The following is a 72,089-nucleotide window of genomic DNA, read 5'->3' as shown; positions in this document are numbered from 1 at the left end:
GTTTTGATGATACTTTTTTCTGAAGTCCTTCTTGACTTTTTGCCTGTCTTTCTGATTTTATTTTATTTTAGTCTGCGTCTTGCTGTGCCACCCAGGCTGGAGGGCAGTGGTGATCATAGCTCACTGCAGCCTCAAACTCTTGGACTCAAGCAATCTTCCTGTCTCAGCCTCTCATGTAGCTGGGACTACAGGAGCATGAATCTGAGCCCAGGTAATTTTATTTTGTCTTGGTAGAGACAGGGTCTTGGTCTGCTGCCCAGGCTGGTCTCGAACTTCTGGCCTCAAGCAATCCTCCTGCTTTGGCCTCCCAAAGTGCTGGAATTACAGGCATGAGCCACTGCGCTCATCCTGTTTAGCGAGAGTAACATAATGAAATTCATGTGCTCATCCCCCAGCTTCAGAAATAAAGCATGACACGTACAACTGAAGCCTCTATATACCTTGCCCACGGTTTATGTCCCACTCTCTTCCCAAAGGCAGCCACTATCCTGAATTTCATCTTTGTCATTCTCAGCCACATCAGACTTTCCTGTATGTATGTGTATATATAGAACTAGATCTATACAATTTGTTCATGTGTTTGAACATTGCATACATTATATATATAGTGCGTATCCTTTGCTCTTTACCTCTTTCCACATTTTGTTTGTGATTTTTACCCATGTTCATTCATTTCCACTGCTGTATGATAGTCTATGGTGTTGCTCAACCAGAATTTCTTTAAATACATTCTCTTCTTTGGGAACTTTTAGGTTGCTGCCCTTTTTTCTTTCTTCCTTCTTTTTTTAGTTATCATATACAAGGCTGGTTGGAACGTTCCTGTCGATGTTTCTTGATGTACATAAGAAAGAAGTTTTTTGTTATTGTTTGTTTGTTTTTTGTGGGGGGTGGTTTGAGACAGAGTCTCACTCTGTCACCCACGCTGGAGTGCAGTGGCACAATCTCGGCTCACTGCAACCTCCGCCTCCTGGGTTCAAGTGAGTCTCATGCCTCAGCCTCCCGAGGAACTGAGATTACAGGTGCATGCCACCACACCTGGCTAATTTTTGTATTTTTAGTAGAGACGGGCTTTCGCCATGTTAGCCAGGCTGGTCTTGAACTCCTGGCCTCACGTGATCCGCCCGCCTTGGCCTCCCAAAGTGCTGGGATTACAAGTGTGAGCCACTGTGCCCAGCCTAAAGAAGTTTTTCTAGAGCATATACCTAGGAGTGTAGTTGCTGGCTCAACTTGGTGAGATATTTCCAAATTGCTTTCCAATGAGGTTTACCAATTTGCTCTCCTATCAGCAAGATATGATTCTGCATCCTCCATAACATTTGCTTTGGTTTTATGAGGCTTCTTTCTATTAAAAAAAAAAAGGGTTTTTTTTTTCTAAGCAAAACTTTCAAGTGCAGCAAAATTCAAAACTACAAAAGGACAGAATGTGAGAGTTCTATGACCCTGGTCTCCAGGCAGCCCATTTGCAGTTTGGAGCACCATTTTCTAATGGATCCTTCCATGGGCATTTTATGTGGACACAGGCAAATGTGTGTGTGTGTGTGTGTTAGCATGTTTGTGTGGATGTGTGCGCATGTTTGTGTGGATGTGTGCATATGTATGTATCCTTTTTTGTTTGTTTTTTGAATACAGAGCTTCCTCAGTCTTTTGATTTGGTTTGTTTCTTAAATCATTCACTGTTATTTGACTATTTTTTAAATCAGAATAATAAATTTTTTGTGAAATATATCATGCGTAATAGAATAGAAAACATGTATGTACCAACAGGAGAAGAATAAAATTAATCCCTGCATACTCTTCTCTCCGGCTCAGAAGGAGGATCATGTCCGTAGCTTAGAAGCACCCTTTGATACTTTTCTCTAAGACAGCCCCTAGCCTCCACCTTCAGGAAATCCCTCTCCAGACTTCTGTGTTAGTGATTCCTTTGCTTTTCTTTATAGATTTCCAACTCATGTTTGTATCCTCAAAAAATGCATCACTCCGTTTTGACTGAGTAGCAAACAAGTAAATTGCTGCTAGGTTCCTGGGAGAAGAAATTCAACTGAATCTCTGGGTTTAGATTCCCTGGATGTGTAAGAGTGTCCCTTCTGGAAAGGTCAGGGACAAGGCCATTGTTGAAACCTGGAAATGTGGGAGCACATCACTGAGGCATCCATTTGTGGAGCAGGATCTGGGTTCAGCAGTGACTGGTCAGGCAAGTAGGCTACCCAGAACTTCCTGGGTCTAAATTTACCATAATCTACCTCCAGTTCCCAAGGGTAGGTCAAAGAACATTTCTGTGAGGGTGAAATGAGGATTCTCAGCTGATCCAAGAGGTAGGTCACGGAGGGGAAAGAAGAAACCTCGGTACCGGGACAAGATAAGATAACATAAATATATATGTTATACATATTCAAGTTTTAAATTATATGTAAAACTTTAAAAATTTTAATGTATGTTTTATATATATTTAAAGTTTTAAATTATATATAAAAGTGTTTTTCTTCCTGAATGGTCTCTATTTTCTCCAACTTGATTCTTTTCTGTTTGTTTCAGTCTTCTCAGCTGTGTGCTAATTCTCAGCCTGCACAGTTTAACAGCTGAGAAGGCCAGATGCAGTAGCTCACTCCTGTAATCTCAGAACTCTGGGAGGCCGAGATAGGCGGATCACCTGAGGTCAGGAGTTTGAGACCAGCCTGACCAACATGGTGAAACCCCATCTCTACTAAAAATACAAAAAAATTAGCCGGGCGTGGTGGTGTGCACCTGTAGTCGCAGCTACTCTACTCGGGAGGCTGAAGCAGGAGAATCGCTTGAACCCGGGAGGCGGAGGTTGCAGTGAGCTGAGATTGGGCCACTGCACTCCAGCTTGTGAACAGCGCGACACTTCGTCTCACAAAAAAAAAAAAAAAAAAAAAAAGCTGAGGAATATAACAAAACTGATTGGAAGTTCTGAGTTCATGATTGGGACTTGGTGACTTTCACACTAGAGTGTGATGTGTGCAGACATTTGTTGGGGGACCCCTTAATGTCAGTGTCTTAAGATATTGGTAAGATTCTCCTGAGGCTGTTATAATCTCCTGGCTGAAGAGGATGGGTCTGACCTCCAGCATGCTGGCAGTTGAGTGGCAGAAAAGAGCTGGATGTCTGCATTAAGCATTGAGTACACGTACCGTACCTGTGCCCTCCACTGTGACTGGCAACCCCCGGTCCCCTGACCTTCTGTCTTAGCCACTCCAGAGAGGCAAGGAAGAAGTAGAAAATACCAAGGGTGTAGAATCAATGTGAAGATTTCAAGAAGAATTTCTTCTCTAGCAGCTTTTACCCTGTTCTCCTTTGTCATCTTCTTTATCCAAATTCTAACTTTGTAATATCTGGACCTCCCGTATTTTATTTCAATTCTACTTTTAGGTTGGAAATAGTTTTTGGTGTTCATGTATTTCTTTTAGTCCCATGTCAGATGCAAGCAATAGAAGCAAACTCGTGCTACCAATGTTTTGTTTTCCTGCTTCTTAAAAAAAGCCACAAGTTCATTCGGTCCATTTTTCTTGTTGCAGGCAAAGTGTTGTTGCAGGAAACATGATATGTATTTCGGGACTTTTAATAGATCAGCATCACGTTTCTGGTCCTAATAGCTACATCCATCAGCTTAAGCTAGATTACGTTGCAATAATACATGTCCTCTAAAATCCTAGTGCCTTAACAACATCAAATATTTATTTCTTGCTCATATATGTATTGGCAGTGGGTCAGATTTCACTCTGCCTTTTTTTGTTGTTGTCGTTCTGCAATACAGGCTGAAGGAACAGCCTCTGTCTTAGTCTTGTGGAACAAAGCAATGTCAGAATCATGCAACTCCCAGAACACTGATGGGTCTTAACACATCTATTCAGGCATTGTATAAATTCCACCGGACAAAGAAAGCCACGCGGCAAACCCTGCCCTCAATGGGCAAGATGTGTACTCCTCCCCCCAGGTAGGGTGCCAGGGAGGGGCCCCCTTGGGGTTAGCCTAGTAGAGAGGAGGAACAAATATTTGGAATAAATAATGCAATCCACCACAGTTATTATTGTTGTTTGTTTGCTTGTTTTTCTACCATGACTCAAATACAAGCTTTTAAAATTTTAGTAGTTAAACTGACTAATCCCAAACTGGGATTTATCTTTGTTTTTTTTGAGATGGAGTCTCGATTTGTCACCCAGGCTGGAGTGCAGTGGCACAATCTCTGCTCACTGCAACCTCTGCCTCCCAGGTTCAAGCGATTCTCCTGCCTCAGCCTCCCGAGTAGCTGGGATTACAGGCACGCACCAACATGCCTGGCTAATTTTTGTATTTTTAGTACAGACAGAGTTTCACCATGTTGACCAGGGTGGTCTTGAACTCCTGACCTCAGGTGTTCCACCTACCTTGGCCTCCCAAAGTGCTGGGATTACAGGCATGAGCCACCACACCCAGCCCGGATTTATCTTTTTCATGCTATAATTTTCCAAGGTAAGAAGTTATTATCTAATATCTCTGTCCTCACTGTCTCTGTCTCTGTAGTGAGCACGTGGCCTGGATCCTCAACAGACAACTGACACTTGTGTTAGCTCCTTAACCATTGCATTTCGTGACCTGTCAGCCTTCCATCCCAGGACATAAAGGAGGTTCCCACTGCTGCTCGTCCTTCCAAGGCACCCGTGTCACTCTCAAAAGCCCGCTCTTCCCTTGGGGTTCTTCTAAATAGAGCCCCACTGCTGCTGCTGAATGAGCTCCTAGAAATGCTTTGTATTTGTTTTTTATTTAGGTATTTATTTATTATTTTGTAGAGACAAGGTCTCACTATGTTGCCAAGGCTGGTGTCAAACTCCTGAACTTAAGCTATCCACCTGCCTCGGCCTCTCCAAGTGCTGGGATTACAGGCTTGGGCCACTGTTCCGGGCCTTGCTTTGGATACAGTCTCATTTCCACCAAAGTCCTGGTATCCACTGGCTTCCATCCTTAGGGTCCTATGAGATCCCTGCTTCTCATTTTACTCATGTATATATCCTCACGAGAGAACCCTGCTGCTTGAAGAAACTTGAGAGAATATGTTCTAGCAAGCAGAAAAATCAAACATACTTCTTGTCTCTAAATAGTCTATATTTGAACACAAGGTAGGTACTGGATCCTTCCTGTTCTCTAGCTGCTGAGTAGGCATAATTAATTTGCTTTACAGTTTTAGGAACAATAATTAGCTCATGATTCATGCTGAAGAAAACATTCCTATCTCTTAGGCTTTATAAGGGTTTATTTCAACTTTCCTTATTGTTTATGTTGAGAGTTCCAAGATCCACTGGCTTCGTGAATTCTGCAAAAAATCCACTGTCTAAACAAACAGCACCTTTCACTGGGTCTGTCGGATACAGACTATTTATTTTTGTGTAAAAGTGACCAACATCAAGTTACACATTTGTTCCAGATGTTGCACCCAAAAAAGCTAAACTAGCCAGTGCGTAAACAGTGTCACCTCGGCTCTGGAAGTGAGAAAGCTGAAGCCTCCACGTGCCTGAAGAACAATGATGCTCAGGCCAAGGGCTGGGACATTGACGGCTGTTGTGTTTTGTGGTTAAGTGTGGCCACTGTGAACATCTGGCCCATCCAGATACTCAAATTGGTCACACGCTCAGCTAGCAGTGATCTGCCGGTATGTGGGTCTGTATTGCATTACTTTGCATGTGGATGTGTCAGGGTAAGTCATAGAATTGGGGCTGCTAGAAAAACAGTTCTTCACCTGGACTCGAGCAAGGGAGGAGGAGCCTGTGGCCATCACTAAGGGGCCTCACGCACATTCCCTTTCTCCGGGAGCACACTTAGAATGGCACTGCCCTCTCACCTGGAGCTCAGGTGGGGAATAGGACTTGCTTTTGCCAATGAAATGTAAGTGAAAGCCTCAAGTGCTGGTGTGCCCTTTGCCACGATGCCTTCTCCTGGCACAGTGATGATAGACATACAGGTCAAGGTGGCCCCTGAACCTCGGATCTCAAGAGTGAAAGCAGGCATGGATGGTCTGTACTGGACGTGTGGTGTGATCAAGAAATTAGCTTCGTTATGTTAAACCAGTGAGAGTCTGTGGTTATTTATTACTGTGGGTTAACTCAGGCAATCTTGGCCAGTGAAATAACCTGGGGACTAACAATCTAAGCTTTTTCTAACTCTGTTGCAAAACTCAGAAGCCTTGAGAGAGAACAATATAAATTTGACTACTTTTGTTTTTTTTTTTGAGATAGAGTCTTGCTCTGTTGCCCAGGCTAGAGTGCAGTGATATGATCTCGGCTCACTGCAACCTCTGCCTCCCGGGTTCAAGCGATTCTCCTGCCTCACCCTCCTGAGTAGCTGGGATTACAGGCATCTGCCACCATGCCTGGCTAATTTTTGTATTTTTTAGTAGAGACAGAGTTTCACCATATTGGTATGTTGGTCAGGCTGGTCTCGAACTCCTGACCTCAGGTAATCCATCAGCCTCGGCCTCCCAAAGTGCTGGGATTACAGGTGTGAGCCACCGCACCCAGCCTAAATTTGACTACATTTTTTAAAAGTCAGATTTTTTCCAAATGGTAAGAATCTCCACACTCAAAGCAAAGGGGAAATAATAAACAGGAAAAAATATTTGCAACTCAGAGCAAAGAAAGGGCTTATTCCTCTAGGGTACATAGAGCACCTACAAACTGAGAAGACCAAAGGCTCACAGAAAAACAGGAAAATGATGAATGGACAGAAAAGAAAATCAAAAAGTGTCTCTTAAACACATGAAAATGAAGCCTAATGTTACTTCTAAGATAAATGAAAACAGGCCAGTTGTGGTGGCTCATGCCTGTAATCCCAGTACTTTGGGAGGACAAGATGAGAGGATTGCTTGAACCCAGGAATTCAAGACCAGCCTGCACATCATAGTGAGACCCCTTTCTCTAAAAATGGTAATAATAAAATAGAAAATAAAAAACCAAAACTATGCTGATGACAATTTTTCAACTAAGAAATGGGAAAAGATTTAAAAAAAAACCAAAAACACCTCAATACTACTCAGGTGAGGGTGTGGGGGAGTAGGCTCTCTCCTACATTGCTGGTGGGAGTGGAAATGGGTAAAACTTAATTGAACAAAAATGTTGCATATCTATAAAAATTTTAAATGCATTACCCTGAGTTGTCAATTTGCTCCTAAGAATTTACCTTATGGATTGCACTCTTCTATGCAAAATGCTGTATTGTTTAGAATGCCAAAGCTTGGAAACAACCACTAAAATGTACATTTCATGAAGGTGGGGATTATTTCTTTGTGTGCTTGTTTTGTTTGCTATTATGTTCCAATGTGTAGAACCAAATTAGCAGAGGCTGGGAAGGGAAGGAGGAAGAGGGTATGAAGGGAAGTTGGTTAAGGGGTACAAAAATAGTTATAATGGTTAGGTGCCAAGGCTCATGCCTGTGATCCTGGAACTTTGGAAGCCAAGGCAGGAAGATTACTTGAGGTCAGGAGTTCAGGACCAACTTGGGCAACACAGTGGGATACCATCTCTACAAATATTCTTTTTTAAATTAGTTAGGCATGGTGATAATGTGTCTGTAGTCCTAGCTATGATGGAGGCTGAGGCTGGAGGATCGCTTGAGCCCAGGAGTTTGAGGCTACAGTGAGCTATGATGACACTACTACACTCCAGCCTGGGCAACAAAGTGAGACCTTGTCTCTAAAATAAAAATAAATTTAAAAATACTTAGTTAGAAGGATTAAGTTCTAGTATTCAATAGTACAGTAGGGAAATTACAGTTAACAATAATTTATTGTACACTTCAATATAGCTAGAAGAGAAGAATTGTAAGTTTCCCAACACAAACAAAAGGCAAACGTGTGAGATGATGCATATCCCAATTACCCTGATTTGATCATTACACCTTGTATATATGTACAAAATATTACATGTACCCCCAAAAGATGTACAACTATGATATATCAATAAATTAAAAATACCATATATTAACTAATTACTTCAAAAATGAAAAAGAATAATGTTAGGCCATCAATAAATGTCTGTTGAATGGATTAACGATTTTTGTTAAGTGAAAAAAACAAAATGCAAAACAGTATGAATTTTATACTACTGTTTGTGTTCAAACTGTTAGAAATTCTACAGGACAAACAAATTGGTTTCTTTAACAAATAAATTGCAAGGAATTAAAAAAAGAGAAGTAGAGGAAGAATCTACAGATTAAGAGAGACTTAAAAGACCTATCAACAATTGCATCCTGTGGACCTTACCTGAGTCCTGATTCAGATAAACAAACTGTAAAAAAAAAAATTACATGTATGAGGCAATTGGAAATTTGTATACTGACTAGATATTTGATGATCGTAAGGAATTATTGTAAATTTTCAGGGGTCATTATTGTATTTAGGTTCTGTTTTAAAAGTCTCCATCTTTTCACTATATACACAAATATTGATAGATGAAATGCTATGATATCTGGGAGGAGACTATGGGCTGTGGATGAAATAAAATCATTCTGAATTTGATACTTGTAGCAGGTGATGGGAACATGAAGGTCCCATTGTAGGATCCTGTTCACTTATTTATTTATCTATTTTTGAGAAGGGATCTCACCGTGTCGCCAGGCTGGAGTGCAGTGGCATGATCTTGGGTCACTGCAACCTCAGTCTCCCCGGCTCAAGAGATCCTCCTGCCTCGGCCTCCCGAGTATCTGGGACCACACAGGCATGCACCACCATACACAGCTAATTTTTCATAATTTTTGTAGAGATGGGGACTCGCCATGGTGCTTAGACTGATCTCGAGCTCCTGGGCTCAAGCGATCTGCCTGCCTTGGCCTCCCAGGGTGCTGGGATTACAGGCATACACCACCACACGGGCTGATTCTGTTCACTTTTCTATATGTTTAACATTTTCCACAGCAAAAAGTTGACAAAAGGATACACACAGACATGCAGACACACACACACACACACACACACACACTCCTCCACTGACTTGTCTATGTACACAGTATCTCTAGAAAAATCCCTAAGCAGCTCATTATGTTGGTTGCCTTTAGGGACAGAAACTGTGTGGTTCTGTGTAGGTGGGAGCTTTTATAGTAAACCTATATATACTTTTTGAATTTTGAACACTGTGAATGTATAATCTATTTAAAAAATTAAGTTAAAGTACAATATTTTAATCCAGGTCTTGGCGTCAGACAACCTGAGATGGTGCCCAAACTCCACTATTATTAGCTCTGTGACCTCAGGCCAATGTCTCAAGTCTCTCGGCCTAAATTCCCCTTCTATAAGATGAGGATAATAGATGGGGAATGTCAGACACTTAGCATAATGCCCAAGACATGGTAAACTCCTAATAAATTCAGGCCTTTTCATTTGTATCACCTTGAGTCAGGAACAGCAGGAAGCAAGGAGAGGAAATGAGAGTGAGAAGCTCCTTGGCTTGGGCTGAAAGCTTAAAGAGAGAGAACTGCTTGTTTGTTTTTGGGTGTTCGGATAGTCTTGCCTTGATTAATATCAGCTGCGTGAGAGGAGACAGACTTATTTATCTTAGAGAAGATGACTTTGGTGGGTACCCTGTTTGATTTTCATATGCCTTTATTTTAAAATTGTGGTTTGAGGCCTGCTTCAGGAATTGGAAACAGCTGGGGCCCCGTGAACCTCTGCGTGGTTCTGCCTTGGGCAATTCTTACCTCTCTGCGCCACTAGATCATCTTCATCTGGAAAATGCGTGAGTGAGTCAGATGACAGTCCAGGACCCTCCACCTCTAACACACAGTGATACAGTTAACATCTCCTAGTTACTTCCCAGAAATATTCCCATATCTGGTTCCAGGGTTCTCTGGGGGGCACTTGGAGTTCATTCATTCATTCAATCATTCATTCAACAAACACATGCCAGCACCGTTCTAGATGCTGAAAATTCAACAGTGAAATAAAACCTATATGTTGTCTGCTCTCATGGAGCTTACATTCTAGTAGTGGAAGATAAATAACAAATAAGTGAACCCACCAGCAATCAACAAGTGTTTAACTGCTTCAGATGATCACATGTACTATTAGGAAAATGAAATAGGACAGTGGCATAGAGAACTATAGGGTGGTCAGCAAAGTTTTCATCCTAGGGGAAAATATTAAGCTAAGACCTCAAAGATAAGGCATGAGTCACGCAAAAATCTGGAAGAAGTCGTTTAGAAAAATGCAACTCAAATGGAAAATAAATGCCTTCTGCTATACCTCCCGCAGTGTCTACTTTTTTAGGAAACCCACTTTTCACGTTCCAATCCACTCCCCCAGCCTACAGAAGGGCTACATTCTAGGAGATGTTTATTACTCTAAAAAATAATTCATCCTGAGGTTCTTTTGTGAACTTCTCTGGTGATTTGATTTTCGGAAATGCAAACACTATATTCAGATGATAGATCGATTTGGTAATAAAGGCCTTATTTTATTCCGCAGACTATCATAACAAATACTAAAAATTGTGAAAGACCCTAAGAATAGTATTTAATTTACAAGAAGAAAAGAAGAGTCTTTGGAATTTGCTTTTTCTTTTATCTTATCTTGTCTTATCTGTTATTTTTCTTCAAGTGCCCATGCCCTCAGAATCTTCACAGAGGAGAGAATGACAAGTCTCTGTTCCTTGATACCTTATCAGCTCCAGGTCACTTGGCTATTCTCCAGGCAGTTGTTTTATGGGACAGAAACATGCACAGGATGGAGCGAGGCTACAGTAACCAAGCGCAAAACTCTTTCTAAGTAAACTCATTCCCTTTTCATTCACCCAAGTGCTTGCTTTCATAGAACTTTTTAATTAAAATGTGCACATAGGCTGGGTATGGTGGTTCACGCCTGTAATTCCAGCACTTTGGGAGGCCGGCATGGGAAAATTGCCTGAGCCCAGGAGTTCAAGACCAGCTTGGGCAACACAGAGAGACCCCATCTCCATTTTTTTTTTTAATCAAAAAAAATGTGTATATATGTTCTGCTGACGTTTAAGAAAAGACCTAGCGAATGAAGATCAGTTGAATTCAACCACTGGTGCTTAGCACTATAAAGGTGACCCCCCCAGTCACACACAGCATTGATGCTCCACTCCAGGCATCAGGATTCAGTCACCACTTGGTGACACATGCAAGCTACACTCACTTATCAATTGATAAACAGTATTGTCAGAGCCAATGGCTCATTAGGCATGGTGGGGACAGAGTCTAGGGCTCACAATACTTTCAGACACCCACAAAATGTTTTACTTTCTTTTAAAGTCAGAGGAGAAAATGTTCTAATATATACTGTTGATATATTTATCTTTATACAAACATAACCTTAAAATATAATTTTAATTTTTTTTTAATGGAGGAAAGGCCTCTGAAGACAAAAGAGCCCAGGGCCCTGATATTATCCAGGGTTCATGACTAATAATGTAAGAATAAGGTTATACCACATTTATTATCTATGATCAGGAGCGGGTGTGTTAGAGGCAGAAAAATTTAAACAGGTTAAGTGAAACAAAAGTCACATTGGGAGAAACAATTTGCCGTATGATGAAAGTCTTGCTTCTGACTTGTTTTTTTTTTTTTTTTTTTTTTTGAGATGGAGCTTTGCTCTTGTTGTCCAGGCTGGAGTGCAATGGTGCGATCTCGGCTCACGCAACCTCTGCCTCCTGGCAGGTTCAAGTGATTCTCCTGTCTCAGCCTCCCAAGTAGCTGGGATTATAGGTGCATGCCACCACACTGGGCTAATTTTTGTATTTTTAGTAGAGACAGGGTTTCATCATATTGGTCAGGCTGGTCTGGAGCTCCTGACCTCAGGTGATCCACCCACCTTAGCCTCCCAAAGTGCTGGGATTACAAGCATGAGCCACCGAGGCCCTTACTTGGCTTTTTGATCCACTCCATCATTGTCTCCCCTCCCTTGTTTGACATCACTGGTGTCACTTCGGTCATCCTCTTTGTCACACAGCCATAAGGAGGCACGGATAGTTCAGTGGTAGAATTCTCACCTGATGCGTAGCCATTGGGAATAAGTGAGAAAATGGAAGTCAAATAAGTAGCCTATGACCTGAAACACAGCAAGTGCTTAGGAAATCATCTTCCTTTCTCCTGGCCCCTCATCCTTCCTCACTCCATTTCCATCCTCCTTTCTTTTCACTTTCTGCCTCATTCTCTCCCTTTTTCCTACCCACTTTCTTCTTCCCTCCCTCCGAGTTTCCTGCCTTCCCTTTTCTCTGGTATCATGCCTTTCCTTGCACCATGCCAAGGATGGAGCCAGAAATAACACTGAAAGCAGAAACTCAAGCCTTGGAATTGCAAGGTACATGCAAAGGAATTTTTTGTGATACGCCTGCCTTTCCCAAAGGACTCATCTGTTTTTCTTTCTTTCTTTTTTTTTTTTAGACAGAGTCTTGCTCTTTCGCCCAGGATGGAGTGCAGTGGCGCGATCTCAGTTCACTGCAACCTCTGCCTCCCAGGTTCAAGCGATTCTCCTGCTTCAGCCTCCCAAGTGGCTGGGATTACAGGTGCCGCCCACCACGCCCAGCTAATTTTTGTATTTTACTAGAGACAGGGTTTCACCATGTTGGCCAGGCTAGTCTCAAACTCCTGACCTCAGGTGATCCACCCACCTCAGCCTCCCAAAGTGCTGGGATTACAGGCATGAACCACCACGCCAAGCTTGTCCTCTTACATGCAAGGCAGTGTGTGTGTGTGTGTGTGTGTGTGTGTGTGTGCATGTGTGTGTGTGTGCACGTGTGTGTGTGTGTGTGTGTGTGTGTGAAGCCACCTGCTTTAGTTTCTCAAGAAGTCTTGCCACAAATTTTGTATGTCTCCACACTGCTTCCCTTAGAAATATCCTAAAAATATATTTCTGTGGCTTGACAGCAAGTTGAGAAACATGACAGCCAAGGACACTGAATTAATTTAAGTCATAAAAGTTTAATCGCCATGAGATTTGCTCTTGAGACCATAAAACTGTAGTCAATGAAAAATAGCAATTGACTACAAGCATGGGGGTAAATAAATAATTTTTTTCATTTTGCTCCAATCTTGGGTGCAGAGTGGGCACCATATTACCTTTGTTGCAAAACTTCGAGTTTGCAAATAAACATGATTTAGACTTTAAAAGAAAATGGAGTGGGGCAAAAGTTGGCTGCATGCAAAAGAAGGTCCTTGCTAAGATTTTCAGCTGCTAGATTTATGACAGTTCTGAAAGGCTGGAAAGTTGAACCATATTTAAACACTGACTCTGCCACTTGCTACAGGGGCCAGGCCCTGACCTCATCTAGAATAGTGATAATTCTGGAATTTTAGTTATCTCTACTCCAAAAGAGCACAATGATCTCAATAGAGAAGCTTTAGCCTGTCCGTTATTATACCTAACATGGGATATAAGGTGTGTAAGGTACAAAATAAACACAGTTTATAATAATAATACTTTGAAAAACATTTTATTTATTATAAATATATAAAGCAATTAAGGATTACACTGGTTTCTAATTACCTATGTATCATTATTTGTGTAAAATATCTGCTTACTTGAAAATGGAAAAACACAAAAATACAAGGAGAGGTTAAAATAGGTGAAGCATAAGGAATTTTTTAGGATGGTGAAACTATTCTATAATGTTGGATCTGTTACATGATGCATTTGTCAAAACCCATAGAATATTACCGCAGAAAGAGTTAACCTTAATCTATGCAAATTAAAAAATTATTTAGGAAGCTAGAGGATCCCAGGATGGAATGAAGACTATGACAAAAGACGGACTGCATTACAAACATAGGATACACCCTCACTAGAGGAGGTGGGGAGAGAAGGTGCTGATTAGGTGAAGTCACTTGGGGAATGAATGCTGACTCTAGGACCACTGGGAAAAGGCACTGAGTGCCCATCAGCATTGTACTTTTTTGTTTTTTGTTTTTTGTTTTGAGACGGAGTCTCACTCTGTCGCCTAGGCTGGAGTGCAGTGGTGCAATCTCCGCTCACTGCAAGCTCTGCCTCCGGGGTTCATGCCATTCTCCTGCCTCAGCCTCCCGAGTAGCTGGGACTACAGGTGTCCACCACCGCGCTCGGCTAATTTTTTGTATTTTTAGTAGAGATGGGGTTTCACCATGGTCTTGATCTCCTTGACCTTGTGATCCACCTGCCTCGGCCTCCCAAAGTGCTGACATTACAGGCATGAGCCATTGTGCCTGGCCAGCGTTATACCTTGGCTGGTAAGATTGCTGCCATGGGGATATGGTTTCACAATTTCAAATCCACTAGTCTAGTTACTAAGTCAAGTCTACTGGACTTGAACAATGAAGTAATGTATGGCAGGTGGCAGGAGTCAGGTGTCTTACTGTTGGATTGCAGGGTTACAGACAAGCAAGAAGAGCAAGCTGGAGGGCCAGGTGCAGTGGCTCACATATGTAATTACAGCATGCTGGGAGGCTGAGGCAGGTAGACTGCTTGAGCCCAGGAGTTCAAGACCAGCCTAGGCAACATAGCAATATCCCATCTCTGTTAAAAAAAAAAACAAAAAAGAGAGAGAGAGAGAAGGCTGGAATAATCCATGCAGTGCCAAGTTAGAGATGGAGCCATCAATGTGAACTCATGTTTAGCTTAATTCAGATACAGATGGCTACCTACATGGGTTAGTACACACACATATTTCTTTGCCATCTGCTGAGCGAGCCTAGAAGGAATGACAACCCAGTAACAACACACACACCCAGCACCTAGATTGTGGTTTCTAACACCATTCTCTGATAGAAGGGACCAGGGTGTTTTGAAGAAATGGCTGTTTCTAGAGAATATACAAGAAGAGCCAACATCTTAGAGTGCCAGAAAGTAAGAATGGGCTCCAAACCAAAACAAAAGCAATAAACACCCCCACCCTGCAACAAAAAAACAAACAAACACATGAACAAAACACACGCATGGAGTGAAGACACTGGAGCCAACTGAAGGAGCTCACAAGCACCAAAGCTGATGTACTTTAGGCAACAAAATAATTAACATACTGATATTTATAAATATTTATACAAAGTATAACATAAATGTCCACAAGCCCATGCTGATACACATTCATGATCAAATTAGAAAAAAAAAAAGAGGAGGCCGGGTGTGGTGGCTCAAGCCTGTAATCCCAGCACTTTGGGAGGTCCAGGCAGGCAAATCACGAGGTCAGGAGTTCGAGACCAGCCTGGCCAATATGGTGAAACCCTGTCTCTACTAAAAATACAAAAATCAGCCTGGCGTGGTGGCGTGTGCCTGAAATCCCAGCTACTCGGTAGGCTGAGGCAGGAGAATTGCTTGAACTCGGGAGGCGGAAGTTGCAGTGAGCTGAGATTGTGCCACTGCACTCCACCCTGGGCAACAGAGCAAGACTCTGTCTTGAAAAAAAAAAAAAAGAAAGAAAAAAAATGGGAGAGTATAAACATATCTCCCATGCAGAAAAGTTTCAAATAAGTAGATAGTGTCTTCTCAAGGGGGAAGAGCCTAACTTTCCATGCCTTAAGTGTGAGTCATGCATGGGGACTTCCAGAGTATAGGAGGGAAAGGACATAGGGGAGAGTAACTTCACAGATGGGAAACTGATGAGCTCTACCTTCCCAGGTGATCAAGGTCAACAGCCACATGAATGGAGTTGATGGCATGTGCCCTTGAAATGATGTGATGAGAACGGCACTTTACCTCTTTCGTCTTCCTGCTCCAAAACCATAACCCCTGTCCACAAGCAAAACATCAAACTAAGCCAAATTGAAGAGCATTGCTTAAAATACTTGACCTGTACTCCTCAAAGCTGTCAAAGTCATTGAAAACGAGGAAAGTTTAAATAACCATCACAGTCAAGAAGAGCCTAAGGAGACACGATGACTAAATGCCGTGCAGTCTCCTGGGTGAGATCCTGGAGCAGAAAGAGGACATAGGGCCAGGCGCGGTGGCTCATGCCTGTAATCCCAGCACTTTGGGAGGCTGAGGTGGGCGGATAGCTTGAGCTCAGGAGTTTGAAACCAGCCTGGACAACATCGAAAAACCCTGTCTCTACCAAAAATACCAAAAAAAATTAGCTGAGCGTGGTGGTGTGTGCCTGTAGTCCCAGCTACTCAGGTGACTGAGGTAGGAGGATCACTTGAGCCTGGGGAGTAGGGTGAGGCTGCAGTGAGCCAAAACTGCACCACTGAGCTCCAGCCTAGGCAACAGAGCGAGACATTTTTGAGACATTGTCTCAAAAAAAAAAAAAAAAAAAAAAAGGCACCTAGGCCTGTAATCCTATCTCTTCGGGAAGCTGAAGCAGGAAGATCACTCAAGCCCAGGAGTTCGAGGCCATCCTGGGCAACATAGCAACATGCCATCTCTACAAAAAATGAAATACAAAAATTAGCTGAGCATAGTGGCGTGCACTCATAGTCCCAACTACTTGCTGGGCTGAGGTGGGAGGATCTCTTGAACCAAAGAGTTTGAGACTGCAGTGAGCTATGATTGCGCCACTGCACTCCAACCTGGGTGACAGAGTTAGACCCTATCTCTGAAAATAAAAAATAACTAAATAAATAAATGTTCCTGTCAAAACAAAAACAAAAACAAAAACAAAAAAACAAGGATACAGTTTATCAGTTCTCTCTCCAAAAAGAAAACAGAAATTCACCTGCCTGCTCCCTTCTTTTAATGCCTTACATGGGTCCCTCCCTGATGAGGGCACTGGTGGTTCTCACCATCTCACCATGCTTTTCTTTCTGGGATGTCTCCTCCAGCCCATGGATCTACAGTAACTCCTATTCAATTATAAATGACCTTTGTTCCATGAATTTCTGAGATTTGCACAGCACAAAGTATCTTCTGACTGAGTTATTTGTGATGCATCCATGGGTGCCCCCTGCCACCATGCCATCCCTATCTCATCGTCAAAGCCACCATGACCTCACTGGCCAGCAGGCAGAGTGCACCACTGCCACACACACCACACCATCGCGGATTGTTCCTCGCTGAGCACAATGGCCCGATTTCTTGAATGGATAATCATACAGATGTCCTCTTAGTGCGGTTTTATGTTTGGACGCTTCTAGTGTCTGAACCTTGAAGTGGCTGCAAATGACTTCCTCTCACATCTAAGGGGAAGGGTTGATGACGCCTAGCTTGCCAGGTTGTTGGGAGCTTATAGCTATACGTGGTAATGCCTGCAAAAGGCATTGCATAGCTCTTGCACTTACAGACACACAGTGACTATTATCTTCACCATTTTCCCACTGTCCTGAGGACAGAAGAGGTGTATGGCCCAGTGCAATGCTTTCCAAATTGTGTCCTTGGTATCACTAGCAATGGTGTGCTCTATCATGTATGTTTTGGAAGTTCTGTGCACCACACCTTCTCTCAGAGCTGTAAAATATAAATTAGTCCGTTATGGGGCTGGACAAGCCCTGCGGTAAAGCAAGGCTTAGGCCGGGTGTGGTGGCTCATGCCTGTAATCCCAGCACTCTGGGAGGCTGAGGCGGGCAGATAACGAGGTCAGGAGTTTGAGACCAGCCTGGCCAACACGGTGAAACCCCGTATCTACTAAAAATACAAAAATTAGCTGAGTGTGGTGATGGGCGCCTGTAATCCCAGCTACTAGGGAGGCTGAGGCAGGAGAATAGCTTGAACCCTGGAGGCGGAGGTTGCAGTGAGCCAAGATCATGCCATTGCACTCCATCCTGGGTGACAAGAGCAAAAGTCCACCTCAAAAATAAATAAATAATTAAATAAAAAGGCTTAATTTTGCTCACTAAAATTCCCCCCACCCACTGGACTCATTGAGTGTGAGATATCAACCAGCGAACCAGTTAGGGACCCAAGGGATCTAGTCTCGGGGCAGAAGGCAGGAGGAGATGGAAGTTTGAAAACTAAACATCTAAAACGCTGATGAGGCCAGGAGTGGTGGCTCATGCCTGTAATCCCAGGCCAAGGCAGGAAAATTTCTTGAGGCCAGGAGTTTAAGACCAGCCTCAGCAACACAGTGAGATCCCATCTCTAGATAAAAATTAAAAAAACTATTGGGTGTGGTGACGTGTGCCTGTGATCCCAGCTACTTGAGAGGGTGAGGTGGGTGGATCACTTGAGCTTGGGAGTTGGAGGCTGCATGAGCTGGGTTTTGAGCCTGGGCAAGAGTAAGACCCTGTCTCTAAAAGCTAAATAAATAAAAACAAAACTAAAAACCAGATGAAAATGTGGGCTGCCAGCTTCTCATAGGGCATTTGGAAGACTGGCATGAAACAGACCTTCGTGTGGCTCCCTGCAGGACTCGAGGCTCTTCTTCCCTGCAAGCATGAAAAGTTACCAAGATAGTATTTGTAAAATCAGAAATGGGACTGTATTAATTTTATAGGACTCAGAAGCTACTGTTTTAATCATTCTTAATATTTATAAAAACCAAAACTGATATTTATCAAAAATGTAATAACAGTCAAGGTTTTCTTTCTGGTTTCACTAATTGCTTTTTTTTTTCCTGGCTGTAATCTGTAAGGCACAATCCCAGTGAATGATTTATTTCATTTGAGGGAAGTTTTTTTTTAATTTTAGAAACCCTTAAATATCAGTTTAATGATACAAAGTAAACCTAACACTAATCTTTAAATGTGATGAGGCAAATGAAAAGAATGCTAATTCTAAGAGGAAGGGGGTCAAACCCATGTATGTTTGAACTCTTATTTTCCTCATCTGAACAAAACAAGAAACAAAACACAAACATAAATCTAGTTATCTCATAAAAACATTCTATAGGCTGGGCGTGGTGGCTCATGCCTGTAATCCCAGCACTTTGGGAGGCCGAGGCAGGCGGATCACCTGAAGTGACGAGTTCGAGACCAGCCTGCCCAACGTAGCAAAACCTTATCTCTACTAAAAATACAAAAATTAGCCAGTTGTGGTGGCGCATGCCTGTAATCCCAGTTACTCGGGAGGCTGAGGCAGGAGAATCTCTTGAACCCAGAAGGCAGAGGTTGCAGTGAGTCAAGATCACGCCATTGCACTCCAGCCTGGGCAACAGAGCCAGACTCCATCTCAAAAAAAAAAAAAAAAAAAAAAATATATATATATATATATTCTATAAAAGTGGGGTAACAGTAGTTCTATAAAGGTAATCTTTAAGCTAAGTAAAGTCTCTGGAAAGTAATTTTTAATTTTTACAGCATTCAGAAGCTGTCAGCTCCTATTCAGGCTACTAGTTCAGCATTTTTTAAGGTGATCATATTTATGAGACTACTCATTCCTGTCTCTGAAGTTCTGCCAGGTTGTAAGGTAAGGCCCCCTCAGCCAATGGGGCTATTCTCTCAATATCTGCCAAAGTCAAGCACCTTCAGGAAAAATATAGGAAAGAATTGTTAGACACTGACAAACTCCTCACACCAAAATCATCTGTTCTCAAAAAAAAAAAAACATACAAACAAATAAAAACCCTGAACTATAGTTTAAAATCATTACTTCCCTGTTTACACAGATCATTTTAGTGACAAAAAACCTTTTAACTCTGTTTTCATCCACAAAAACAAAAAGACTCCAGAGAAATAATGTGGAGTGCATGAATTTAGTAAGACTCCAGTGATAGATATTAAAATCAAATAATTATTGCCAGAAGCAAAAGTAGAGAGGTTGACTGTCCCTACCCATTAAATTTGCCCCCTAAGGATACCTATTTAAAGCACAGGTGCAAAGTATCTGGGAAGGATACATATAAATCTGATAAATACTGGTTGCCCCCAAGGAAAGGAACAAGGGTAGGAGGGAAACTTTTTTTTTTTTTCTCAACAATATGTTCTTTCCGACCCTTTGAGTTTTGACCCATTTTTAGGCAGGAGAATAGGGTCTGGAGACAGGGAGCCTTCACTTCAGCCTCTGATTGGTCATGGGCCAAGTCTTCATTTGCGTAGGATCTAACTTTAGCCTCTGATTGGTTGCAGACTGAGCCTTCACTTCAGCCTCCACTTGATCATGGGCTGAGCCTTCACTTCAGCCTCTGATTGGTTGTGAGCCAAGTCTTCATTTATATAGGGTGTAACCAATAGGAAACCTCTAACGGGTACTTAAACCCCAGAAAATTTGCAACTAGGGCTCTTGAGCTGCTTGCTCAAGCCTGTTCTTGATCTGTGGAATATACTTTTGCTTCAATAAATCTATGCTTTTGTCTTCTAAAAAAAAAAAAGAAAAAAAAAGAAAGGTGGGGGCTACACTGGAGCCGAGGCAACCGGGGACTCCTGTTTTTCAGGTATGTGCGGTGAAAGATGCTTTCGCCCGTGCCAACTCTTCTGCTGCAGGGAAGAGTGGAACTGGCTTCTAAAGGGCCCTTCCTGGTGAAGGCCCCTGTATGCACAGTGGTTTGGGGTGACCTGAAACTTCTCCAGGAGGCTCCAGCCTAGAATGGCTTCCCTTGCTCCCTGGAGACTTTCCAACTCTTCTGGGAGGTGAGCGGCTGTCCTTCTAAGATCACCGTGCTTACCGAGATAAGATAATCCCTGGTTTATATGCTTAAGAGGCGATAACTTCAGGGTGTGTGTCTGCCCAGATCCCAAAAGCCTCTGAGAGGAAAAGCAGGCCCTTTCAAAGCAGTCACAGGGAGACTGAAGTGCAAATGTGGCCCAGCACTTGGCTGGAGGAAGGTGGAGTCCCGCGGTGTTTTATTGGCAGAGTCACACAGAGTCCTAAGTCCTCTCTTTGGTCGATTTAAAAGCCTCAGGAACAGACAAAACTCAGAGTGAAACACAGAACTGTATGTTCAAACATGTCTAAGGAAATTTTTCTCACAGGAGACAATTCATCTCATCAGCCCAGTCTTCTAGAGCTCAGATTCTTCTTTTGTATAAATATGAATGTAAAAAACCTAGAGACAGTGCATTTTAGTTATTCCCATAGTCTAGTCCATATCCACAGTAATAGAGCTTTTCAGAACCTGCTTCTAGTCCAGTTGCTCCACTGAATGACTCTATGTGACAAAGATGCTCTCTGGTCTTTCTTCTTGTGACAGTGATTTGTTGTTACCAAAAAGTATCTTATTGTGGATATTTAGTTGTGTAGGCAGAAAACAGGGAGTAGTTCTTGAAGCTGTGTGACCCTTTTCTTTTTCCCTTTTTTCTTTTGAAAACTTTTACTTTAGGTTCAGAGGTACACATGCAGGTTTGTTATATAGGTAAACTCATGTCATGGTAGTCTGTTTTAGAGATTATTTAATTGCCCAGGTAATAAGCCTAATATGCAGTAGTTATTTTTTCTGAACCTCTCCCTCCTCCCACTCTTCGCTCACAGGTAAGCAGGCTCCAGTGTCTGTCATTGCCCTCTATGTGCCCGTATGTTCTCATCATTGAGCTCCCACTTATAAGTGAGAACATTTGGTATTTGGTTTTCTGTTCCTGCATTAGTTTGCTAAGGATAATGACCTCCATCTCCATCCATGTCCCTGCAAAGGACATGATCTCATTCTTTTGTATGGCTGCATAGTATTCCATGGTGTTTGTGTACCACATTTTCTTTATCCAGTCTGCCATTGATGGGCATTTAGGTTGATCCTGTCTTTGCTATTGTGAATAGTGCTGCAATCAACATATACATGCTTGTGTCTTTATGACAGAATGATTTATATTCCTCTGGGTATATACCCAGTAATGGTATTGCTGGGTCAAAAGTAGTTCTGTTTTCAGCTCTTTGAGGAATCACCTATGTGCCTTTTTTTAAATCTGAGTTTCTCATCTGTAAGCTACTTGGTTTTGAATTTCTGGCCTCTAGAACTGTGAGGGAAAAGATTTCTGTTGTTTTAAGCCACGAAGTTTGTGGTAATTAGTAACAGCAGCAGCCCTGGGGAACTAATACAGCCCTGAAGTGCTGAAGAACTGGGTTTGTTCAGAGATTTGAAGAAGACAGGAGAGCAAGGTGGAGGGTGGCCCCACATGGGGGTGGAGCATCAGAGTCTGGGGCACACCAGGTCTTAGAGCCCCCGGGAAGAAGTCTGGATTGTTCTAAGGACAACAGGAAGTCACTGAGAAGCTTAAAGTGACTCACTTTTTGAAAGGAGACCACGGCTGTGTGGAGAGCGAATGGAAGCAGGGAGGCCATGCAGAGGAGTGAGTGAGAGACAACAGCAGCCTGGACGAGGAGGGGAAGTGGAGGCAGAGGGCAGCAGAGCCAATCAGGGAATATTTGGTAGATAAAGTTGACAGGACTGATGACGGATTGGATATAGGGGGAGAAAAAAAAAGAAGAAAGGAAAAAGAAACACCCAAGGATGATGCGTAGGTGTATGGTCTGGGCCACAGAAGTGGATGGTGACCAAGAGAGAAAACAGGTTTGGAATACAGCCTGAGAATCCAGGCTTCCGTCTTGAACATGTTCAGTTGTTCAGTTGAGATGGCTGTAGATTATCCAAAGAGAAATGTTAGATGAGTATCAGAATGTACAAAACTGTAACTTGGGAAAGACATCTAGGCTAGAGATGTAATGAAGACATCATTATAGAGATTATATAAGGCTTGGATTCCCCAAGGGAGAGACAGAGAAGATAGCTCAGAACCAAACCTTGAGAAATACCCACACTTAGAGATTAGAAAGAGGAAGATGACTCAATAAAGATAATAAAAGGGACCAAGGTGGCCAACGAGATGAAGGGAAAGTGGATTAGTCTGTTTTCACAATGCTACAAAGACATACCTGAGACTGCGTAATTTATAAAGAAAAGAGGTTAAATTGACACAATTCCTCACTGCTGGGGAGGCCTCAGGAAACTTAAAATCGTTGTGGAAGGGGAAGAGGCATGTCTTACATGGCAGGAGGCAAAAGAGAGTGAGTGAAGGAAGCAAAGGTGGAGGAGCCCCTTATAAAACCATCGGATCTGAAGAGAACTCCCTCACTATTACGGGAACAGCAAGGGGGAATCCACCCCCATGAACCAGTCACCTTCCACCATGTCCCTCCCTCAACACCTGCGGATTACAATTCAAGATGAGATTTGGATGGGGGCACAAAGACAAACCATATCAGAAAGCTAGGACAATATGCTGTCCCCAGGGGCCAAGAAAGGGTTTTAAAAAACAAATGATGTGCTCATTGCTGACAAATGCTATTGAGAAATTTAAAAAAAAAAATGGCATGAGGCTGCAGAACGTTTTTTAAAAAAAATATTTTTGGAGACAGAGTCTCACTGCATTGTGTAGGCTTGTCTTGAACTCCTGGATTCAAGTGACCCTCCTGCCTCACCTGCCTCAGCTTCCCAAGTATTGGCATTATGGGTGTGAGCCACTGCACCTGGCCTTAAAAGTGTCTTTTTGATTCAGCAAAGTACAAATCACTGGGACCTTGCCCAACACAATATCAGGAGCAACGATAAGGTTGGACTTCAGCTTGGGGTGAGTAGAAGAGTGGATGACTCTAAATCAACTCCATATGGAATGAAAGTGAAGACATTAGAACAAATCTATTAAAATATTATAAGAAAATATAGAATAATTTTTTTACAATCTTGGGGTAGGAAGGACTAGCAAAATAAAATAAAATAAAGCACCAAATCAAAACACGTAAACATTAATAAATGTGACTACATATAAATAATTAAAAGCTGTATGGCAGAAAAATCATAAACAAGTTTTAGAAAAAGTATGAGTTACAGATTTCGAATATGACATATTTGCAATCTATACAATAGGAAAAGGATTACTATTCAGGATTTACAAAATGACGTCTATGAATCAACTTAAAAAAGGATAAATATCCCTAACTCATTTTATGAGGCCAGCATCATCCTGATACCAAAGCCAGGCAGAGACACAACCAAAAAAGAGAATTTTAGACCAATATCCTTGATGAACATTGATGCAAAAATCCTCAATAAAATACTGGCAAACCGAATCCAGCAGCACATCAAAAAGCTTATCCACCATGATCAAGTGGGCTTCATCCCTAGGATGCAAGGCTGGTTCAATATACGCAAATCAATAAATGTAATCCAGCATATAAACAGAACCAAAGACAAAAACCACATGATTATCTCAATAGATGCAGAAAAGGCCTTTGACAAAATTCAACAACCCTTCATGCTAAAAACTCTCAATAAATTAGGTATTGATGGGACATATCTCAAAATAATAAGAGCTATCTATGACAAACCCACAGCCAATATCATACTGAATGGGCAAAAACTGGAAGCATTCCCTCTGAAAACTGGCACAAGACAGGGATGCCCTCTCTCACCACTCCTATTCAACATATTGTTGGAAGTTCTGGCCAGGGTAATTAGGCAGGAGAAGGAAATAAAGGGTATTCAATTAGGAAAAGAGGAAGTCAAATTGTCCCTGTTTGCAGATGACATGATTGTATATCTAGAAAACCCCATCGTCTCAGCCCAAAATCTCCTTAAGCTGATAAGCAACTTCAGCAAAGTCTCAGGATACAAAATCAATGTACAAAAATCACAAGCATTCTTGTACACCAACAATAGAAAAACAGAGAGCCAAATCATGAGTGAACTCCCATTCACAATTGCTTCAAAGAGAATAAAATACCTAGGAATCCAACTTACAAGGGACATGAAGGACCTCTTCAAGGAGAACTACAAACCACTGCTCAAGGAAATAAAAGAGGATACAAACAAATGGAAGAACATTTCATGCTCATGGGTAGGAAGAATCAATATCGTGAAAATGGCCATACTGCCCAAGGTAATTTACAGATTCAATGCCATCCCCATCAAGCTACAAATGACTTTCTTCACAGAATTGGAAAAAACTACTTCAAAGTTCATATGGAACCACAAAAGAGCCCGCATCGCCAAGTCAATCCTAAGCCAAAAGAACAAAGCTGGAGGCATCACACTACCTGACTTCAAACTATACTACAAGGCTACAGTAACCAAAACAGCATGGTACTGGTACCAAAACAGAGATATAGATCAATGGAACAGAACAGAGCCCTCAGAAATAATGACGCATATCTACAACTATCTGATCTTTGACAAACCTGAGAAAAACAAGAAATGGGGAAAGGATTCCCTATTTAATAAATGGTGCTGGGAAAACTGGCTAGCCATATGGAGAAAGCTGAAACTGGATCCCTTCCTTACACCTTATACACAAATCAATTCAAGATGGATTAAAGACTTAAACGTTGACCTAAAACCATAAAAACCCTAGAAGAAAACCTAGGCATTACCATTCAGGACATAGGCATGGGCAAGGACTTCATGTCTAAAACACCAAAAGCAATGGCAACAAAAGCCAAAATTGACAAATGGGATCTAATTAAACTAAAGAGCTTCTGCACAGCAAAAGAAACTACCATCAGAGTGAACAGGCAACCTACAAAATGGGAGAAAATTTTTGCAACCTACTGATCTGACAAAGGGCTAATATCCAGAATCTACAATGAACTCAAACAAATTTACAAGAAAAATACAAACAACCCCATCAAAAAGTGGGCAAAGGACATGAACAGACACTTCTCAAAAGAAGACATTTATGCAGCCAAAAAACACATGAAAAAATGCTCACCATCACTGGCCATCAGAGAAATGCAAATCCAAACCACAATGAGATACCATCTCACACCAGTTAGAATGGCAATCATTAAAAAGTCTGGAAATAACAGGTGCCGGAGAGGATGTGGAGAAATAGGAACACTTTTACACTGTTGGTGGGACTGTAAACTAGTTCAACCCTTGTGGAAGGCAGTGTGGCGATTACTCAGGGATCTAGAACTAGAAATTCCATTTGACCCAGCCATCCCATTACTAGGTATATACCCAAAGGACTATAAATCATGCTGCTATAAAGACACAAGCACACGTATGTTTATTGCGGCATTATTCACAATAGCAAAGACTTGGAACCAACCCAAATGTCCAACAATGATAGACTGGATTAAGAAAATGTGGCACATATACACCATGGAATACTATGCAGCCATAAAAAATGATGAGTTCATATCCTTTGTAGGGACATGGATGAAATTGGAAATCATCATTCTCAGTAAACTATCGCAAGAACAAAAAACCAAACACCGCATATTCTCACTCATAGGTGGGAATTGAACAATGAGAACACATGGACACAGGAACGGGATCATCACACTCTGGGGACTGTTGTGGGGTGGGGGGAGGGGGGAGGGATAGCATTGGGAGATATACCTAATGCTAGATGACGAGTTAGTGGGTGCAGTGCACCAGCATGGCACATGTATACATATGTAACTAACCTGCACATTGCGCACATGTACCCTAAAACCTAAAGTACAATAAAAAAAAAAAAAGACATTAAAAAAAAAAAAGGATAAATAACCCTATAGAAAAATGGGCAAAAGATATAAAAAGGCATTTCACGAAAGAGGAAAACCAAATGGCCAAGAAATATAAGAAAGACGCTCAACTTCATTAGTAATCAGAGATATGTTCATATCAAGCACTCGTAAGAGGTAGAGGACTGGACATTCCCAAACATGGTTGGTCATGCTTGGTCATGGTACACTCCTGTACCAGTAGTGTAAATTGGTACAGCCATCAAGGGCAACTGGCAATATTTATTAACAATATCCACTTTGTATACTCTGCCCTTGAGGAATCCATGCATGTAGGCTGGATGTGGTGGCTCATGCCTGTAATCCCAGGAATTTGGGTGGTGAAGGGAGAGGATAGCTTGAGGCCAGGAGTTTGAGACCAGCCCGGGTGACATAGCAAGATCTCACTCCTACAAAAAATTTAAAAATTAGTCAGGCATGGTGACATGGGCCTGTGGTTCCAGTTACACAGGAGGCTGAGAAGGTAAGATCACTTGAGCCCAGGAGATTGAGACTGTAGTGAGCTATGATCACACCACTGTACTCCAGCCTAGGAGAGACAGCAAGACCCTACCTCTAAAAAAAAAAAAAAGAAATGCATGCGTGTATCAGGTGGTTCATTGCTGCATTGGTAGCAGAGAAATATTGCAATCAAGGGATCAGTGGCCTTATATTGCTTTCTGGAGCTCCGGGTCCTCTTCCAAGCTCACACAACATTGAGGTTTTTTTTGGTTTTGATTTTTTTTTTTTTTTTTTTTTGAGATGGAGTCTCACTCTGTCACCAAGGTTGGAGTGCAATGGCATAATTCCGGTTCACTGCAACCTCTGCCTCCTGGGTTCAAGCTATTCTCCCGCCTCAGCCTCCCAAGTAGCTGGGATTACAGGTGCCTACCACCACGCCCAGCTAATTTTTGTATTTTTAGTAGAGACGGGGTTTCACCATATTGGCCATGCTGGTCTTGAACTTCTGACCTCAGGTGATCCACCCACTTTGGCCTCCCAAAGTGCTGGGATTACAGGCGTGAGCCACCATGCCTGGCCTCAATTATTTGAGATTGTAGGACTGAGGTCTCCATTTTCTCACTGGCTGTCAGCTGGGGGCCACTCTGAGCTTCCAGAAGCCACTCATAGATCCCTGCCACATGGTCCCCTCCCAACACAACAGTTCCCTCCTTCAAGGCTAGCAGGATAATCCCTCACTGCAGTCTGCTAAGATGGTCTGTGTCATATAATACATTCAAAGAAGTTACCATCCCAGCAGCAAGAGGGAATAATATCTGGGAAATCATTAATAAAGTCATGGAAGTTATTCTGGCCTGGTATGAAGTAGATAAGCCTTTGATAATTTCTGCCCATAAATTTAGTTTATTTTATTGGAAATTAGAAACTTCTTAATTATGTGGCCTCATTACACTGTGTGTTCTTTATCTTGGACTTCTAAAAAAAAACTGACTTACCGATCAAAAATGTTACTTTTTGACCAGCTTTCAAAAAGGTAACCAAAATGAACTCAACTAGGTAATAATAAAAATAAAAACAATTCCTTCAACGCCAGGCTTCCTGCAGCTCTCTGCCCTGCTGCTACTTGTACTAAACATTTCCATAGCTTCCTCTTTCCTGGAGAACACTGGGATGTGCTGTCAAAAGCAAGTTGTGTGCAGGGGTTTGCAACCTGGGTTTTGTTTTTCTTCATCATTGTGGATAAGCTCATTGATGATGTGGTCCTTGATTAGGACTGAATAGGACCAGCGGTGGGGATATATATATAGGTATATAGGACCCAGGATTTCCTGCAGAGCTTGTCATCTTTGGAGCATTCACCGTGGAAAATAAAAGAATTCCTCGCCCAGTAGTTCCCTGTGGCTACAGTACCACAAAGCTGTGTTCTTTGGACAGGTTTGGCTGCCCCAGCAGTCCATAAGAGATTTCCTCTTTGTCACTGAGACACCATCATGAACAAATTGTTTTGTCAGTTGGCCCGGACCTCCAAAGACTCAAGGATCATGTTAGCAGGAAACTCCAGCTGTGAGTGTGGCTGTGAGGTGGCCATGCCTTAAAGAAACTTTCATTTTTGTTTTGAGTTGTCATCATCTTTTCTTGGGTTCAACAACTTTGGATGAAACTGCATCTATTGTTGTTTCTGCACCTGGAATTAAGCTGTCCCACTTAGGATAGTCATGGCAACTCCGGGGAAAGACCATGGAAAATAATCAGAAAATCCTTCTAAGAGCCAGAGAAAGAACTCTGCTTTTTACAAAGATGCTCAAAGCGTATTGGAGCCTGTGTCAGCCTTGCATGTGTACCAGGAGTAATCAGACTCTACCACGGGCCCAGTTCTCTTCACCCCATTCAGCTATAGTTCATCTACTATTCATTTCTTTAGACCTGGGGCAGCCCATCCCCTATCCAGTACCTGCCCTGGGAGGAAGTATATAGAAGGTCTTCAACCCAGATGTGCTGATCATTGTACTCAGATAAGTAGTGCTGCCTGGCACTTGATTTGTTTAACTCTTTGAATTCCCCACGTGTTCTTGGCTAATGCTAACTAATTTAATTTGGATTTGTGTCCCCACCCAAATCCCATGTCACACTGTAATCCCCAATGTTGGAGGCGGGGCCTGGTGGGAGGTGACTGTATCATGGGAGAGTGGAACCTTCATGAGTAGTTTAGCACCATCTCATTGGTGCTGTTCTTATGATAGAGTTCTCATGAGATCTGGTCATTTTAAAGTGTGTGGCACCTCCCCACTCCCTCTCTTCCTCCTGCTCCAGTCATGTAAGACGCGCCTGCTTCCCCTTTGTCTTCTGCCATGACTGAAAGTTGCCTGAGGCCTCCCCAGAAGTTGAGCAGATGCCAGCACCATGCTTCCTGTACAGCCTGTGGATCCGTGGGCCAATTAGGTCTCTCTCTCTCCTTTTTTTTAAATAATTTACCCAGCCACAGGTATTTGTGTGTAGCAGTGTGAGAAGACACTAATACAGTTTAGTCCTTGATCTTGGTTCAGCCACCAATGCTCTGTCTTGTCAATCATGGTTGTCATACTCTTTCTAACCCTAAATGTAAATGTTCCCTTTTAGAGTCCAGACAGTGGCCCTCCCCCAATCCCAGTCCCACTGATACCCAAAGCCCACCTGCCCACGGAAGGCAGCTTTTTAAATCAAGGCACCCTGACCCTATCTGGGCTTCACTCCACCTTCCCTCAGGATAAGACTCAAGCTCGAGGAGAGTGTGGGGCAATGGACAAGGTCAGACTCCAGAGCAAGATAAGTGATGGGATGGGGGTGGAGATGATGACAGTGTCTGTTGCCTGCATTTCCTGGTAGCATACAAATCACTCCAACATTTAATGCTGTGATTAAAGCTATGAAAAATTGTGTGGAGGTCAAAATGAACTCATCAAAATGGGTCAAAATGGCACTGATATAGGGGTTAAAAAGAAATCACTTAGGCAGATAGGGTATGGGAGTCCTCAGTAAGGCTTTTCTTTTTAATGAAAAGCAGCCCCAAATCATTTTCTAACAAACAGCAGCCCGTAAAGTTGAGCTGCAGACACAGACAAGCAAGCTGGGAGCTTGCATGCCAGAATGCTGGCAGGAACTGGGGACCGGACATGTTCAAGATGGCGGCTCCATCTTCCCTTTTCCGCCAGCCACGTGTACAGTAAGGGGCAGACAAGAGAGCGCCAACCAAGGGAAGAGTTCACTTGCATAATAAGATTAGGGTGGGATGACCAGCCTTCCCGCCCCCGTCCCCGCTATGTAAATGTCACACCTGATCCAACGGATCTGTGAGCCCTATGAGAATCAGACACCGCCTCCTCAAGCCGGACTGTAAAACTGGGTTCATCCGCTACCAGATGGTCTTTTCCATTCGGAAGACCCCTCTCTCTATAGAGAGAGCTGTTTTTCTTTCTCTTTTCTTCTGTCCATTAAACCTCCACTCCTAAACTCCTCCTGTGTGTCCCTGTCCTAAATTTTCCTGGCATGAGAGGATGAATCCAGGGTATATACCCCAGACAACATAGCCACTTCAGCACAATATACATACACACGCCAACTGCTCAGTCCTGGGTGACAATAACTGTTACAAAGCCACATTAATAACTCCTCATTTAGCAGTGTTTCTAAGTTTAAAGAGCACCTTCACATCTCATTTTTAAATTAATTCTAAAATTATATATTTTTAAATGTTTCAATGCTTCTGAAATTTATAGATGTCTTACATTCAGTGTTTTATAGTCACTGTTGGCCAGACATCGGCAATTATGTAGCTGCCATTGCCTAAGCTTAAAAAAAAAATACCAGCATAAAAGTCTGAAGGGCAGGTGGCAGTCACCTGGAAAGGTCATGGAACAATCAGGGAGCTCTCTTATCATCTGTAAGGACTGTTATTTGGTGAGGGAGAAAAGAAGCTAAAAGTGAATCAGATGAGTATAGCAATTCCTAAAGTAGAAGTCAAAGAAGTCAAACTCTTCAATAATTACAGGGCCATCTTAAGAACTTAGCACCATTGGCTTTAGCTCTTTCATGGATTCTTTCAAGAAATGCTGTATCGGCCGGGCGCGGTCACGTATGTAATCCCAGCACTTTGAGAGGCAGAGGCGGGCAGATCACGAGGTCAGGAGATGGAGACCATCCTGGCTAACACAGTGAAACCCCGTCTCTACTAAAAATACAAAAAATTAGCCTGGTGTGGTGGCGAGCACCTATAGTCCCAGCTACTCGGGAGGCTGAGACAGGAGAATGGCGTGAACCCGGAAGGCAGAGCTTGCAGTGAGCCGAGATCGCCACACTGCACTCCAGCCTGAGCGACAGAGCAAGACTCCGTCTCAAAAAAAAAAAAAAAAAAAAAATGCTGTATCATTAAAACTCTTCATGGCACAGAGGACAGCTTATGTAGAAAAACACAGCTATTGGCGACTCTGTATCAAAAAAGCGATTCAGATTAAGACGGCAGATAGGAGGCAGGACTAGCTTGCAGCTCCCGCTCGGATGGACAGAGCAGCATGTGGAGACTCGCATAGTGAACTTTTGCTCCAAGAACTACCACAGGAACATACCAGGAAAGCCAAGAGAATCCAAAGACCATTTGAAGGAACTGGATCACCACTGAAGTCTCCCTGAGACGCCAAAAAAACTGAGTCTGCTTGCTTTCTCAGTGGGGAGGCTCATGGTCTGGGGCAAGTTCTCATCCCTGGTCACTGGCTGCCTGGAAATAGACTCGGTGCTCTTGCGGGGCGGGGAACAGTAGAATTGAGACTGAATTTTAGGACTGCTGGCTGCATGGGAGCAGGGTGAGGCCTGTGACTGCTGGCTTTACCCCACTTAGCTGGCCACTTATATGACTCAGCAGAGGCAGCTGTTATCCCCCTGGCAACATAACTCCATTAGACTGGGAACCACACTCCTATCGCCCACAACAGCCACAGCAAGCCACGCTCAAGGAGAGACTGAGCTCAGACATGCGTATCCCTGCCACCACCTGGTGGCCTTTCTCTACCCACCCTGGTATCCAAAGACAAAGATCATAATCTCTTGGGAGTTCTATGGTCCTGCCCACCTCCTGAGAAACTTGAATACTTAGCAAGGTGTCCTTAGGGCAAGTTTGCATTCCCCCGATAGGACTGCAGCTGATGTGCTCTTGAAAGCAATATCTCCTGGCTGGAGGGCAACCAACACAAAACCAGCACACTAAACAAAAACATTACAAAGGACCCTCAGAGAGTCTACTTCACTCTCTTGCTACCTCTACTGGAGCAGGTGCTGGGATCCACAGCTGCAAGACCTGAAGACAGGACTCTTTGCAGACACTCCCCAGTACAAGCCCAGAGCCCTGTAGCTCCACTGGGTGGCTAGACCCAGAAGCGTAAAATCAATCACTAGGGTTCAGCTCTCAGGAAACCCCATTCCTAGGGGAAGGGGGAGAAAACCACATCAAAGGAGCACCCCATGGGACAAAAGAATCTGAACAGCAACCTTTGAATCCCAGATCTTCCCTCTGACTTAGTCTACCCAAATGAGAAGGAACCAGAAAAACAATTCTGGTAATATGACAAAAAAAAAAAAAAAGTTCTTTAACACCCCAAAAGATCATACCAGCTCACCAGCAATGGATCCAAACCAAGACAAAAATCTCTGAATTGCCAGAAAAGAATTCAGAAGGTCAATGATTAAGCTAATCAAGGAGGCACCAGAGAATGGTGAAGTCCAACTTAAATCAAAAACATGATACAAGATATGAAAGGAAAATTCTTCAGTGAAATAAATAGCATAAATAAAAAAAAATCACAACTTCTCGAAATCAAGGATGCACTTAGAGAAATGAAAAAGGCATTGGAAAAATCTCAGCAATAGAAATGAACAAGAAAGATTCTTGAAATTCTTTCCTTCGTCTTGACTTTGGATAACCTGATGACTATGTGCGACTCTGAAGAAAGAACTTAAGAGCCCAAAGACAAGGCTTTTGAATTAACCCAATCCATAACAGACAAAGAAAAAATAATTTAAAAACGAACTAAAGCCTCCAAGAAGTTTGGGACTACGTCAGATGTCCAAACCTAAAAATAATTGGAGTTCCAAGGAAGAAGAGGAATCTAAAAGTTTGGAAAACATATTTGAGGGAATAATGGAGGAAAATTTCCTCAGCCTTGCTAGAGATCTAGACATCTAAATATAAGAAGCTTAAAGAACACCTTGGGAATTCATTGCAAAAAGATCATTGCCCAGGCACATAGCCATCATGCTATCTAAAGTCAAAATGAAGGAAATAATCTTAAGGCCTGTAAGGCAAAAACATCAAGTAGCCTATAAAGGAAAACCTGTCAAATTAACAGGAGATTTCTCAGAAGAAACCTTACAAGCTAGAACAGATTGGGGTCCTATTTTTAGCCTCCTTAAACAAAACAATTATCAGCCAAGAAGTTTGTATCCAGCTAAACTAAGCTTCATAAATGAAGGAAAAATACAATCTTTTCCAGACAAACAATTGCTGAGATATTTGCCACTATCAAGCCAGCACTACAAGAACTGCTAAAAGGAGCTCTAAATCTTGAAACAAATCCTCAAAATACACCAAAATAGAACCTCTTTAAAGCATTAATCTCACATGACTTATATAACAATAACAAAATTTAAAAAATAAGATATTAAGGCAACAAATAACCCAATGGATATAATAGTACCTCATATCTCAATACTAACATTAAATGTAAATGGCCTAAATGCTCCACTTAAAAGATACCAAATGACAGAATGGATAAGACTTCAGCAACCAAGTTTTTCCTGTCTTCAGGAGACTCACCTAACACACAAGGACTCACATAAACTTAAGGTAGGGGGGTGGAAAAAGATATTCCATGCAAATGGACACCGAAAGTGAGCAGGATTAGTCATTCTTATATGAGACAAAACAAAGTTTAAAGCAACAGCAGTTAAAAAAGACAAAGAGACATTACATAATGATAAAAGGATGAGTCCAACAGGAAAATGTCACAATTCTAAATATATGTGCATCTAACACTGGAGCTCCCAAATTTATTAAACAGCAACTACTAGACCTAAGAAGTGAGAGAGATGGCAACACAATAATAGTGGGGGACTTTAATACTCCACTGATAGCACTAGACAGGTCATCAAGACAGAAAGTCAACAAAGAAACAATGAACTTAAACTATTCCCTACAAGAAATGGACTTAACAGATATTTATAGAACATCCTACCCAATAACTGCAGAATATACCTTCTATTCATCAGCACATGGAACATTCTCCAAGGTAGACCATATGATAGACCACAAAACAAGTCTCAGTCAATTTAAGAAAATCTAAATTATGTCAAGTACTCTCTCAGACCATAGTGGAAAAAGTTGGAAATCAACTCCAAAAGGAACCCTAAAATCTTGCAAATACATGAAAATTAAATAACCTTCTCCTGAATGATCACTGGATCAACAATGAAATCAAGATAGAAATGTAAAAATTATTTGAACTGAACAATAATAGGAACACAATCTATCAAAATCTCTGTGATACAGCAAAAGCGATGCTAAGAGGAAAGTTCATAGCATTAAATGCCTACATCAAAAAGTCTGAAAGACTGCAAATAGACAATCTAAGGTCACACTCCACAGAACTTGGGAAACAAGAACAATCCAAAATCAAACCCAGCAGAAGAAAAGAAATAACAAAGATCAGAGCAGAACTAAATGAAACTGAAACAAACAAACAAACAAACAAATACAAAAGATAAGTGGAACAAAAAGCTGATTCTTTGAAAAGATAAACAAAATTGATAGACCATTAGCAAGATTAACCAAGAAGAGAAAATATTCAAACAAGCTCAGTTAGAAGAAAAATGGGAGATATTGCAACTCATACTACAGATTATTCGAGGCCACTATGAGCACCTTTATGTGCATAAACTAGAAAACCTAGAGGAGACGGATAAATTCTTGGAAATATACAATCCTCCTAGATTAAACCAGGAAGATATAAAATCTCTGAACAGACCAGTAACAAGCAGCGAGACTGAAATGGTAATTAAAAAATTGCCAACAAAAAAAGTTCAGGACAAGATAGCTTCACAGCTGAATTTTATTAGACATTCAAAGAAGCATTGGTACCAATCCTATTCACACTATTCCACAAGATAAAAAGGGAATCCTTCCTAAATCATTATATGAAGCCACTATCACCCTAATACCCAAACCAGCAAAGGACATAACAAAGAAAACAACAGACCAATATGCCTGATGAACAAAGACACAAAAATCCTCAACAAAATACTAGCAAACTGAATCCAACAGCATATCAAAAAGATAATCTACTATGATCAAATGGGTTTCATACCAGGGATGCAGGGATGGTTTCACATACGTAGGTCAACAAATGTGATATACCACGTAAATGGAATTGAAAACAAAAATCACATGATCATCTCAATAGACACAGACAAAGCATTTGACAAAATTCAGCATCCCTTTGATTAAAACCCTCAGCAAAATCAGCATACCAGGGACATACCTTAAGGTAATAAAAGCCGTCTACAACAAACCCACAGCCAACATTATACTGAATGGGGAAAAGGTGAAAGCATTCTCGCTGAGAACTGGAACAAGACAAGGATGCCCACTTTCACCACCTCTATTCAACATAGTACTGGAAGTCCTAGCCAGAGCAATCAGACAAGAGAAAGAAATCAAGGGCATCCAAATCAGTAAAGAGGAAGTAAAACTGTCACTGTTTGTTGATGATATGATCGTATATCTAGAAAACCCTAAAAACTCATCCAAAAATATCCTATAACTGGTAAATGAATTCAGCAAAGTTTCAGGATACAAAATTAATGTACACAAGTCAATAGCTCTGCTGTAGACCAACAGCAACTAAGCTGAGAATCAAATTAAGAATTCAACCCTTTTCCCAATAGCTGCAAAAAAAAAAAAAAAAAAAAAAAAAAAAAACTTAGAAATATACCTAACCCCAAGGACCTGAAAGACCTCTACAAGGAAAACTACAAAATACTGCTGAAAGAAATCATGGATGATACAAACAAATGGAAACATATCCCATGCTCATGGATGGGTAGAATCAATATTGTGAAAATGACCATACTGCCAAAAGCAATCTGCAAATTTGATGCAATTCCCATCAAAATACCATCAGCATTCTTCACAGAACTAGAAGAAACAATCCTAAAATTCACATAGAACCAAAAAAAAAAAAAAAAAAAAAAAGAGCCTGCATAGCCAAAGCAAGACTAAGCAAAAAGAACAAATCTGGAAGCATCTCATTACCTGACTTCAAACTATACTATAAGGCCATAGTCACCAAAACAGCATGGTACTGGTTTAAAAATAGGCACATAGACCGCTGGAACAGAATAGAGAACCCAGAAATAAAGCCAAATACTTATAGCCAATTGGTCATCAACAAAACAAACAAAAACATAAAGTAAAGAAAGGACATCCTATTCAACAAATGGTGCTGGGATAATTGGTAAGCCACATGTAGAAGAATGAAACCAGATCCTCACCTGTCATACAAAAATCAACTGAAGAGGGATCAAAGACTTAAATCTAAGACCTGAAACCATAAAGATTCTAGAAGATAACATCAGAAAAACCCTTCTAAACATTGGCTTAGGCAAGACTTTATGACCAAGAACCCAAAAGCAAATGCAACAAAAACAAAGATAAATAGATGGGACTTAATTAAACTACAAAGCTTCTGCACAGCAAAGAAATAATCAGCAGAGTAAATAGACAACCCACAGAGTGGAGAAAATCTTTACAATCTATACATCCGACAAAAGACTAATATCCAGAATCTACAACAAACTCAAACAAATTAGGAAGAAAAAAAAAGACAATCCCATCAAAAAGTGGGCTAAGGACATGAATTGACAATTCTCAAAAAAAAAGATGTACAAATGGCCAACAAGCATATGGAAATATGCTCAACATCACTAATTATCAGAGAAATGCAAATCAAAACCACAATGCGATACCACCTCACTCCAGCAAGAACAGCCCTAATCAAAAAATCAAAAAGAAAGTAAATGTTGGCATGAATGCCATGAAAAGGGAACACTTTTACACTGTTATTGGGAATGTAAGCTAGTACAACCACTATGGAAAGCAGCATGGAGATTCCTTAAAGAACTAAAAGCAGATCTACCATTTGATCCAGTAATCCCACTATTAGTTATCTACCAAGAGGAAAAGAAGTTATTATATGAAAAAGATACTTGCACACGCATGTTTACAGTGCACAATTTGCAACTGAAAAAATATGGAACCAGCCCAAATGCCCATCAATCAGAGTGAATAAAGAAACTGTTCTATATATCTACCATGGAATACTACTCAGCCATAAAAAGGAGTGAAATAATGGGATTCACAGCAACCTGGATGGAATTGGAGGCTATCCTAAGTGAAGTAACTCAGGAATGGAAAACCAAACATCGTATGCTCTTGTTCATATGTGGCAGCTAAGTTATGAGGACGCAAAGGCATAAGAATGATACATTGGACTTTGGGGACTTAGGGGAAAGGGTGGGAGGGGGTGAGGAATAAAAGACTACACATTGGGTACAGTGTACACTGCTTGGGCGATGGGTGCTCCAAAATCTCAGAAATCACCACTAAAGAACTTATTCAAATAACCAACCACTACCTGTTCCCCAAAAACCTATTGCAATTAAAAAAAAAAAAAAATTTAAGTGATTCAGCAGAGTCACGGTGTGAATCCAAAGTTGTCTGCAATTTTTCTTATGTTTCCCTTTTAGTATGTGCGTAAAAGCAATCTATTATAAAACCTATGTCGAAATAAGACCAAAACATCTTTTTCAATATGCATAAGAGAAAATTCCTGCATAATACAAAAATATTGTCTCATAGCTTGGCAGTGTTTTTTCTTTCTTACTAATGGTGCATCTCATAGACACTGGCTCTCAGATCACGTGTCCTTTAGTCATTGAGAAGTGGAAGACACTTTGCCCTCTAGTGTGGCTCACTGGTTCTCCTTTTGATGTGACATAGATTCTACTTGGGACAGATGGATCCATTTTTTCTGTTCTGACAGATTTATCTGTGACTGCAGAACATCCCTTACTTCTCTGGGACATTCACAGTGGCCACCAACATTAAGATCTAGGTTGATAAATGCTTGTAAAATCATCGTGACTTGTAAGAAGCCAAGCTTGAAGATGGGATAGAAAGAAAACTGCCAAAGTACAACACAACTGCCAGTGTTGCCAGTTGGATGGTGAACAGGAGGGATGCCAAGCAATTCACTGCTCGTCCAGCAGCCTTGAGTAGGAAAAGTGTGGACAAGGAAAAGTTGCAATCAAAGCTCATGGAAATCAAGCTTAGCGGGATCACAATTACCCTTCATGGGTTGTATATGGGTGCTCGCAAAAGTTCTTATGCCACATTGCACATGCCAGGATTTGATTGCAACTACGTATTCAATGACTACCTTCCTTTTGCTGAAAGACACATATGTTATTGCTATGGGTGACAGTATATCCATTTTCATTCCCAATAGCTACCTAATTTCCTTACTGGGAATTACATTTCTGTTGAGCATTGTCTTGGCCCAAAGGCATCCTGGTTCCTGCCTCCCACTGCCTCTTCCTTCTCCATCTGCCTCAAGCTCTGGTCAGGTTGAGTGGCTCAGTGACCCAAGCTTGGCCCCTCAGTTTCTTGCTCTTGGAAACTTTGGATTTGATGCATGTGAAACAGGGAAGGAGAGGAATTTCAGAGGTTAGACTCCCCACAGTAGTGCCAGGCGTCATCACAGTGCTTATTGCAAAGCTGTTTCTTTGTTTTACTTAGCATGACCCTCCTCTGCAGGTTGCCCATGGTTTTTGCTGTGCCAAACCTGTTCTTTCAGCTTCCCAGCAATTCTGAGAGCCCCAAATAATATCCCCTTAAATCTCTTATTGCTTCAAGTCAGAGCTAGTTTTTGTTACTTGCTACCAAGAACCCTGGTTGGTTCAATTTCATTTCATATGAAATTGGTTGTCTTAGTCTGCTAGGGCTAAAATCCCATAGACTGCATGGCTTAAACAACAGAAATATATTTTCTCACAATTCTGGAGACTGGGAAGTCCAAGATCAGGCTCCAGCAGCGTTTAGTTTCTGGTGAGGGCTGTTTCTGACTGGCAGACAGCAGCCATCTCACTGTGTGCTCACAGGGCCTCTTCATGCATGTACAGAGGGTGTGTGTGTGTGTGTGTGTGAGAGAGAGAGAGAGAGAGCACCCTGGTGTCTCTTCTAAAAAGGACACTAATGTTGTTGGATTAAGGCCCCACCCTTATGACTACATTTAACCTTAATTACTTCTTCATAGGCTGCATACCCAAATACAGTCACACTGAGGAGCAAGGCTTCAGTGTATGAATTTTGGGGAGACACAGTCAGTGTGTTAATAACAGTGGTACCACAAAGGAAAAGAGAGGCTGCAGAATTTTCCCCAGAGTGTCCTCTTTTGTGCCATTAGAGAGAAGAGATGAAGGAATGAAATCTTTCTCTGGAGATCTTTAAGAACACAATGATGTTACTTTTGACATACGGTGGTCCTGACAAAAGGCAGAGTGGCATAATAGATGTGACTGTTGCAAACTTCTCCTCCTCAGGACTTGGTGAACTGTTTGCTGCAAAAGTTCAATAGGATAGTGTAGGCTAAGAACAAAGAACTCCCCTCCAACCGTCCTCCTTCCTACTCTGTCTCTTTGAGCCACCAAAGGGGAGACATCCAGATTACTTTCATATCTTATTTATTTGTTTGTTTGTTTGTTTACTTTAGAGACAGGGTCTTACTATATGGCCTAGGCTGGCCTGGAACTCCTGGGCTCAAGTGAACCTCTCATCGTGGCCTCCTGAGTAGCTGGAGCTACTCAAGTGCACCATGGAATCTGGCTTTAATATTTTAAAGTTAAATTTTCTTTCATGGTTCCATACTTATTTTAGGCTTGTCAAATCAAGATCCCCCCCAACCAACCCTGTTAATACATATCAATATTTTTATCTTGCCAACAATTTTGCTAACAGGCAGACACACCACCTGGAAGAAAGTGATGAGGTATGTATGTGCATTTATTTGGCATTCAAAATGAGTGCTTCCATTGATAAAATTATCTCAGACATTTCTTTACATATTTATTTATTTAGAGACAGGGCCTTGCTCTGTTGCCTAGGCTGGAGTGCAGTGGTGCAATCATGGCTCACTGCAGCCTTGAACTCCTAGGCTCAAGTGATCTCCCACCTCAACCTCTTGAGTAGTTGGGATCACAGGTGTACACCACTGTGACTGTCTAATTTTTTAATTTTTTAAAATAGAGACAAGGTCTCACTATGTTGCCCAGGCTTGTCATGAACTCCTGAGCTCAAGTAGTTCTCCTGTCTCAGCCTCTCAAAGTGCTGGGATTACAAGCATAAGCCACTGAGTCTGGCTCATTACACAATTAATAGAAACAGAAAAAATCGAAGTGGCAACCGATGACACATTTTAGAAGAAATATATGCTAGTCTCTGAAGGTGAGTCTTTCTTGGTGCTCTTGGTTGCCTATACTAATAACATTCACCAATGCAGGAAGACTCAGAATTGCCCATATGTGCAGGTGGTTTTGGAAGCTTTCCGCGGTACTGCCCTGGCTATTCTCTGCGGTTGCAGTGGGGTAGGGATGGGGTACATTTGCTCTGGTTTCCTGAGCCCTGATCCACTGGATTCTCTAAGTAGGCACTATGCTTCCTGTGAGAATTAGACTTCTGAGTCCTCAGTGGAAGAACCCATAATATGAATTATACTGCAAGTAGAGGTAATAAATTTAACTGTCTGAATATATTTTTCATGCAACTGGCTAGGTTTAGCAGTTCTAGTTAGGACGCCGAATTAGCCCTCAAAGCACTCAGCAGGTGTTCATGTGGTGTCAGCAGTGGGAGTCCAACATACCAGTCTGTAAGTTCCTCCTACTTTTCCTGGGTGTTATAAGAAATGGCTGTGGGGGGGATCTGTCTAGTAAATCTTGCTCTAAACTTCGGCAGGAAAAAGGAAGGCAAAGGGGCAGTGCTCACATACCCAGTCATGAAAGTTTCTATCAGCTTTGCACAAGCTAACGTGAGATTAAATGTAAATACTTTCAAAAAGAGATGAAACTATAAAAGAAATGAACTTAATGGTAAACACCATGGGTAAAGAGAAAAGCTAAGGTATTCAGTCTCTGGGCAGCACCTCTGAGTTACACATTTAAGGATTTCTTCTGAAATAAAACTGGATACCCGAAGCCTTATTTGCTCACATTTCATTTGGGAAAGGGTTGGCAGCAAGATATAAAAATGAGGTCTTGTCTCCTGTGAAGTAGGAGAGATGGCTGGGAGCTGAAGAACCCATTGGGAAAGGAAGAAGATACCTGCAATAGTACATGGGAAGGCGACAGACAAAACCTCTTGCTCCTTTTCATCTAGAGTAGTGGTTCTCTAACTTGAGTCTGCATCAGAGTTAACTGGGGCCTTGTTAAGACAATCTGGCCAGGTGCGGTGGCTCACGCCTGTAATCCCAACACTTTGGGAGGCTGAGGTGGGCAGATCACTTGAGATCAGGAGTTCAAGACCAGCCTGGCTAACATGGTGAAACCCTGTCTCTACTAAAAATACAAAAAGAGTGGCCAGATGTGGTGGCAGGCAGCTGTAATGCCAGCTACTCGGGAGGCTGAGGCAAGAAAATCTCTTGAACCTCGGAGGCAGAGGTTGCAGTGAGCTGAGATCGCACCACTACACTCCAGCCTGGGCAACAGAGTGAGACTCTGCCTCAAAAAAAAAAAAACAAACAAAAAAAACCCCACAATCTGCTGTTCCCCCACTATGAGTTTCTGATCCAGTAGGTCTAGGGTGGAGCTATAGCATTTGCATTTCTAGTAAGTTCCCAGGTGAGGCTGAGGCTGCTGGTTTAATAACCACACTTTGAGAATTGTCAATCCAGAATACTCTATTGGTGAATGCAGTGTGTGAAGTAGAATTCAGAGTCTCATGCCACCTCCCAGGTGCTAACACCGCCGGCTCTCTTAGTGCCTGATTTGCAAACCTATTTAGCTCATTGCTTGGGTCCAACTTTTATAGGCTCTGTTTAAAATATCTGCAGGTAAATTTTGAAAGAAAGGAAGTCAAGTATCTATCTTGACTCTCTAGAATTTATTCCCTGCTTCCATCAGACAATATTTCTGCATATAGGAGATATTTGTGGAAGCTTTCTCTTGGAGACTAAAGAATAAACACATCAGGAGAAAGTCCAGGCATGGATGTCCTTGGCATTAAACATAAAAACTGGGAAATGTGGCTCCAAGAACAGATAGTACAGAACAGCTCCTGTAATTCAGAGCACTCTTGATAGTGTCAAGGTCCCAGCAGTGTCCATGATTTGAGCCTTAAATCTCTTTTCTTTGGCAGGCTCCTCCAGGCTGCCCCAGCAAGCTGCTAGTGCCATTGTGGCGATGTGGGCCTCACTCTGGTTCTCACTGGTCTAGATAAATTCTTTTTGTTACAAACAGTTCAAGGACTTCTGCTCCTCAGTGAGTCAGGCAAGGTTTTGGGGCTAGTAAGTCAGCGAGTTTTCAACTATTCTGTTCTGAGAACCCCTTTACACTCTTAAACATCATTAGGGACCCTAAAGGGCTTTGTTTATGTGAATTATACCTATCAACGTTTACCACATAAGAAATGACAAGTGAGAAATTTATAAAATGTGTATTAATTCATCTAAAAATAAGTACAAAACAATACGTGTTACCTTTCAAACATTTTAACATATTTTATAATTTAAAAAACCCTGTAGTTTTCAAAACAAAGAAAATTAGAAGGGTAGTCTTGTTTTATGTGTTTGCGAACCTCTTTAATGTTTAGCATAATAAAAGACTACTGGATTCTCATATCTGCTAAAGTCACTGGAAAAGGAAGGAGCATTTTATTAGTCTTTTCAGATAATTATGGATATTTTTCCTGGTTATTACATCAAAACTCAACAAGTGGTAGTTTCTTGGCTGGCACGGTGGCTAACACCTGTAATCCCAGCACTTTTGGAGGAAGAGATGGGTGGTTCACTTGAGGTCAGGAGTTCGAGACCAGCCTGGCCAGCATGGCCAAACCCCCATCTCTACAAAAAAAAAAAAAAGTAAATACAAAAATTAGCCAGACATGGTGGCACGTGCCTGTAATCCCAGCTACTCGGGATTACAGTAGCTGGGTAGGAGAATCTTTTGAACGTGGGAGGTGGAGGTTGCAGTGAGCTGAGACCGCGCCACGGCACTCCAGCCTGGGTGACAGAGCAAGACTCCATCTCAAAAACAAACAAACAAAAACAAGAGGTAGTTTCTTTAAGATTTGTTGCAATGTGGAATCCAAGACCATATCAAGGAACTATTCATACTTTTGTTTCATAAAGTCCGTGGGTCTTTCTTACGCCTTGAATGAATCTTTTCCCATGCTCAATGTTTAAGACGTAATAAAATTTATAATATTTACTGCTCATCTAGGGTGTCCTTTTTTTTTTTTCTTTAGAGACAGGGTTTCACTTTGTTGCCCAGGCTGGAGTGCAGTGGCACAATCATAGCTCACTGCAGCCTCGAATTCCTGGCTCAAATGATCCTCCCATGTCAGCCTCCCGTATGTTGGGATTACAGGTGTGAGCCACCACACTCAGCCCTAGGGGGGTCCTTAAGTGAGACGTTTTCTCTCTCTGAATGTGTGGTGGCAAAAAACATACTGACTACTAGTAAAGTTTGGTGCCACTGCCTTGGTTTATGCTAAGATGCCAGCAGTTTTACCCATAGTTTCTGTATGAATGTCAACACAGTGGAAAGGTAAATAATATTTACTATCATTGAAAATAGTTTCGGTGCCGTGGAATCCCTGGAAAGGTTTCAGCAACTCTCAAAGTGTCACGGACCACAACCTGAAAACAACTATGTTAGGAGAATGAGGTAAGAGTTGCATCCTACAGCTTTTTCTTTTGCTTTTTTCTGAGACAGGGTGTCCCTTTGTCACCCAGGCCGGAGTGCAGTGGCATAATCTCGGCTGACTACAACATTTGCCCCCTGAGTTCAAGTGATCTTCGCACCTCATCCCCTTAATAGGTGGGACTACAAGCGAGTGCCACCACACCTGGCTAATTTTTGTATTTTTAGTAGAGACAGGGTTCCCCGTGTTGGCCAGGCTGGTCTTGAACTCCTGACCTCAGGTGATCCACCTGCCTTGGCCTCCCAAAGTGCTGGGATTACAGGTGTGAGCCACTATGCCCAGCCCCATCCCGCATTTTTATCTTGCTGCCATTTTTATCCTTTTATCTTTCAGTGGGATTGCTAAAGACAATCCCAAGATCACTTCACAACTCTTCTAGGTCTGGCAAGGTGGCTAAAACCTGTAATCCCAACATTCTGGGAGGCTGAGGCAGGAGGATTGCTTGAGGCCAGGAGTTTGACACCAGCCTGGGCAATATGGCAAGACCCCATCTCTAAAAAAAAAAAACAAAACAAAACCCCACTCTTTTGTTTTATTCACAGCATCTAATCACAAGGCAAAACAAATCACTTAAAGAAAAAGAAAATTGCAAAGTCTTTTAAATATAATAAATATAATAAAAATAGTAATGAGTAACCAAATGAGGATCTGAGTGGCAGTCAGATCATGAAAGACAGTGCACTTTAGAACACACAGAAAAACATAGGCTTTACTTGCTGTAAATGTATAGAAACTTTTATGAGAAACTTAAAGAAAGAGAATGCAGTGATGTCCATCAATTGATGTCCATCCTCCAGAAACAACAGCTGCAGTTGTTTCAATTTGGTGGAAGCAGTGGGCAGAGCTGGGAATTCTGGGAACCCAGTGGTGCTGAGGAGCCGAGGTGCAGGGAATAAGCACAGAACTGGGACTTAGGGGAGCATCCTAGAACAGGGGCGGGTGCCAGGGAAGCTCAGGTGGGAGGAGCCCCGGCCGCTCTCCCTCCTGCTTAGCCAACCCCTGTGCCGTCTGTCCCCCCGCCAGCCACATGACACACCAACTGAACTGGGTCAGTCACTCCAGAGTCCTGAAAGATCTGAGAGCCCCAGAGCCTTGCTCCCTGGCCTCAGACTTGAATTGAGACCCAGCACTTCCTCGAGCTTGGCTTTTTTGACCAGGTTTCCTGGACCGTGTGATATTTTGTTGTGGATATTCCATCAACTTCACAGGGTAGAGTATGTCCAGCAACCAATTCCCGGGGCCAGAGGGATTCCTATGGAGATTTAAGGTCCCCAGAGAACATGTTTGTGGTACAGGCATGGCCTGGATGCCTTATTCATTGCAGTCAGGGATCCCAAAACATGCTTTATTAAAAAGTCTCTGCTCAGAGAGCATATTGGCACCATCGGTGCTTTTGATGCTTAGAAATGAGGAAACTTGGCTGGGTGTGATGGCTCACACCTGTAATCCCAGCACTTTGGGAGACCCAGGCAGGAGGATCACCGGAGGTCAGGAGTTCAAGACCAGCCTGGCCAACATGGTGAAGCCCCATCTCTACTAAAAAATACAAAAATTAGCCAGGCATGGTGGCGCCTGCCTGTAATCCCAGCTACTTGGGAGGCTGAGGCATGAGTATCGCTTGAACATGGGAGGCAGAGGTTGCAGTGAGCCGAGATTGTGCTACTGCACTCCAGCCTGGGTAACAGAGCGAGACTTTGTCTCAAAAAATATATATAAATAAATAAAGAACTAAGGAAACTCAGGCCGTCCAGTGCAGTTGCCCATCATCCCCATCCCAGTAAAAATGGAAGCAGCCATCGGAGTCTTTTCTTAGGGTTAAACTCAGTGTTTGACACTTGGGGCAGAGACCAAAGCAAGTGGAAGAGAAATTTTCGTAAAAACATCAGAATCAGTTATGATAGAAGCAAGACTCTCTGGTGACTTGTGAAGGAACCCCAGAGACCACCAAACAAAGCTACTTCCCATGCAGCGGGAGGCAGAGATGTTGTTCCATCCCTTCATCTTCAGCCCGCACCCAAGTGTCCAGTACATAGTAAGTACTCAATAAATGTCAGATGAGTAAAGGAATGGATTGCTGGGTCATCAGAAGCAGAGCAAGGGAATCTTGGCTGTGAGGGAGAAGGCACATTCCTCTCTGCATCTGCTGTCCCTGAGTTTGGAGTCTGAGGTGTCTAGACCTGACTGATGATGTTTCCAGGCATTGCCAGACATTGCCAGGCATTGCAGATGGACTTGGCCCCTTCCAGGCAGGGAGCAGGATAAAGAATCAAGCATCCCAGAAAGGAGAGGATGGCATTTTGATGCCAGACTGCCTGATGGCATGTTGAGTTTCTTTGTTTCTTTCTCTTCCATGATTCATAAACATTTAGTTTAATGTTCCAGTGCTATCAGAATTGTCTTGTGGAAAATAAACAGGAGTTTATGTCCACACTGGGGCCAGAGCTTTAAAGAAGAGTAGATCCTTAGAGGCTGGCCTGAAAAAGCCTTAAAAGGAAGACGTTTCAGGAAGCCAGGTGTCAGGATTACAAGGGCCCAGCTGTCCCTCTTCAGAGATTATTACTTATTTGATTCACCTTTTTTTTTTTTTAAGACGAAAGTCAAAATTTTGTCTGAGTGCAGTGGCTCATGCCTGTAGTCCCAGTGCTTTGGGATATGGGAGGATCACTTGAGCCCAGGAGTTAGAGACCAGCCTGGGCAACATAGCAAGACCTCCATCTCTACAAAATAAAAATTAAAAAATTAGCCAGGTGTGGTGTGTGGTCTGTGCCTATAGTCCCAGCTATTTGGGAGGCTGAGGCAGGAGGACTGCTTGAGCCCACTAGTTCAAGGCTTCAGTGAGCTATGATTGTGCCACTGTAGTCCAGTACTCCAGCCTGGGTGACAGAGCAAGACCCTGTTTCTTAAAAAAAAAAAAAAAAAAAAAAGGCCAGGTGCAGTGGCTCATGCCTGTAATGCCAGCACTTTGGGAGGCTGAGGTGGGTGGATCATTTGAGGTCAGGAGTTCAAGACCAGCCTGACCAATATGGTGCAACCCCTTCTTGTCTCTACTAAAAATACAAAAAATTAGCCAGGCATGGTGGCAGGCGCCTGTAATCCCAGCTACGAGGGAGGCTGAGACAGGAGAATCACTTGAACCTAGGAGGTGGAGCTTGCAGTGAGCCGAGATCATGCCACTGCACACCAGCCTGGGTGACACAGTGAGACTCAGTCTCAAAAAAAAAAAAAAAGATAAAGATAAAAGTTCAAAGTTTTGCCTTGCCATGTTCTCCTTGAGCAACTTGATCCTGTTACTTCCTCTGGCTTAGCATGAACTGAAGTCCTGCAGGAAGCAGCATGTGTCAAACACGCATTTGGCATTGACCCAAGCCTCTACCTGTAACATCTCATTGCAGCACATCAGAGCATTGTCCCTACTGGGTCATCAGCCTCAAGACAGGCTGGAAGAGATGGAGCCACCCATGTGGCAGGAGCCGATGGTCCAGCTGCTTTGAGAACATGTCACGTAAGTGTGTGCTGCTGACGTCAATATCACACAAATAACACAGGGTATCAGTTAAGTGCAAAATATTTTCACAGGCAGCTTTCTGAGGGCCACTAGTTTTTATTTTATTTATTTATTTGTTTGAGACAGGGTCTCACTCTGTCACCCAGGCTGGAGTGCAGTGGCGCAGTCTTGGCTCACTGCAGCTTCAATCTCCTGGGCCCAAACCCTCCTCCCATTTCAGCTTCCCAGGTAGCTGAGACCACAGGTGCACACCAACATGCCCAGGTATTTATTTTTATTTTTTGTAGAGATGGGGTCTCACTATGTTGCCCAGGCTGGTCTCACACTCCTGGGCTCAAGTGGTCCTCCTGCCTCAGTCTCCCAAAGTGCTGGGATTACAGGCATGTGCCACCACGCCCTAACTACCCACTGGTTTTAAGTCAACTTAAAAACCCTTCAGTTGATCCTCCTGTCAACAGATATTTTTCAGTAAGGGGCCTCCACAAGAAGAGAGTGGGCGAGCTCTCCTGGTTACTGACTGCAGCAGCCACGGGGAGTTCCAGGGCTAATTCAGTTCCGTAGCTGGGTTTCTACATTTAGATATCTACAAAGGCAGTCTGTATTTTTATAATTCTCTGATTAATTGGTGGTTGTGGCTAACATTTGGATTTTTGGGGGGGGGGGTTGCAACTCTGTATATAATAATGTTTTAAAAGTTTGTGTCAGATTTAATTAGAAACAAATTTCACAGCACATTCATCTGCTTGGTCTCACTCCCCTGGACTCCCACTAGTAATTTTGTCATAGATCCTTTTCTCAGTGGCAACCTAAATCTCCCAGCACAATAGAAGTATTGTTTCCAGGCAGAGAACTTGGGCTCTGGAGTTCGATGGACCCGCTCAAGCCCTGTTTGAACTCTGTAGCCACGCCTTTGGCCGGCTACTTAATTATGCTGGCCCTCATTTTCTGATCTATAAAATGGGCATGGTACTACCATAGCTCCAAGAGCAGCTGTGACTAGTGGGTGGTCATCTATGCAGGGCATCTAGCAAAGTGCCTAGCCCAAAGTAGGGGCTCAACAAATAATAAAAACTACTTTTAAAAATAATTTTAACCTCCAGGCACGGTGACTCACGCCTGTAATCCCAGCACTTTGGGAGGCCGAGGTGGGTGATCAACTGAGATCAGGAGTTCGAGACCAGCCTGGCCAACATGGTGAAACCCCACCTCTACTAAAAATACAAAAATTAGCTGGGCATGGTGGCGCCTGCCCGTAATACCAGCTACTTGGGAGGCTGAGGAAGGAGAATTGCTTGAACCCAGGAAGCAGAGGTTGCAGTGAGCAGAGATTGTGCCACTGTACTCCAGCCTGGGTGACACAGTAAGACTCCGTCTCAAAAAAAAAAACATAATAATAATATTAACCATTTTATTTAATGGTATATGTGTGTCTGAGGTATGGGATGTATATGTGTCAGTGGTGTGTGCATCTGATATGTGTGTGTGTTTCTGGGAAAAGAAAAAAATTGTGTGTGCATGCGTGTGTGTGTGTGTGTTCACATGCATGTGTGAAGTTCTTGGCTTTGTAAAGAAGGGGTCTTTCCTGACTTTCTCACCACGGGCCTGCATACAGCCATCTGTCCAACCCAGGTTGGTGTCCAGCTAGCCTCGTTTAAGTACTTCAGCCCCTCACACCTGTGCTTCCTGGACCTTAGATCCACATGTCGGGGAGAAGGAAGACCTTGCCCTGGGATGAGAAGAGACCAGCTGCATTCCTTGCTTCAAAGCAAACCAGCACTTCCTGAGCTCCACAATGACAGGCTCACCCTTTTCCTGGCCCGAGTGTTTATTACTCCTTTTTCTGGTGTCCAGGGACTTCGATTGAGCTCTCCCCACCTAACTCTCTTCAGCAGCAGCCTGGGTGGCACCATTATCCCCTGTCCTCACTGCACCCAGGGACCAGTGGGCCCTGCCATTCTTGCCTGCTCCCTTGCAGTCTCTAGAGTAAAAACCTCCCTGGGTCTGTGTGGGATCAACTGAGCCTTTTGTGAATAGCTCATTCACAATGTCATTTGCAGTGTGCAGGGCCTTACAGAGCACCTGCTAGAATATTCAGCGTCAAATATTCTCTAGCTGGGTGCTCAGCGTGACAATGCTGCATTGGCAAATGAACGGTCAACACCGGGACAGACATCTGTAATTAGACAAACTCAGCAGGGAGCTGCCTTTTGTCTCCTCTCCTTGGTGGGTTTGGATCTATGCCTTTTAAATCTCATGTAGCAGATTAAGAATGAGGACTCCAGAACGAAATGCATGTGTCCCATGAATTATAGCCCTACAGCCCCACTAATTCCAAGCCATACCTTTTATAATTTTATACTTCTACCTAAGTGTGGCCAGCATGTGTATATGCCACCAGCTGGAGACACCGTCTGAAGCAAGTTTGGCGCCGAATGGAGTTTGGCCTCATCCCACCCAGAAGACAACAGAGAGTAATGATTTGATCACTATGAGATACATTAATTTGGCTCCAGGCTGAAATTCTTTTATAGGTACTTATAGTTTGAGGATAGCACTGCTGAGTCTGGAACTAGAAAACCACAGGCAAAAAATCATAAGAACCCCTAAACCTAGTGAAAGAACATTCTAGACCAAGACTGCGAGGTAGAAGGGGTGCCTTTCCTCTGTCTCCCTCCTCACCTCTCAGGTCTCAATACCTCAGCCTATGACTGTCTTAGAAACAAAAAGAGCATGGGAGACACGCGGCCTGTGTTGATAGTGCTATCAAGGACATATTTTAAAACGGAATATGTTGGGTTGTGCCTATGGAAAAGGCCGTAACAGCATGAACTACAATTTCCTTGGTTCCTGAGGTTTTGTGATGATCCCTTTGGAGCTCTGGCAGTGTGGGATTCAGGGCACCCTCAGAGGGATGCAGTCACCAAAATGCGGCAAAGAATCTCATTACAGCACATTTTCCTTTTTAATTTGCTCTCCTGGCAGATTGCAAACTGGAGCCGCAATGCTGGTTCTTAGGTGTTTCTACCACATCAGTGTATGTTACTTTGACATGTAACTAAAAATTTTGTTGCTTTGATCTTTCTTTCTCTTTCTTTCCTTTCTTTCTTTCTCTCTCTCTTTCTTTCTCTTTCTTTCTTTCTTCTTTTTCCTTCCTTCCTTCTTTCCTTCTTTCTTTCTCTCTTCTTTCTTTCTTTCTACAGGGTCTTGCTCTTTGCCCAAGCTGGAGTGCCAGCCATGGCATGATCATAACTCACTGAAACTTCTGCTTCCCAGACTCAAGCAATTCTCCTGCCTCAGCCTCCTGAGTAGCTGGAATTACAGGTGCCCACCACCATGCCCGGCCAACTTTTGTATTTTTAGTAGAATGGAGTTTCGCCATGTTGGACAGGGTGGTCTCGAACTCCTGACCTCAAGTGATCTGCCCACCTCAGCCTCCCAAAGTGCTGGGATTACAGGCATGAGCCACTGCGCCTGGTGCTCTCATTGTTCAGTTGTGTAAAATTGCCCCAGAATTTGAGGTTTCCCTACACATTCTGTCTCATCAGAGGGTGGGTGCTTGTGGCTCACAAAAGCACCCACTCTTGCCATGCACAGAGGCTATGATTACCTGTCCTGAGAGTGAGATGACAGGGTTCCTGTCATCTTTGGGGTCTACCAATGACAGTGTCTCTCGATCTCAAGCCCTGACCATTGAACATCACTGTGTGGAGGGTGTGACTTATGCCTGGACCTGGAGCAGACAGGGCTGGCCCCAGCCCTCTGTCTGCCTCCACTGGGACGATGTGTCTGACCATATTGGGCAGTGATTATTTGCTGCTTTTGCCACGTCCATAGCCAGGCTTCAGGTTGCCAGCAAAACCCCCCTGAGACTGTGTACAAGATATTGTAGGTGTGTGTTGTGAGGTTTTTTCACAATGTGATCATGTCATTCAGGCATTCTTAAATGAACTAAAAACGATGTTTGTTTATTTATTTTAATAGAGACAGGGTCTTGCTCTGTTGCCCAGGCTGGTCTCAAATTCCTAGACTCAAGCTATCCACCTACCTCAGCCTCCTGAGTAACTGGGACTACAGGTGAGCACCAGCACACCCAGCTAATTAAAAAAAAAAAAAAAAAATTGGAGAAACAGGATCTCCTTCTGTTACCCACGCTGGTCTCAAACTCCTGAGCTAAAGCGACCCTCCCTCCTCAACCTCTCAAAGTGCTGGAATTACAGGCATGAGCCACCATACCCAGATGATGACATTAAGAACTTCTGACATTGTGACTTTAGGTTGTGTCCGTTTACATCCCTGCCCTTCTTCTAGATTTTCTCTGGATGTCACTTCCCCCATCAATTCTGTCCACCCATTTTGTTAAATTCTTAGGACCCCGATCCTGGGCCTATTGGGTGGTCACATGAGGTGAATAGACCTCCGAGGCATCCACCCATGACTCTCCCAGGGCAGGTGTGTCTGGCGGCCGTGTTCCTTATGACATGCGCAGAAGCTCAGGGGGTGCTGGACCATCCCTGAGTGGAGAGTGGAGACACTGGGCTCTGAGCCTGAAGAGGTTCCTTGCTGTTCATCAAGAGATGGTTAACAGTAGGGCGTGAGGATCCGGTTTTACTAGTGGGCTCACGTGTCAGCTGAGTCAGGGGTCCCAGCTGCTCTCTGCTGGTCTCTCACTGGTAGCTTCATTTCCAGTCACAGTGTGTGTGCGGGTCAGGGGGTGGGGAGCGGGGTTTGCCCACCCTTCAGGCAGAGCCTTGGACTTGAGGGGCCTTCCAACAACAGGGCTAGCATTGCCCTGTTCAGCAGACAAAGGGAAGAGGGCAGGAGTGAGACTGGGCCTTGGTTTTTCTAACCCGTTTTCCTGAAATGAGAGCCAAAAGAGGCTGGGAGCGGTGGCTTATGCCTGTAATCCCAACACCTTGGGAGGCCAAGCCGGGCAGATCACGAGGTCAAGAGATCGAGACCATCCTAGCCAACATGTTGAAAGCCCATTTCTACTAAAAATGCAAAAATTAGCTGGGCGTGGTGGCACACGCCTATAGTCCCAACTATTCATTCGGGAGGCTGAGGCAAGAGAATCGCTTGAACCTGGGAGGCAGAGGTTGCAGTGAGCCAAGATCGTGCCACTGCACTCCAGCCCGGCAACAGAACGAGACTCTGTCTCAAAAAAAAAAAAAAAAAAAGAGCCAAAAGTTGAATTCTCACACGGAGCTAACCTAAGCAGCAACACTTCAGGCAGACAAAGGGGTGCAGAGATGAAAACCCCCAACACCCAAATTTCCCAAGTTGTAAATAGTTTTCTTCTGAATACACTTTATGTCAGAAATAAAATCCTCTGGATTGCAGACAGTCACAAGCACTCTGGAACCAAGTTATTGTGGTCCAACTTAAGAGGCGCCTAGACTAAAACCTGGACATTCACTTCCCAAGATCTCTTTTCCAGAACTGTCCAGAAAGTCATGAAACCTATCATCAATTTTTCCATCAATCTTTGGTTGAGGAAAACTGGCCTAGTAAGTTAAGGAGAAAGTTCTTTTTTCTTTTTTATTTATTTATTTATTTTTGAGACGGAGTCTCGCTCTGTCGCCCAGGCTGAACTGCAGTGGTGCGATCTCAGCTCACTGCAAGCTCCGCCTCCTGGGTTCACGCCATTCTCCTGTCTCAGCCTCCTGAGTAGCTGGGACTACAGGCGCCCGCCACCATGCCTGGCTAATTTTTTTGTATTTTTAGTAGAGACGGGGTTTCACCGTGTTAGCCAGGATGGTCTCGATCTCCTGACCTCGTGATCCACCCACCTCGGCCTCCTAAAGTGCTGGGATTACAGGTGTGAGCTGCTGCGCCCGGCTGAGAAAGTTCTTTTTAATCATTTCTTGTTCTCCCATCCCCACTCCGACCTGAAAATAGCCTTCCCTTTGTTAGATCAAAGACACCTCTTGACAATTACTGAGATGAGGGTATATTATTCTTTTGCTTAACTTGTTTGATTGTACCCGAAACTGGAAGAGGGCTGTGTTTTCTGCAGCATCTGATTAACAATGAGTACATATATCCAAGGTCCTTTGGGGGCTCAGAGTAGCAGAGGTGTTGAAAATAAGAAGGGATTTTAGCCTTGAGCTGCCTTAAATCCTTGTCGGAACAGGGCAGTTGGGGAGGAAAATTAATAAAGGATTTGAAACCCGGTTCACAACCAGAAGTGGACCCTGAGTCGGGGCCAGGAAGAGAATCTGAGAACCCCAGCCTTACTTAGTGGCCCTACTCCCAAGCATCCTGGGGCACACCACTGTTGCCTGTTTACTGCTTGGCTAGAAGCAGAAAAAGATGCTGAAAAATGTTCTGGTCTTAAAAGAATTCCTTCCTTCGATCCCAAGTTTTAAAATTTATGAAGAACAGAATATAGTGATCTGTGACAATGTGGATGAACCTGGAGGACATCATGCTTAGCGAAATAAGCCAAGCACAGAGAGACAGAAGCTGCATGCTCTTTTTTATTTGTGGAATCTAAAACACTTGAGTTCATAGAAGCAGAGAGTAGAATGGTGGTTACCAGGAGCTCAGGGTGTGGATGGGGAGGGGAGGACTGGGAAGATGTGGTCAAAGGATACAAAATTTCTTTCAGACAGGAGGAATAAGTTCAAGAGCTCTACTGTACAATGTGGTGACTATAGTTCATCACAGTGTATTGAATACTTGAAAATTGCTAAGAGAATAGATTTAAATGTTCTCAATATAAAAAATAAGTGGGTGGGCGCAGTGGCTCACACCTGTAATCCCCGCACTTTGGGAGGCCAAGGCAGCTGGATCCCTTGAGGTCAGAAGTTCCAGACCAGCCTGGCCAACATGGTGAAACCCTGTCTCTACTAAAAATGCGAAAATTAGCTGGGCGTGGTGGCAGGTGCCTGTAGTCCCAGCTACTCCAGAAGCTGAGGCAGGAGAATTACTTGAGCCCAGGAAGCAGAGGTTACAGTGAGCCGAGATTGCGCCACCACACTCCAGCCTGGGTGACAGAGCGAGACTTTGTCTCAAAAAAAAAAAAAAAAAAAAGAGAAACGATGTATGTTAATTAGCTTGATGCAATCATTTCACAGTGCATATATGTATCAGAACATCACATTGTGCACCGTAAATATACACAATTTCTATTTGTCAATTAAACCTTAATAAAGCTGAAAAAATATAGTTCAAATAAAGTACTTCAACTTCTCTTGCACAGTAAGTTAGCTATAGGAAAGGAGATTGCCTGTCTAAAACCAAAATGCAGGTACCAGTTCTCATGGCAAATTCAGAGACCCACACTGAGCCCCGAACCTGGTTAAGCCTTCACTGATGTGTGACTTTGAACCGATGACTTAACCTCTGTGTGCCTCAGTTTCCTCACCTGTACTCTGTAGATAGTAACTTGCCTCAGGGTTGTCATGAGGATTAAAGGGGTTAATATATAGAATGGCTAGAGTACTAATTGGCTCATAGTAAGCACTAGGTAGGGGCTAGCTATGATTACAGAAATCCCTTTCTTCATCTTATAGGATACCAGAGTTAGAAGTGCTAGACCTTTGAGGGTGCAATCCACCCCACCTCTACGTTTCCCTGCCAGAATTCTATTCCAGACAAAAGTCTGTTTCTCTTCATCTTAAAGGTCCCTAAGAAAAGAAAGTCCACCAACTCCTCAGTTATCTGATCAGTAATAATTCTTCCTTCCACTCAGAAAGTTTTCCTTATAAGTAAATTAACCTCTCTTCTGGAAATTAAAGCCATTTCCTCTCATGTAAGCCATGCTGAGATAGAGAAGTGCTTTTCTCCTTAAAACAACTCTCCTATATTTAAGTGCTCTATTAAACCCCATTTTCTGGTTTTTCTTCCCCTGGAAAGAATGGGAATCAGTTACCTTTTATCTGGGGCGCATTCGTATTACCTACTTAACATGCCCTTGTTTCTTGCTTTCTTGTATTCCATAACATCACTCTTAAAAACCAAAGCCACAACTGAAACGAGTCAATTCTGACAATTTTTGTTGATGCCCCAGGTGAGGGAGAGATGCCTGCATAATTCTGGCCCATTTCACTGCTGCTTAATTTTGGTGTTGTATATACCGTTTTCACACCCATGACCAAAGATACCAATAAATGGCTCCCACATCCCAACTACAGGGTGAGTTCTTGACCTTTTCCCATGTTTTATTGTTTTATTCTACTTGTCACTCTCCATTTCTGGATCTTAGGATACATTTGGGTCTGTCTGATATGCTAGAATCACATGTAAATTTGGACTCATTCTTTTTTTCTTTTTTTTTTTTTTTGAGATGGAGTCTCGCTCTGCCGCCCAGGCTGGAGTGCAGTGGCGCGATCTCGGCTCACTGCAACCTCCTCCTCCCGGGTTCAAGCGATTCTCCTGCCTCAGCCTCCAGAGTAACTGGGACTACAGGCATGTGCCACCACGCTGGGCTAATTTTTGTGTTTTTAGTAGAGACGGGGTTTCACCGTGTTGGGCAGGCTGCTCTCGAACTCCTGACCTCATGATCCACCCTCCTCAGCCTCCCAAAGTGCTGGGATTACAGGCGTGAGCCACCACACCTGGCTTGGACTCATTCTTAAATCTGAAGGGCAGGACGGTAAGTTTCTTGAGGCAGAACATTTTATTATTTATCTCGTACTCCTCACGGTGCCTGGCTCAGAGAAGAGCCTGTGAATACACCATTAGATACGTTTTCTAAGTCACCCCTAACAATTTTCAGTGTTAGGGATTATTAAGACTAGACCAGAGTAGGCCCCGTAGTAAGAGTCTTTGGTAGGCTTCCCCTCTGCCATCTCTCCAAATGGACATGGCTGTGGAGTGTGTCTGAATGGGAACTCAGGTGGTGCATGCCCACAGGGAAACATGGTGCTTAGATTTTCAGCCCATGTATTATTTTATCTTAGAGTTGGAAATTCTCAAGAAGCCTTTGCAAAGCCCCACAAAGGGAAAACTTGATATGTTCAGGACTCGGATGCCATTCTGATGAGCTCTTTGGAGAGATATGGAGGGGGAAAGTGGAACGTTGTGAAATCAAACCAACAATTACAGTGTCTCGGAACTTCAACGTGGTTGGAAATTATTGATTCAAGTCACGCTCTCCACCGGGCCACTGTCTGTGAGCAGTGTTCTTTAAAAAGAATTATACAGCCACTTGCTAAGTATCTATAAGTCAGATTTATTTCCAGCTACTCCCATATGTGTCCTCTCCGCCCCAAATGGCTGGCCGTCCTCCCTGCTCTCGGCTTAGCCTCATTTCTGTGGCTTTGCTGAAGCTGCTTTCTTGCCAAGTAGGCCGTGCCTGTTCTCCAGTCTAGGGACATCCGACACAGCATTCAAATCCTTCCTGAGTCGTCCTTTCTCACGTCTTGGTCTCTCCTTGTTCAGAGGTGCGAGTTTGGTCTTCCCAGTTACATATCACTGAAGGTGAACCACAGTCTCCCCTTTTCTTCCATCCCTTAATTCCCAGAAAAGTTTAACAAAGAAGAAAGAGCTTCAGATCAGTGTAGTCAAAACCCCACCAGTTTCCAGAATCACCCAATGACATTTTCAAAAAGATCTATTGAGGCCAGACACAGCAGCTCACACCTAGAATCCCAGTGCTTTGGAAAGCCAAGACAGGACGATCACTTGTGCCCACAGGTTAAAGACCAGCCTGGGCGATATAGCGAGACCCTGCCTCTACAATAAAAAATATGTTTAAAAAAAACTAGCCATGTGTGGTGGTGCATTCCTATAGTCCCAGCTTCTCAGGAGTCAGAGGTGGGGGGATCGCTTAAACCCAAGAGTTGGAGGCTGGAATGAGCTATGATTGCACCACTGCACTCTAGCCTGGACAACGGAGCAAGACCATGCTTCTTTTTCTTTTCTTTTCTTTTTTTTTTTCAGGGGCGGTGGGGGGAACTGAGTTTCACTCTTGTTGCCCGGGCTGGAGTGCAATGGTGCCATCTCAGTTCACTGCAACCTCCACCTCCCAGGTTCAAGTGATTCTCCTGCCTCAGCCTCCTGAGTGCTGCGATTACAGGCGCCCACCAACACGCCTGGCTAATTTTTGTATTTTTAGAAGAGATGAGGTTTCACCATGTTGGCCAGGCTGGTCTCAAACTCCTGACCTCAGGTGATCCACCTGCCTCAGCCTCCCAAAGTGCTGGGATTACAGATGTGAGCCACCTTGCCCAGCCAAGACCATGTTTCTAAAAAAATTAAAAAATTAAAAAAAGATCTACTGAATCAAAATTTCTAGAGATGAAACCCAGGAATCTGCTTTTTACAAAAGCTTTTCAGGGGTAAGTCTGAGAATAAGTCAAGTTTCAAGAACTACCAACAAGATCTGAGAGGAGTTTGTGTCAAGTCAAAATCTTGGTACCTAGATGGTGGAGCCCAAGAACCCTGGGTGTGGTCCCATGAATCCCAAAAAGCTTTCTTCCCAAGAAGCACTCTGCAAGGTCAAACCATTGGAGCCGTGAGCACATTTTGCTGCTATGATGCTGTATACACTGAAATAGTGGCTTTTTGCTCCCTGGAGATATTTACATTTTTATTTTTATAGCTACTGATTTTTATATCCTGCATTGCATCTACTTCCAAACTAAATGCCACTGCTCTTACGAAGAGCACTTACTACTGGTCACCAGTTTTGTATTGAGAAAAGCAGGCTTGGCTTGGCAACTCTTGTTCTTTATCCCTCCTACTCTGAAAGATGGTGCTTCCTTGGCCAACACAGGGGACAGATTCTATTCTGCTTAGTGCTTAGCCATGGTTTTGTTCATGACAAGCTCATCAGTTCTCAGAAAGCACAACCTCCGACAACTGTCATTACCACATGCATCCTTCTTTCCCAGGCAGGGTCTATTCAAGGGTGGTGTTGGGCTGGGTGTCCATGCATTTATTCAGCCATTGTCTAGGCTGTGGGCTCCAGCCTTTAGATTTGCTGTGATGCTTGTCTGCAGCCTTCCTAATCTGTGGCTTGAACTGTCCCATCAGCCACTAATCTTGGGTCTTGGATATGCTTTAATATGTCCACATGACCATTTTTTTTTGTTGTTTGAAGGCACCAAATTTTACTTCCCATGCAATATCTTCTTGTTTTATTTCAAACTACTGGGATGATGTGATATCAATATCAATAAAACAGCTTATTGATAACCTAATATGTCTATGTCAATGTACTGGGGCACTGGGCCTTCAAAGATGAACAAGATAAGGATTTTGCTCTACAGGGGGCAATGTTCTGATGAAAGAGACAGAAAATCATTCAGAAAAAAAGCAGTTTACAAGGCCAAACAGCAGATAGCAAGTACAAAAATGAATGGCCCACCACTAGCCCCTGTTTGACTTTGGAGGAAGGCTTGACCATGGAGTACTTGAAAACGTCATGGGGAATCCACATAGCTCAGGGCCTGGTATACAGCAGGGGCAAAATAAGTACCTACCAAGTGAACACACAAATGACTAGATGATGCTAAGTTGTGTGAACCCCGAAAATTTGAGACAGGTCTCAGTTAATTTAGAAAGTTTATTTTGCCAAGGTTGAGAAGGCACACCTGTGGCACATCCTCAGGAAATCCTGATGACGTGTGCCCAAGGTGGTCAGGGAACAGCTTAGTTTTATACGTTTTACGGAGACATGAGACATCAATCAATATATGTAAGAAGTACATTGCTTCAGTCTGGAAAGGCAGGACAAACTTGAAGCAAAGGCAGGAAGACTCAAAGGGAGAGACGCCTTCCAGGTCACAGATAGGTGACAGAAAAGCGGTTGCATTATTTTGAGTTTCTGATTAGTCTTTCCAAAGGAGGCCATCAGATATGCATCCATCTCAGTGAGCAGAGGGGTGACTTTGAATAGAATGGGAGGCAGGTTGGCCCTCAACAGTTCCCAGCTTGACTTTTCTCTTTAGCTTACTGATTTGGGGGCCCCCAGATTTATTTACCTTTCACAGTTTTAAACTGTGCCCTGAAATATAGTAATGTACACTCAGAAAAGAAACAAACCACATACCACACACAACACACACACAGACACACATATTCTTCACCAAGGAAGCCTGAGTCTATTTTCCCAGAGAATAACATAAGTGAGACATTTAGAAAAGCACACACTCTTGTGAAAGTTAATCTTTATGGTATTGGTGGGAGTCATTTATTGAACAGTAACTAAGTTAATAGGACCTACCAGATATTGTTTATACTCAGTATATGGATTAAACACTCGTGGTGTAAATTTATTGATTCACAATATAACAAGGAGACAAGGGAGATGACCCTTCTGTCAGCTGAGATATGCACAGTAACTACCTGATTTATTTCATAATCAACCAACTTATATCCCACCTCCTTCCAAAACAGATTTAATGTCAAACTATTTACAACACCCAAGGTAGGAGGCAAGTTATAAAAAAGGTGAGAAATGGGGCATCAAAAAAATGACAAGGCTGGGTGCAGTGGCTCATGCCTGTAATCCCAGCACTTTGGGAGGCCAAGGTGGGTGGATCACCCTGAGGTCAGGAGTTTGAGATCAGCCTGGCCAACATGGTGAAACCCCATCTTTACTAAAAATACTAAAAATTACTAAAAATTAGCCAGGTGTGGTGGGATGTGCCTGTAATCCCAGCTACTCGGGAGGCTGAGGCAGGAGAATTGCTTGAACCCAGGAGGCAGAGGTTGCAATGAGCCAAGATCACACCACTGTACTCCAGCCTGGGCGACAGAGTGAGAGTCCATCTCAGAAAGAAAAAAAAAATGACAAGAAGCTGAATGAATTGAGTCTCTTTGCAACTTTGGCTAAAAAGAAGTCACATGGGGCCGGGCACGGTGGCTGACGCCCGTAATCCCAGCACTTTGGGAGGCAGAGGTGGGCGGATCACAAGGTCAGGAGATTGAGACCATCCTGGCTAATACGGTGAAACCCCACCTCTACCAAAAATACAAAAAATTAGCCAGGCGTGGTGGCAGGCGCCTGTAGTCCCAGCTACTCGGGAGGCTGAGGCGGGAGAATGGCATGAACCCGGGAGGTGGAGCTTGCAGTGAGCCCAGATCGTGCCATTGCACTCCAGCCTGGGCAACAGAGCAAGACTCCATCTCCAAAAAAAAAAAAAAAAAGTCACACGGGTTAGTTAGAATGTAAGTTTTGGAAAGAAAAAAGAAGAAAACTTTCTCCTAGTCCTAATTTCAGAAGGAAATTATGTCATGGGGCTATTTCTCCAACCCTAGCCCCTTAATGACTTGCTGCTATCCCTATTTTTATGACTAGTGGGACTCTTACTACCAGCTAGGTAGCTAACTTTCTATGTGGTAGGCATTGCATGAATTCCTATACACATACTTTAAAAACATTTAATCCTACACCTGTCCTGTGAGGGGTCCTGTTATCTCCTATTATCTTGCAAGCAGCCTTTTTTTTTTTTTTTTGAGATGGAGTCTCGCTTTGTCACCCAGGCTGGAGTGCAGTGGCGCGATCTCGGCTCACTACAAGCTCCGCCTCCCGGGTTCACGCCATTCTCCTGCCTCAGCCTCCCCAGTAGCTGGGACTACAGGCGTCCGCCACTACACCCGGCTAATTTTTTGTATTCTTAGTAGAGACGGGGTTTCACCATGTTGGCCAGGATGGTCTCGATCTCCTGAACTCGTGATCCGCCCGCCTCGGCCTCCCAAAGTGCAAGCAGCCCTTTTTACCTGTAGCCTTCCTAAAGCAGCTGATGTTCTCCATGAGCAGGTTTTCTGCAGCCTGGGAATTAACATGTGGAGAGAGAGCTACTGCAAACAACCGGAAGCCTCCCCAGTAGCAGATAAGAAAATCCTGCTCCAGAGACAGCTTTTATCTAGAGAGAGAGGCAGGAACACACTGCTGTGTTCTGCCAAAGCAACTCAAGGACACTTAGAAGGATGTCTCAAGAGTGATCAAGGGGCAGTGCCACTTCTGACCATTGGGGACATTGATTTTGATCAACCACTACCTTAGTTGTTTAGAAGCAAACATGGTGTGGAAGCCAGTACCTTAGACTTGAAACCCAAGAAGTTGTTTCCAGGCCTAGCTCTGCCATTGCTAGTGGTATAAATTTGAGCAGGTCAGTTAACTTCTCTTAGCATCAGTTTCTTCACCTGGTCGTTGTGGCAAGAAATAGCTTCACCATCCTCTATGCTGATAACATGGAAACTGTAAAGTATTGAAAATGAGAGCTACAGTATGTTATTGACATGGTTTGGATTTGTGTCTGCACCCAAATCTCATGTTGAACTGTAATCCCTAATGTTGGAGGAGGAGCCTGGTGAGAGGTGATTGGATCATAGGGGTGGACTTGCCCCCTGCTGTTCTCTTGATAGTAAGTGAGTTCTCACAAGATCTGGTTGTTTAAAAGTGTGCAGCACCTCCCCCATTGCTCTCTCTTCTTCCTGCCCTGCACATGTAAGAAGCGTATCCTTCCCTTTCACCTTCTGCCATGATTATAAATTTCCTGAGGCTTCCCCAGCCATGCTTCCTGTACTGTCTGGGGAACTGTGAACAAATGAAACCTCTTTTCTTTTCTTTTCTTTTCTTTTTTTTAAATAAATCACCCAGTCTCTGGTATTTCTTTATAGCAATGCAAGAATGAACTAATACAGTTATTTAGCCCAAATTTTAAAATCCTACATGTTCTTCTTCCTATATAGGCCCTAAGAATCACTAAAATTTCATATTATCTAGTTCGTGCTATTTTAATTTTCTTCTTCTTAATACTCTTTGCTGCCTCCATGCCCTCTTCCCTGTGCCCTAAATCCTGGTGATTGGCTGCCTCTCAGCCCTGACTCTTTCCTTCTTGTTATCACTTAGTATTACAAGACCCTAGATAAGAAAGGAAAGGAAAAGGAAGGGAAGGCGTATTAGTCTGCTTTCATGCTGCTGATAAAGATATGCCCAAGACTGAGTCATTTATAAAGAAAGAAAGATTTAATGGACTCACATTTCCACGTGGCTGGGGATGCCTCACAATCATGGAGGAAGGCAAAAGGCACATCTTACATGGTGGCAGGCAAGAGAGAGTGAGAGCCAACCGAAAGGGGAAACCCCTTATAAAACCATCAGATCTTGTAAGACTTATTCACTACCATGAGAATAGTATGGGGGAAACTGCCCTCATGATTCAATTATCTCCCACCGGGTCCCTCCCACAACATGTAGGAATTACGGGAGCTACAATTCAAGATGAGATTTGGGTGAGGACACAGCCAAACCACATCAGAAGGGAATAGAAGAGTACTTATTGTTGTACAAACATCCTATACAAAAATTAGCCAGGCATGGCAGCGCACGCCTCTGGTCCCAGCTACTGGGGAGCCTGAGGCTGGAGAATCACTTGAACCCGGGAGACGGAGGTTGCAATGAGCCGAGATCATGCCATTGCACTCCAGGCTGGCTGACAGATTCCATCAAAAAAAAAAAAAACTTTACAAAAACAAAGGCACTTTCATAAAAACCAATACACCTACCATCACATCACCTTCACATATCAACTCATCCTTCTCCTACCCCATTTCCAGTTTCTCCATAGACATTTATGCTTCTAAATGGCTGTGATCACAGAGCCGACACGTTGTCTGGTTCTGCTAGTTTTATTTATTTAACATTGCTATAACTATTTCCTCAGTTGCTACATCCCTTCATAATTAACCCTGCTATTGGTTGTAAACTATTCCATGGGGTAAAATGTATTATTTTGAAAATCATAATTTTCTTAGTGTTGGACATCGAGGTTTAATTTAATAAATAATGCCACAACAAATAATTTGCATACTTAGTCTTTTTCCCCTCTCATGAATTATATAGAAAAGTGCTTATAATTTTTTTTCTAAAAGCTGATGAAATTTTCTAAATTCCCTGCAGGCTGAATATTTATCACCCCTTTTTGGTCCCTCTTTTCTTTACCTTGCTTTATTTCTTGTGGGATCTTCTGGTCCTTGAGGCAAGGATTCAGCTAGCTGCTGTTTCTTTTTTTTGAGACGGAGTCTCACTCTGTCACCCAGGCTGGAGTGCAATGGCTCCATCTCAGCTCACTGCAACCTCCGCCTCCTGGGTTCAAGCAACTCTCCTGCCTTAGCCTCCTAAGTAGCTGGGATTATAGGTGCCCACCATTACACCCAGCTAATTTTTGTATTTATAGTAGAGATGGGGTTTTGCCATGTTGGCCAGGCTAGTCTCAAATTCCTGACCTCGGGTGATCCACCTGCCTGGTCCTCCTATAGTGTTGGGATTACAGGCGTGAGCCACCACACCTGGCCTTTTTTTTTTTTTTTTTTTTGATCAGCTGCTGTTTCTAATCATGACTTTTTCCATCAACAAATCTCTCTGAAAGCTGTTTCTTGTTCTCCAAAAAGGCCAGAAGAGTTATGTAGATGGCTTGTTAGCACTTGCCTCATTGTAGTCAACTCTGTAGAAGTGATCTTGTCCAAAGCAAGAAGGGGAATTCTATCAAACAGCACAAAGCTCTCCCCAGACAGTCTCGTCTCCAGCCGACAGGTGTATACCAGTTCTTTAACCTGGACCGGAGTGGTATAGAGAACTGTACCAATCAGGGTCCAACCAGGAAAATGAGATCTGCTCTAAACATTAAAATAGAGGAAATTTGGCTGGGTTCAGTGGCTCACACCTGTAATCCCAGCACTTTAGGAGGCCGAGGAGGGTGGATCACCTGAGGTCAGGAGTTTGAGACCAGCCTGGCCAACATGGTGAAACCCCGTCTCTACTAAAAATACAAAACATAGCCGGGCATGGTGGCAGGTGCCTGTAACCCCAGCTACTCAGGAGCCTGAGGCAGGAGAATTGCTAGAACCCAGGAGGCAGAGGTTACAGTGAGCTGAGATTGTGCCACTGCACTCCAGCCTGGGCTACAGAGTGAGACTTCGTCTCAAAAAATAAGTAAATAAATAAAGAAATAAAATGGAGAAATTTGGTAAGTGAATTGGTTACACAGATGCAGAAAAAGCAGAGAGGTGCACTGGGGATAGTGACGCAAGGCAGAGATCAGACATAGCAGGAAGCCACTACCTCACCTCCCTTTGAGGCTGAAGGACAGAGCCAGAAACACTTGGCAGAAGCTGAGCCCAGGGGACCTGTCCCAGCAGAGCTCAAGTCCCAAAGGAGAGGACATAGCCCTGCTGGAGACACTAACTGAGGTTGGGTGGGGGAGAATACCCTGGCTTCTCCCTCCCTCCTGCCTTTTCCCCCCCCACCGTGTCTCCCATTGGTGGGACTCAAGTGGAAACCACAACACAGTCTACAATACCCAAGGAGCAGGGCCAGCCCACTGCCAGTCCCCAACGCCATGACACAAGGCAAAGAGGAAGAGAGTGAAGAATAAGCCCAAAGGCAAACGAGCCAGGCATTAGTACAAAATCACATTGACAAATATTCATTCAAAACTGCATCAAGGCCAGAAAGACGAATCCTGAGAGTTGGTCAAGAAGGCAAAAAGAAACTATACAGTTCTGTTTTCAGTACCCGTATCAACCATACACATTTACGTTCTTAGTTGCAAATGACACCACTAGCTTGTTGGAGAAAAAAAAACGTTCATCAAAGGGTATCACTAGGTCACAGAATCTCTGGGAGACCAGAGGCAGGCGTGGGAACTGCACAACCAGGAGCACTAAACAAGTGACACACTGAGTCCCCTGTGGCCACAGAGGTGGGGCCAGGCAGACACCAAACAGGACACCAGACTGGCCCTTTCTGAGACCAGCCAGAGAGTTGTGTCCCCCTGCCAGATGGCACTGGCCTCCCATAGCATAGATTCGCTCCCTTTTCTGCCTCCTCCTGTTTCTTACTAGTTGAGTCTCTTGCAGTGCACCTGCTGTGCAGCCTGTAGCACCTGCCTGCGCCCCAGCTGCAAATGAAGCTGGAAAAGAGAGTCCTGGCTTCTACTGTGGCAAAGGGGAACTCAATGTGGGAAGTCCAAGTTTACCAAAGGGAAATCGTTCACTAGATGTGAGATGGCCATACGTGTGATAACTGTGCAATTTTTGTTCACTACAGAATGTTCCCAAGTTTGCCACAAGGTGACTATGAAAATGGATATGAATAAGGGGGGTAATGTCACCCACTGAAATAATGGCACAATGCTAATGACAACACCGTTTGCCATGCCCGGGCTGGGTCCTTTCATGCTCTGGGCCTGATGGGGACAAATCTGCATCCCGTGGCCATGTGATCGCTTTGTCTTCTGAGGGTGTCACATCAGAGAACCCAGGCTACTACCAAGCCTTAGAGTTAGTTATTATAGAAGGGAACTCAGAGGACACCCAGCCTCCTTCCCACCAAACACGACCCTCTTCAGAGTCTCCTGACAGCTCTAGCTGTTAGAAAGATCCTTTTCCTAACTGCAGTTGATATGTATTTCTGCAATGAGGCTCTTCTTTCAGAAATCCAAAATTCAATGAGCGACTGCCAAAAGAATGCATAAAAGTCAGCTCCACCCAGGGGCAAGAGTTAGAAGGATAAGTTCAGGTTCATCCCTGAGGAAGACCATTTTAAGAACCTCATCTTCAGAGACCGTCAGGCAACCCTTTTATTCACCACCCTTGAGATTACATTCTGGTGGAGTAAGACTGAGTTATTTTTGTCATAACCGTTAATAGAGTATCCTCTCTATGTCTTTGACTGTTTTAGATTCTAGGGATAAAAAGATGAATAAGGCATGGTGTTTGCTCTCAGGAAACCCACAGTGTAGTAAGAAAGGCAAAGACAAAAATAGATAATGGGGGGTGTAACTAAGGTAAGAACTACAAAAAGAGAATTAGCAAAATATGATAAGAGAGGCTGGAGGAAGAAGCCTGAGGAGATCCATAGAGAGCTTGAAAGACAAGGTACCCTTGGGAATGACAAGGAGGAGGCCCTGACAGGGCTCCAAGGCTTCTATATGAGAGACCAGTTGAGAGACAGCCATGTTGAGTTCTTAGAGGTGAGGTCACGTACACTGTGTCTATCCATCAGTGTGGCTAGGCAGGAATGGGAGTACCTGTGTAAAAGACTTTCTCTGATGAGTGAATAAGGAAATTGGAGACTTAAGGCCTGAATATGGGTGGGTGGTGTAAGTAGATGTTCTCTCCATAGTATGATCTTTAGGAATTATTGCCAAAAAAAAACCTCCTTGTTCCTTTCTTCCACCCATTTAAAAATAAAAATGATGCAAAACAAAACAAAAAACCCTCTGTAGCAGAAATTCTTCTATGAAGAACCAGTTAACAAATAGTTTGGACCTTGCTGGGCCTCACAGTCTCTGCCACATCTATTCCACGCTGCTACTGTCATGCAGAAGCAGCCGGATACAGTGTGTAAATGAGTGTGTGGTTGTAGACCAATAAAACTTTATTGACAAAAATAGTCAGTGGGCTATTTTTTTTTTTTTTTTTTTTTTTTGAGACAGAGTTTCACTCTTGTCACCCAGGCTGGAGTGCAATGGTGTGATCTCGGCTCACGGCAACCTCTGCCATCCGGGTTCAAGCGATTCTCCTGCCTCAGCCTCCTGAGTAGCTGGGATTACCACCATGCCCAGCTACTTTTTTTGTATTTTTAGTAGAGACGAGGTTTCACCATGTTGGTCAGGCTGGTCTCAAACTCCTGACCTCAGGTGATCCACCCTCCTCAGCCTCCTAAAGTGCTGGGATTACAGGCATGAGCCACCACACCTGGCCGGCCAACTCTTGATCTACAAAATCAAATTTGCAAACCATCGCTTACCACTTTGTTTGCCAGCTCTTTTCTGAGTGCACATTTTGAATTTGTGTGTGTAGGCAGGATGGAAAGAGTCCTCTGTGGGAGCGCATAGGGCGACTCTGGAAGAGAAGTGATGGGCAGAATGAAGAGGTCCCATTGAGCTGTGTGAAGAAAAGGATCTGCTACCATAAAGAAGGACAGGCCCACTCATTCCTCCTTGAGGAGTGCCTCCTGGCTGTGTGTCCTGCTGTCTAACCGTGGCTCCAAACTGACTGGTTGCATCTTGGCCAACTGCTCCTAGGCAGGGCTGCATTTCGTCCCTGAGGTGACAGTGCACATGATAATTTATATTTTGGTGCAAAAGCACCTCAAGCTCCTTTGAGATAAAAGACTCTATATAAAACTGAGTTATGACCCTGCTTAATAGAAGCACTGTTGCCTTTTTCCAAAAGTGGAGTTAAACCCCTCTGGCATCTGCAAAGGGCTGGCTGTAAAGGATCGTTGGCCCTTTCAGCCGCCCTCATTTTTGCTGTTGATTCTGTGTGCCATAAATCATTCTCCTCCAAGTCCAAAGGCGGCATTTGTATTTGCCAAAATACTAAGGAGGAGGATCTCCAACTGGTTGAAGCTAAGGTTGGATCTTTGCTTTCTAAGTTGTGTGGGAGGTGCGGAGCACGTGTGCGTGCTCACACACACACACACACATTAATCCTCCCTTAATAACATTCCAGAATAGCTATTCCCTTACCCTACAACTTCCTATGGATTCTCATGACACTGGTTTTGTTTTTGCACAAAAGATTTGACTTGGTCAGTCACACTCCTTTGTTATTTTGTACTTTTAACCCCCTTTCTCTGTGGAGAAAGGCTACCACGAGAAAGGTAACTTTCTCTTGTCCAAAGCCCAGGACCACATAGGCTCGGTACCAAGCTTCTTTTGGGACAGTAGTCGACAGGGCATATCAACACGTCTTTTTTTAGAAAAGACCATAAGTGTCTTATCTTACTCCTTTGGAATTTTCCGCAGTTATTTAATCTCTAGTTTAGGAAAAGTTGGTTTGAGGGTTCTTCAAATCTCCTTGAACCTCTTACATCAGATCTGTGAGCTCGATTCACTTGAGGTGGATGGGTGCTGTGTTTGCCAGCATACCTCATTTCCATCTCTCCTCCCTACTGACTAGAAACCTTGTGGTTAAAATAACACACAGCCTCTATTCAGAGCTCAAACTTAGAGCTGCTATCGGAGGAGGATTTTAGATTTAGGAAATTCTCAGCAGAGCATCCGAGGGGCTTTTGAAAAATTCAATTCTTTAGAAGCTCATGAAGAAATCAGGGATTTCCTCAGGTAAATATTTTCTTCCCTTTTCCATTGTTTTGTTGAAAGGATGATTAAGAAAATAGGGCCGGTAATCACTGAAAAACAGCAGCTGCTTTCTAGCTTTTTGCTGGTGAACAGGGCTTGTGACGGTTTCTCTGAAAGGGGAATAAAGTGATAAAACAAGGATCTCCTGGAGAGAGAGCTGCAGAATCAATTCTCTGTTTGTGGAGAAAGGGCTGGGTGTTTGAGAAAGAGAGATGCTTCGTTGGAGTCACCGCATCGCATTTGGTCGTATATAGGTTACAAAGGTAGAAAACAGTCGGTTGGTCTTATTCACTGTCTGGGGCAGTGGCGCTGAGGTTGGTCACGTGACCAGCTCATACAGAAGCTGTTCCCAGCACTATCTTAGCATCATATGTTCTTATTGAATAAAACTAAACTGGTTCTCCTTCCTTGTGGCTGCTCTTCAAGTAATTAGGTGCCACTGTTTTTATCTGTTTATATTTCTATCTATCTATCATCTATTATGTATCTATCATCTATCTATTTATCTATATTCAGCTTTAAAATTTTTGTGAAATACAGTTCTATTATCTCATATTTTCATATTTTTTAAACTCATGACTTTCTAAGTGATACATCATTAGAGACTTGTCTTAAATCTAGTGCAAAATGTGTTAACATTTTCTTCAAATACCAGTAACTATGGTCTCCTGAACTAAAAGAACAGTTCATTTGCAGAATGAGTCATTTTTCTGAAAAACCTGCCACCACACCTCCTGGTCTTTTTTTTTTGTGTGCTGTTTTGTGTTTTTTGGTGAACATCTGTGCCTATGAAAGCTTTCAATATACCTCATTGTGGCTGGACCACGTATTTTCTAGTTTGCCAATCCGTAACTCTCCTGAGACATTATTATTTGTCCTTTACAGCTGCGTTTGAAGAAAATTTCCTACCTACTCGATGATAAAGCCAAATCAATCAATCAGTTGTCAGTCAAACATTTATTCATGTGCTTTATATATGCTCTACATCGAAATAGTTACCAGGGTTGGGGGAAGACAGTTTCAAAGAAGATACATATCATCCTTGGTGTTTATCCTGTATCTCCCACCCACATTTATCAAATAATTACAAAACATTATCAGATAGCACAAAATGAAGTGCCAAATTTCAAGCTTCAGATTACAGGTGAGGTTGAAGTGGCCATAGAGCTACCATTGAGGAGAGCCCACTGTGCACAGGGAACTAAGTCAACCACTTTGTAATCATCTTATTTTATTCTCTCAATAGCCCTTATTTTACATATGAAGAAAGAGAAACTTACAGAGGGGGCTAAGTGCCCAGTGTCATAATGCTGACGAGTCGTAGACACAATGCTCAAATCTTTAATGCACCCAACATTTACGAGGCCAAGGCTGGAGAATCATTTGAGGATAGGAATTCAAGACCATCCTGGGCAACATAGCAAGATCCCATCTATAAAAAAAATTATCTTAAAGGAAAATGCACCTAAGAAGAAGTGGTCCCTGGGCGGGGTGCCAAAGGGTGTTCAAGTATTCAAATGGCCAAGAGGAGCAGTGTGCAGGTGAGGAACAGGTTGGAAGAGTCCAGGGTGTCTGGGGGACAGTGCAACAGTGCATGCCCTGATGAGAGGTAAAAAGGCAAGTGCTAGGTAAAGAGAGGCGGAGGGGGGTGGGCCCAGAAGTCGCCCTGTGAGGAGGGTGGAGCCAGGTTCTAATGAATGCTGCTCTGAGCCATCTGTCTGTTTTGTGCTTCCTTCCTCTCTGCTGGGAGGCTTTTTTTTTTTTTTTTTTTTTGACAGAGTCTCGCTCTGTCGTCCAGGCTGGAGTGCAGTGGCATGATCTTGGCTCATTGCAACCTCCACCTACTGGGTTCAAGTGATTCTCCTCCCTCAGCCTCCCGAGTAGCTGGGATTACAGATGCCCGTCACCATGCCCAGCTGATTTTTGCATTTTTAGTAGAGACGGAATTTCACCATTTTGGCCAGGCTGGTCTTGAACTCCTGACCTCAGGTGATCCGCTGGCTTTGGCCTCCCAGAGTGCTGGGATTACAGGCATGAGCCACTGCGCCCGGCCCTGGGAGGCTTTTTGCCTACCTCACTGAGGTTTCATATCCTCCTGCCTCAGGTCTTTGCCCAAATCCCCACTCATTTGTGAGGCTTTCTTTGACCCTCCTATTCAAAGAGAACCCCATGACCACCTTCATTGACTCTCCTTAAAAATTGTGACAAAATACACATAATATATAATTTACTATTTTAACCATTTGTAAAGTGTATAGTGCAGTGATATTTCATACTGTACTTTCACGATGTCATGCAACCATTGCCACTGTCTAGATCTAGAGCATTTCATCACCCAGAAAGGAAACCTTTGCCCATTAAGCAGTCACGCCCCATTATCCTCTTTCCCAAGCTCCAGGGAATCCCTGAGTTGCATTTCATCTCTATGGTTTTTTTTTTTTTTTTTTTTTGAGATGGAGTCTCGCTCTGTCACCCAGGCTGGAGTTCAGTGGTACAATCTTGGCTCACTGCAACTTCTGCTTCCCGGGTTCAAGCGATTCTCCTGCCTCAGCTTCCTGAGTAGCTGGGATTACAGGCATGTGCCACCACGCCCGGCTAATTTTTTGTATTTTTAGTAGAGACGGGGTTTCATCATGTTGGCCAGGCTGGTCTTGAACTCCTGACCTCAGGTGATCCACTCATCTCGGCCTCCCAAAGTGCTGGGATTACAGGCATGAGCCACTGTGCCCAGCCTGGATATTTCATATAAATGAAATCATACATTATGTGACTTTTTGTGTCTGGCTTATTTCACTTAGCATAATAATTTTTTCATTTGTTTAAATTTAATTTTTCTAAAGAGACAGAGTCTCACTGTGTGGCCGAAGCTGGAGTGCAGTGGCACAATCATAGCTCCCTGCAGGCAGCTTTGAACTCCTAGGCTCAATCGATCTTCCTGTCTCAGTCTCCTGAGTAGCTTGGATGACAGGTGCATGCTGTTGTACCCAGCTAATTTTTTTTTAAATTTTTTGTAGAGACAGGGTCTCGTTTTGTTGCCCAGGCTGGTCTTGAACTCCTGGCTTCAAGTGATCCTCCCACCTCAGCCTCCCAAAGTGCTGGGATTATAGGTGTGAGCCACTGCACCCAGCCTAGCATCATATTCTTAACGTTCATCCATGAGGTAGCCTGCATCGGTCCTCCATTCTGTTCTACGGCTGAATGACAGTCCATTGTGTGTATATATCACATTTTGTTTATGCTTTATCAGTTCATGGTGATTTGAGTTGTTTCCACCTTTCAGTCATTGTGAATAGTGCTGCCATGAGCATGGGTGGACAAGTTTTCACTTAAACCCATATTTTCAGCTCTTCGGGGGCATCTACCTGGGAGTGGAATTGCTGGATCATATGGTGAGTCTATGTTTAACTTTTTGAGGAACTGCCAAACTATTTTCCACGGCAGCTGCACTATTTCACATTCCCACCAGCACTGTAGGAAGGTTCCAATTTCTCCACATTCTTGCCAAAAGTTATTTTCCGGTTATTTTTATGATCGCCATCCTACTGGGTGTGAAGTGTGAGCTCACTGTGGATTTGAATCGCATTTCCCTCATGACTAATGACACGGAGCCTCTTTTTATTTGTTTGTTAGCCATTTATCCAGTCATTCACTTTGTATTTCCTTTATCTGGCTTTATTTTTCTTTATACATAGCTTTATGATTTATCATGTCATGTCACATTACATTTTTACTTATTTAAATGAATAAATAAAATGTTACCTATCTCCTCCTAGAACTATG

Source organism: Pongo pygmaeus, chromosome 8 (assembly GCF_028885625.2).
Source record: "Pongo pygmaeus isolate AG05252 chromosome 8, NHGRI_mPonPyg2-v2.0_pri, whole genome shotgun sequence".
In the NCBI taxonomy this organism is placed as follows: domain Eukaryota; kingdom Metazoa; phylum Chordata; class Mammalia; order Primates; family Hominidae; genus Pongo; species Pongo pygmaeus.
The sequence above is the reverse complement of the archived record's forward strand: the minus strand, read 5'-3'. Positions refer to the sequence as shown.